Source organism: Myxocyprinus asiaticus, chromosome 18 (assembly GCF_019703515.2).
Source record: "Myxocyprinus asiaticus isolate MX2 ecotype Aquarium Trade chromosome 18, UBuf_Myxa_2, whole genome shotgun sequence".
NCBI classification, from domain to species: Eukaryota; Metazoa; Chordata; class Actinopteri; order Cypriniformes; family Catostomidae; genus Myxocyprinus; species Myxocyprinus asiaticus.
In genome coordinates, this window is record NC_059361.1 from 13,493,089 (window position 1) to 13,565,177 (window position 72,089).

The 72,089-nt window shown below is 37.7% G+C and overlaps 3 protein-coding genes and 1 long non-coding RNA gene across 6 annotated transcripts in view; 3 read left to right on the forward strand and 1 right to left on the reverse strand.

The window, feature by feature from the left end:
• Nucleotides 1-6,337: 6,337 nt before the first annotated feature.
• LOC127456299 (uncharacterized protein C14orf132-like) lies at nucleotides 6,338-19,529 on the forward strand. The gene is made up of 2 exons (XM_051724717.1): nucleotides 6,338-6,354; nucleotides 19,281-19,529. The coding sequence occupies exons 1-2, from the start codon at nucleotides 6,343-6,345 to the stop codon at nucleotides 19,497-19,499; spliced, it is 231 nt and encodes a 76-aa protein (XP_051580677.1). The 5' UTR covers nucleotides 6,338-6,342; the 3' UTR covers nucleotides 19,500-19,529.
• A 12,169-nt stretch (nucleotides 19,530-31,698) lies between these two features.
• LOC127456424 (HHIP-like protein 1) lies at nucleotides 31,699-59,628 on the forward strand. The gene is made up of 9 exons (XM_051724905.1): nucleotides 31,699-32,266; nucleotides 47,598-48,244; nucleotides 48,526-48,669; nucleotides 51,418-51,746; nucleotides 53,265-53,391; nucleotides 53,617-53,762; nucleotides 53,937-54,018; nucleotides 57,489-57,571; nucleotides 57,691-59,628. Exons 1-9 carry the CDS (start codon nucleotides 31,994-31,996, stop codon nucleotides 58,374-58,376), a joined length of 2,517 nt encoding a protein of 838 aa, XP_051580865.1. The 5' UTR covers nucleotides 31,699-31,993; the 3' UTR covers nucleotides 58,377-59,628.
• A 1,453-nt stretch (nucleotides 59,629-61,081) lies between these two features.
• On the forward strand, nucleotides 61,082-69,361 carry LOC127456237 (protein YIF1B). 3 transcript variants are annotated; one of them, XM_051724627.1, is made up of 8 exons: nucleotides 61,082-61,284; nucleotides 61,845-62,065; nucleotides 62,613-62,717; nucleotides 63,355-63,433; nucleotides 63,860-63,917; nucleotides 64,281-64,436; nucleotides 66,341-66,434; nucleotides 68,543-69,361. In XM_051724627.1, the coding sequence occupies exons 1-8, from the start codon at nucleotides 61,242-61,244 to the stop codon at nucleotides 68,696-68,698; spliced, it is 912 nt and encodes a 303-aa protein (XP_051580587.1). In that variant the 5' UTR covers nucleotides 61,082-61,241; the 3' UTR covers nucleotides 68,699-69,361. The 3 variants fall into 3 exon arrangements, with proteins under 3 accessions (XP_051580587.1, XP_051580588.1, XP_051580589.1); XM_051724628.1 differs by having other exon boundaries at nucleotides 61,083-61,275; XM_051724629.1 differs by lacking the exon at nucleotides 61,082-61,284 and adding an exon at nucleotides 61,325-61,682.
• The window catches only part of LOC127456238 (uncharacterized), a 14,279-nt gene continuing 4,265 nt past the window's right edge, over nucleotides 62,076-72,089 (reverse strand). The window contains exons 2-3 of the long non-coding RNA XR_007899808.1: nucleotides 63,161-63,247; nucleotides 62,076-62,211 (exon numbers count right to left, since the gene is read on the reverse strand). This is a non-coding gene — a long non-coding RNA (uncharacterized LOC127456238). The remainder of the gene's footprint in view (nucleotides 62,212-63,160; nucleotides 63,248-72,089) is intronic.

The following is a 72,089-nucleotide window of genomic DNA, read 5'->3' on the forward strand; positions in this document are numbered from 1 at the left end:
CTCAACTCGGATGTGGGATATTCCTGCTTGATATCTCCGATCTCCAACCATAAAGGCATTCTATTGCCAGATGCTCGGAAGATGACATTTAAGGAAACAAAACTGCAATGCTACCATTAGCTTAGCAGGTGTTTGACTGTCACCTGAGATGTTTCCTAGCATTCCAACTGATAAACAATGCTGCAGCGCTAGCATTTGTGCTACAGGTGTACGATTATGTAAAGATTGTATAATTTACCATGTTTTATACACCTGTTTCTGCAGGCGTTTGTTAAACTTTAGTATCATGTAATGTAGGAACTTTGACTCATTTATCAACATTAGTTAATACAAGTGATTGTTTATCACTTACTTTGTATATCTCCCTGAGAGCCGATATGTTTGTATGACGTTATGCACCTGAGCGTAATTGCCGTTTCCATGGGAATGCTGATTGCTCCTGGTGAGGCGTCGATTACGGTAATAGGTTTCTTACGCACTCCACCTGTCTTCATCTGATTGCATGCCCTATTTTATCCTGTATGTTTCCCCTGTTTGTTTGCTGGTTTATTGTTTGCTGTACCACTCACGTTTGTCTCATGTTTAGTGTGGAGTTGGTTGCCCTGTTCTTCAGGTGGTGTTTACCCTACAGATCTCCATTGCTCTGTTGGTCGCTCCCGAGGAGGATTCCTTGGATTATCTACCCACGTGTCAGGCAACTTGAGTCTTGGGCATTGCTTCGCATCTCACCTATCTTCAGCGGATCTTTCTTGACTTCCACTACAACACCTACTGACGAACACACTCTCCTCGTCCTCCTGGCTTTATTATTTTGAGCTCGACCGATCTGGCACTGAGCGCTCTTTGTGTTTAATAAAAGACTGACATTTACTCCTCTGCTCTTGGGTGCTGTTTTCCCCAGTGCCATGACAAAGTTGGAAAATCCGACTTCCCGAGTTGAATGGAACGCAGCATTAGGTCTTACTAGAGACAAAAAATTTATGATCTAACGTGAATTTTCTTGATGAAAAAATATGATCGTGTCTGATAACAGATGAATGTAAAATGGCTAGAAATTGCAATTTTTGCTTTGCATAAAGCTAAATATTCACATGCCAATTTACACAAGGTTTATTTCTATATCTGCTGCTCCAAAATTATTTCAGACTTCTCTGGCTGTTTGTATGAATTTAACACATCTTAAAGTTTTGTGGCTATACTTTTCAAACAGTATTTTAATGTTTACAGATTGGCCCCATTCACTTCCATTGTAAGTGCCTCACTGTAACCCAGATGTTTGTGGTTTTGTTTATTTAAGAAAAGCAGGGAAAAGTTTAAATTAATCTTTGTGGTAATCAACATTATGCCACAAATACTGTCAATTGAGAGTAACTTTTATTGAACCCAGAATATTTCTTTAACATTTCCTTTTGTGTTCCACGGAAGAAAGTAAGGGTTATGGGTTTGTAACAACATGAGGGTAAAGATACAAGAGCACAAATTCTGTTCCTCTCAGAGAAAGAGAGAGAGAGAGTGTATAGGGGTGATCTCTATGCTGTGTAATGAGGAGTCCCATCTGTTCCTGAGCACTCAATGTCTCCCTGAACAGACAACAGCAGCAAGTCTCTCAGTGTCATGAGCAATTACCATGTTGTTGACCCCACATTTAATTCGTTTACTTGATTACTTTCTGCATTCAAATCAGATTACCTTATCAAAGTATGTAAAAAAAGTTCAGAAAACATAAAAATACGCAACCAGCTTCAGGGCTTTTTTATGTTTTCAACTTAATGTCAAATTAATTTAAGTCCTACAAACTCAGAAATAACAGTGATCTCTATACATACCCAAGTTTAGCAAGCTTGCATTTTTAAGTTTATCTGAGCATAAATAAAGTGTTTTCCTTCCTCAGAAAATTGAGTGTTTGGTACAAGATATTCTATGTTAAAGATATAGTTCACCCAAAAATGTAAGTTCTCTAAATTTCTTATAAAGGTAGCAGAAAAGTAATCCATATGAAATCCATATCTTCAAAAGCAATATAAGTGTGGGAGTGAAACTAATTAATATTAATTCATTTTTTTCTATAAATCTCCACTTTCACATTCTTCTTTTGTTTCACATTCACATTTTTTGTGCATATCGCCACCTACTGGGCAGGGAAGATGATTTATAATTAAAAAAAAAAAGGACTTAAATATTGATCTGTTTCACACACACACACCTATCATATCGCTTCTAAAGATATGGATTTAACCACGGCAGTCATATGGATTACTTTTAGGCTGCCTTTATGTGCTTTTTTTGACCTTCAAAGTTCTGGCCACCATTCACTTGCATTGTATGGACCTACAGAGCTGAGATATTCTTCTAAAAATCTTAGTTTGTGTTCAGCAGAACAATGAAAGCCATACCAAGTACCATGACCTCACTGTGGCAATATTAATCTTTATCTTTATTTGTATTTATCAAAAAAAAAAAAAAAAAATGTCATAAGGGCAACTATACTCCTATAATATACATGTTTTCAATTTTTAAATAAAACTTTATGTTGATATTTTTTTTGTAGGGTGTAAAATGAAAATATGAATAGTTGCTGGAACTGTCCTGAATTCATAATTAAGAAAATGGTCTCATTACAAGAAAATGATGATATTATATACTTATGATATTCAGGATTTAAAAAATAATTACATTTGTAAATAAATAAATACTTTACACCTTGTAAAATGTTTGAAAACTATTTTATTATTATTATTATTATGTCCAAGATGTGTTTACGGAAAATATTTAATTACATTTTACAAGATTCACTGTATACCTGACATTTTTAGAGTCTTTGAATCAAAGTTATATTGAAAATGGTATAAAGTTTTTTTTTTAAACTTATGAAACCAATATGAATACAAAGATTGCATTATATTTATTTATTTATTTTACAAATATTTTACACAAACAGAAGACTTGGATAAATCTGCTTCTATTTTCCAGTGTGTTTGATTGCATCCCTGTTTTACCAGCTCATCTCATTTCATGACAGGGCTCATGTGATTATATCCCACAAAATACTGACAGGTGGCACAGTAGGGCATGGAGCATGAACGAACCCTTTCCTGCAACATGATGACCTCAGCAGTCCCACACAGCACAGTACCATGGGTGCCATGTCACAGTTAGGTCACATGATGAACATTTATCTGGGTCATATAGAGACTAGTGGGCTTACCCATGATGCTCCTGCCCTTTGCCAAACTGGTTGCATCATTTGCAATTCACTGGGATTTATCAAGAAATTGCAAGTCTTCCATTTTTAAAGTAATTTTCTGAGTGCAGTCCAGTACACCCTCTCTGTCTAATGCATGCACACAGTTTTTGCCTCATTAGTCAAGGGTTTTCTCTAACCCCAAAAGATGGTACAGTAATTAGTAGAATAGTAACTTATGTAGGGCCCTGTCAATATATGTACACTCTTTGTGCAAGCAATATTTCCTGCTCATATCCTAAACCTTTGGTATGGGTTTACAAATTATTATTAAATTCTTTATAGAATGTTAATATTTTGTTGATGGAGACGTCTGGCAAGCGGGATGGCGGCAGGAGTGGTTTCGGAGGGTTGGCATGAGAAAACTTGAACATCTGTCAAACCAGTGAGGCTATAAGCAGCTCAGTCATGTCTCTTTTTAACTGACACAGCTGCTGTCCTCACACTCACATACATAGACGTGAATACACACATCCGCATGCACTCATGCACTCATTTACTGTCATACGCTAAAAAAACTACTTTTTCTTTCTCCTTTTCTTTCTCTGTGTCACACACACACACACACACACACACACACACACACACACCTTTGAGTGTCATTATGCATGATCAGAACACACCAGTGCCTGTGGCTGTTTCTGTCCTGTTCACTTATCAGTCCTGTTATAAGCTCAAAACTATTGTTTCTTGCCTAATCTAGACATTCTGCCTAGAATGCAGCAGAATAAAAAGCTTAGCCTGCACATTTGCTCTCAGTATTAAAATTCAGCACATTTAAACTTTTTATAAAAATAAATAAATAAATAAAATAAAAAAATAAAAAAAATGATTTCTTCCTGTTTAAAATTTTACCAAATAGCAACAACTAATATATGCAAACATTTTAATTAGGCTATGTGTTAAATATGTGTTGTAAATGTGATGGTAATTTAACTTGACATTTAAACTGACAGAAATGTGATCTTTTAATGTGTCCTATTAGTGATATGTTCATGCAAGTAATTGTGTACTTAAATCATATTCAACTCTGTGCTGACATTGTGGGATTTGAGGACAACTTTGAACCACTCATGTTTTACTATATAACTGGTTGCTTGAATATTACTTATCCAGAATGCATTACTTCAGAAGAGCTATATGCAGTTATTGGCCTCAAGTGCTTAAGCCATTAAGCTAACTAATAAAGGGTGGCAAAAGACTAATGTTTCACATGTTAAAATGACTTACACTTCTTTTTATAATGCTGGGGGGCAGGAAATGTTCCTTATTTCTCTCTTTAATACATTTCAACACTCATTCAGACTTTATGGTGCAGTATGTAGCCCACATAAGGCATCTGTTTCCATCAGCCTGAAGCAGCTCCTCATCTTTTGTAATCACTTAACAAAGAAAATGTTTAATAATAGCTTCAGCCAGAAGGTTAATAATTTTTAACAGTGTGAAGTGATTCAGGCTTTGAGTGCAAGGCGTCTGTGAATGACATACTGGCCTGGAAGACTAATAATTCCCTCTAGCCAACAAAAAGCTTTACTTTATAAAATAAAAGCATCACTGCATTTCTTATTATAATAATTCATAAATTGGAGTCACACATAAAGTCAAGGTTTTTGCCTCTCAACAAAAGTCCTTCTGCTCAACAGTACCATTACAGGTCATAATTAGTGTTTGCCTGAATTGACAAACAAATTGCCTTAATCCACTTTAGTAACATAAAAGGAAAAACTACTAATGTGACTGATGCTCAAAACAGTTTGTTTGGCAGAAATATTAGACTTTTTCAAAGTTGTTTTAAAAATGTGGAAACTATATACTTAATTATCTGAAAGATGTTGTGATAAGAACTGGTAGCGCTTATATAAGAAAAGAGGACATCCACAAAGTGAATAATTCAATAGAAATTTCATTCGCAGCAGATGAACCATAGTTAAGGTGAAACAAGGGCTTTGAATAATGTGAAACATGGACTTTTTGAATAACCAACACAGTTTGTTATTCTTAAACATTGCTAAGTTGGTAACACTTACAATAAGGTTCTTTTTGTCACCATTAGTTAACAACATTAGGTAACATGAACTAACAATGAACTATACTTTCACAGCATTTATTAATCTTGGTTAATGTTAATTACAACATATAGTAATACGTTTTTTAAATCAAAAGTTGTATATGTTAACATTAGTTAATGCACTGTGAACTAACATGAACTAACAAATAACAATTGTATTTTTATTAACTAACATTAACAGAGATTAATAAATGCTGTAAAAATAGTTTGTTCATTGTTTGTTCATGAAAGCTAATGCATTAACTAGTGTTAATGAATGGAACCTTATTGTAAAGTGTAAGCATAATCTTTAGTTCTTAACTAATGAGTCTCTGATAAATATCAGAAAAATTTAAAGTTAAATACATAAATGGCCAAAAGACGCACTAAATGTTGTCACATTAAATGCCATTAAATTACCAATTAAAGACTTTTCAGCTAAATTATGAAACTGTGGCTACAAAGCTATTAAAAAGAGAAACAAAAAAGATGATATTATTGCATGATATTAGCATTTTTGTTTACATAATACTAATAATAATAATAATAATAATAAAAAATCCTAATTTTAAGAATAGGCTATTTTTAACTAGGTGTCTAAAACCAACACACAAAACCACTGCTAGAGAAAATAAGCTTTTGTGTTATTGGACCATTTACTCAAATCCGATATAGCTCATGTGACAACTTCCCTATGTGACAACTCGGCTTACAGGCTATTGCTGATGTGTTAAAGAAACAAACAATAATTTGGCAATGCAGATGATAACATGAATATTGTTTACAACCCAGTAGTTCTGGAAGAGGCAAAGGATGTTGGCAGCAAAAGTGGCAAAGTGTTTGACTGTCAAAAAAGTTGCATACATAATTCTGCAAGTATGGCGTGCATGTACATGCCTGCAGCTGAATTCAGCACACAAGCGCGCGCCAAGCAGGCAGCCACGCGCATAATCAACAGTCTCTCGTGCTGCGCTGATATACAGCCACGCGCTCAGAGAGTTCCTCTCAACACATTCCACACAAGGAGGAGAAGAGAAGGATGGAGTTGTCACTCATGGCAGCGCAGGTATGACTTTCACCATTATTATTTTTCTACCATAAAAGAGCTAATTGAGTATTTACTGAGTATGCTGTAACTGAGCAGAATTTGTGACATAAGGGTAGAGGAGGGGCAATTGTTACTACTTAAATTTCATCAATAACAAACAAGCTAGAGTGATTACTGAACATATGCATAGTAATGTTCTCTCTACAAAGTGATATGACCTAAAAACATATCACTTTGTAAGTAATAATAATTTTTACAAAAATGACTATGAACTAATAATTGACTAATGGACTAATTTTGAGAGACCCTATTAAAATGAATTTGGATGTCCAGTAATTGTTCTTATGTTGATGTTTGTCAAAAGTTATGATGTCTATTTCAGTCATGACAACTCTCTGAAAGATTTAGCATGTTAATGTGGGTATGACATATTGATAGGATATTGGTCTTGGCGGACTAGATATGCTACGCTGCTGCTTCTGATGTAGCAGAGCAAATACGTTGACTTGCTACTGCTAGAACATAAACAGATATACTGAATAAAACATATGGACATGCTGCTGCTGCTGTACAATTAGAAAAACACAAGACATGCTGCATCAAGCATGTATAACATGCTGCTGCACAATTAGACATAAATACAAATCACCATGTAGCAGATCTAGACCAGTGGAGCTTGGGAGGGGGAGGGTTTCAGAGAAAACTTTTGCAGCTTGCTGCAATGAAACTGGCTTACTTGCAAACTAAGCAAATGTAAATTTTAGGCAAAGAGAGAGTGCACAAGTTGATTGGCTGCTAGATTACATGTCGAAGGACCTATCAGCTCACACCATGTGAATCGATTGGCTTGACATATCACATGTGAGCGAGCTGATTGGCTAACAGGCAACAAGAACCAGTCAGCTTACACCATTCAGTTTAATGCCTGAACTTAGCAATTTACCCATTTTTGTAATGGGGGCGACTGTAACACTCTTATGACTTCTATAAAATTCAATATTATGATTAAGTCCCTCTCAATGTTAATATTTTACTGGTAATTTTTCTATTGGTAAATATGTTTCTTTTACCAAAAGACAGTTATGAATATGTAAAAATCAATCCACCCAGTTTCATACAGGTGGTAGGCCAGATGCTTATTCGTGCGAGGATGCATAACCTACTGAAACATAGTTCTGCACAAGTTTATTAAATTTTTACATGCAAGCAGAAGACATGTGGTGCAAAACTCTAAGGTTTATAAAGTATTCATGTTTGGTTGGTGCAATTATATCTGTGTGTTTTTGTTTTAATTCAAAGTACAAATTACAAAGTTTTTTTAATTTTATTTATTTATTTTAGATCCACTGGTTTTTGAGCCGTTCAAATATTTCTGCTGGTGTACAATTTGCCATGTAAATGCATAATAGCCTTTATGCAGTATGTGTGCAAAATGTAGTTTATCACTGCATGTTTTTAAAAACCCACCTATCTGACATGCATCATTTATATGTGTGCACTGTCCATCAACCAAAATACCAACCTTTTGAAACATTTAGAAAGCAGGGGGAAAGTCAGATCTATGGTGTGAGTAAAAAAAAAAAAAAAAAAAAAAAAAAGAAGAAAAATGTTGTGTATCTCATATTATCTCACTTGAATAGTAGATTTGATGTGCCATTATCAGTTTTAGAAAAAGTAAAAGTTCTCATTCAAGAGTTTAGGTTGATGGGTCACTGGCACATGCAAGCACTGCATCATTGTGCTACAAGCACTGTAAGCTTAACTGCCTGTCCAGAAAGCCGCCAGGCTTGGATGTACAGCACAACGCTATCTAGGGTTTGGTAAATCCTGTCTGTCATTTTTCTAATTACTCTGTTAAAGCTGGTCTGGAAATACAAAGGTATAATAAGTGAGTGTTTATGGAATTTTTATTTAAAAAGTGCGTTATTGTCAATTAAATTTAATTCATAGTTGAAATACTCCTATGTAATAGCCTGCTGCATACCTGAAAATATCTGTGTCATAGAGTAAAGTATCTGGTGATCGCTATTTAATCAGCCTGCTTTGTCTTTTTTTTTCTTCACTTTATTATCAAGTGACACATTGCTAATTAGAATTTAAAAGTAGGCCACCAGTTTGCATCTGTTCCCTAACTTATACAATCATAACTAGAAATGTGAAAACGAGACCATGGACAACCATGTGTGCTTTCAACAAGATCTGCTTCATTCTCTGGAAATTAAGTTCCTTAATCATTTACTTTAGGTTTGAAACATCGGTTAACTCTTTGATTAACTGCATTAATGAACATTATAACATTTTTATTGCATGACTTTATGGAATAAAATATTTGATTCTGATGTTGTCAGTCGTGGCATTCTATGTTTAAGTATTTTGTTAATGACCACTACATTGCATAATGTTGCCTCAGGCAACTGATTTCGTGCAATGCTTAACAGATCATCAGATTAACGTACATTATTTAATGAAAGTTAAGTTATAAAAATTAACCAAAGTATATTTTGAATGCACGTTTACAGTTTACAGTCAACATTGTCTTTTCTTATATATTTTTGAATTAAAAGTGAAGTTATAGAGCAGTGTTTTATATAAATTGTTTATTTCATGTACGGTTCAAAGGCCTTTCACATCACTTTGGAAATTTCTTTCCTTTAAGTTTACATGAAAGGCATCTCAGAGTTTTTTAAGCAACTCCATGGACTGCTCTGTCAAGAAATGACAGTAAGAAGCAATGTCATTCTGCTCAAGTCCCAGCAGGCCACACAGATTCACAATAACATCACTCAGTGACAAATGAGGCAGAGCAGCAGGGAAGGGAGTGAAGGCAGGGGTTGAGGTCTTTTCTTAGCCTGACATGTGATTCATGCTGCACAGGTGAGGTAGAGCTTCTCCAAATAGGATACGTTGTGCTATTACATGGCACTGAGGAAGATTCTATTTAGTGAAAGTTTCATTACCCAATATTTTAATGCTGCATTATTAGTGTTTCACTATAAAAACTCACCAAATAATCATACATAGTTAAAATAGCAATGTGAATATGCATATGCACATTTAAAAGAGAGGAGAAAACGCCTCCCATATTGTTTTTTTTTTTTTTTTTTTTTACATTAAAGCCAGATGAGATCCACTCTTTTACTTTAATATCTTTAGCTGGTTACAAAAGTTTTGTTAGAAGGGTGTTCTAGCTTGCCAAATTTCAGAAATTTAACAATATTTTCAAAGGCTTTGACTATTTGTCTGAAACTAGTCTAATAACAGCACTGTTATTGAAGGTAAGAATATCCCACTCAAGACAAATTGTTAGAAAATAAATGATGAGGATTGTAAAAATGTTAAGAAAAGTATCAAAAGTTTGTAGTGAAGTCTTTAAAACATACAATCTGTTAATTAGATTTGACTAAAAGAACAATACTGTTTTGCCCCGTGTTTACCCTCTCCTAAAATCGCCTAAGCGACTTTCTCAGTCACATGAGTATTCGAATCAAAGGTAGCCAAGGATACGGCTTGTAAAACCAATAAAATCACACGTGTTATTTGAAGTACATGACTGGATTAAACTAACCAATCACAATTCCCAATCAATAGACATCCAGTTAGTGAACTGACTGAAGAGTCAATTTGAAAGAGCACACAGATGAAACTGTGGTTGGAAAATGTCAAGGAAGCATGCATGCATAATAAAGATCTTCAAAAATAGTTTAAATGTGAGGTGTGGGATTTGGTGTGGGATTTGTGGAGCTCGCTTTTCCATCGTCCATGGAGGCTGCACCGACATCGCGCAGCATGTTCATACAAAAAAGCTTGTGGATGCTGCTAAAAGTAAGTGTGCCAAACCAAGTGTTAGGGTTTTTTTTTTTTTTTTGTGAAGCAAAGTTCCAAATCTGGCAAGGTGCACGCAAGCAATGGACTTTTAACTTATCATTTTGTTGTGCACTGCCATAGTTTTCGGTCGGCTGCACTGCGAAATTGATCAAGAAAGTTTATGATCTGAAATTTTCTTCTGCCTGCACCAAATCTGAAGCTGTCATATGCAATGTACTCGCTTTTGTGCAGCTGGACTATCAGAAATTATCGCAGCATGGCAACACACATTTCTTCTCTCTTGGTCCAGCTCTTGAAAGAATACTACACATTTTCAATGGTCTGCATGCATACTTTCTTTCTCAAGGAAAATGCCCAAAGTTTGACATTTTCAGTGATCCCAGCACTAAACTTTGGATTGGCTTTGCACTCAAGCAAACAGCCATATTTAACCGTGCACTGGCGAGAGTAGAGCAAGACCACATATTAGCCCAGAATTGGCTTTGCACATTCATGACCTGAGAAAAGTATTGCAGGTCAGGCTGGAGGAATCATTCATACCCTCTGACATTAAAAAAGCAGTTGGATGCCCTGGTTGCAGCTGGTGACATGCGAGCGAATGATTTGTTTTGTGCAGTGAGAAACTTTTATTCAGCATCAGTGGATTACCTCCAAAATTGGAGCCGCTCATTGGAGAACACTTGAGTGGGCCCTACTGAGAGACATCCCAGGGTGGAAAGACATTCAGAGCAGCCTCGAACACTTCTACTCCAAAATCCCCGCTCTCAGTTTGATTGATGAAACCATGCTCTTTGATGAGTGGGTTTGCACAAAAAACAGTGTCACTTGTCGCATCACTGAGTGGAACATGAACAAGATGGCCATGTCTGAGAGATGGACAGATGTTTTTCGTGAGCTGGAGAGCAAGACCATCAACTTCAGAGTCTTAGCCAAGGTCGTGGAGTTTGTTTTATGCCTGCCTGGGACATCTGCATCTGTGGAGCGTGTGTTCTCATTTATGAACGCAGCATGGATAAATCTCGACTCAGTGTAACAGTCATGAAGGCAATGCTTTTCGTACGTCTTATTTTTGGACTGAACTGCTCTGCATTTTATGATAAACTCTTGAAAGACAAGCGCACACTGAGAAAAATTGCTGCCAGCTAAAAGTACAAGGTGACAACAGTTACAGATGTTGATGCACCCTCTACTTCACATTGCCTAGGTAAGGATACATCAATTAAATTTTTGCTGGGAGGGGGCAGTCCCGTTTTTCCACAAGCAGGAATCTGGTCACCCTAATTATAGCAGTTAATAATAATTGGGGAAAGAAATGAAACTAAACTAAATAAATTTTCATGACTCCAAAAGTAACAAAAATAAAATAAAAAATTTACCTCAAATTAATTTTAGTTGTAGTATTTCATACACAGTGTGTTATAACATTTGAACCTGTACAACCTGCTTTAATTAAATATAAAAATGCCATTTGATAGCGATAACACTGGACGGCCTTGTGAAATTTAAGTGACATCAGTAAACTCATTAACTTTGGCACCACTAAAATACTAAACTAAATAAAAAACTAAATATAACTAAAACATTGAAAGAAAAAAATACAAATAAAATAAAACTAAAAGTCAATAAAGTGAAAACTAAATTGAAAGAATTAATTTAAAATAAATTAGAAATACAATCTAAATGAAAAACTCAAAATGATAATAATGCTGCTCTGTGACTTTTTGTGTGCATCATATTAAAAAATGCAGATAATGCAGACTATTGTGAATCAGTTAAATATTCTCTGTACTACTGAGTTGCATGCTTTACTTGAGGCTAATATGTTTATAATATGAATGTCAAAACAGCTGAAGATGGATTGAGTTTTCATGTTTAGGTTATTCCCTATTGCAATCTGAGTGCATTGTGGCTTTGATGGAAACTGCTCTAGTTATGCCACGGAATTTAAGTGGATTACAAAGATGGATGACATTTGATGAGCCTCTCAGATCTAATCAGCATTAGAGTATATCTGAGCCAGTTTATAAACTACAGCCCAGTTCACACAGGGTGTCCATGGATCCTTAAATCCAACTCTTCTAAACCTGCAGATACCCTGTCACACTGTATATTTTTTTCCCCTTTACAATTGCAGCATGTCAGACTGTACAATATGACCCCAGTAAAGATACCAAGACAGACTGTGCAATATCTGCAATAAATTGTTTCTATTTCAGATTGCATGATATACATCTTTTAGGACTTTACTCACTATTGACAGCATTGACTGGGAAATAGTCATCAGTCCGCAACACGTTGTCTCATCTGCATAGACACACAAAATTAAAATGGTTCCATACAAGCAAAAACAAGCTATAGCGCTAATTTTTGCTATATTTTGCCTTAAAAAAATAAATAAATAATAAAAAGGCTGGGTAAAAAACAACACCATGCAATGCCTATTCTACAATGCAAACTCGAGGTAATTTTGATAGTATGATCATAGCGTGAAGATAATGCTAGCCAACACAATATTTTTGTTGGCATATCACATAAACAAGCTAGTATCAACATATTGATTGTGTTGATTGTGTCATCAGATGCTCCGTTTCTATTTGTTCTTTATTAGTCGGGCATCACAGGAGTAGTCACACTGCAGGTCTTCGACCCAAAATTTCAGAACTTCGTCTGAGACTAAAGATCATCTTAAAGGCAAGTAATCGGCCATCAGCATATCAAAGATTTCTGCAGAATAAGAATGCCCATCATTCACAAAGTTCTACACTTCCACTGCCCATTGCTTGTTTGTTTATTTTGGCTAATATGATTGAATCTAGTACTCTCAAGTCTGTTTAACACACTTTTACCATGCTTAATTCCAAACATTTCTCCAAATATCAGCATAGAAAATGTGAAAAAAGTCATCAGATTCTAGATCAGACTCAGACTGTAGCGATACTTGATTTAAGCCATTGCCAGGAACATTAAAGGTGCCTTTTAAGTATGTCGAAGTGGCTTACATTGGCTTACACTGACCCCTAGTGGCCTGGATGCTACATCATTCAAACACAGTAGTTTTCATTTACCAATTCCATTGTAGAAATTCACTATGCACAGTAAGCCAGGATTCATTAAATCCATGAATGAAAGTGTCCAGTAACAGGGCGAGTAGTATTTGGCTGGTCATGTGATGCTAATGTGACCGGTCCTGCTTGACCCGCTCTGAGCGGGATTCGAACCGGCGTTAGCCGGCATGTGAGGCGGGCGCACTAACGAGGAGGCTAAAGGCTACAGCCCCTTGTGTCAGTCGCTAGTGTGCCTCATAAGGCCAGGGGAGTGAAGTTTACACATATCGTACAGCTATAACATACCAGCTGGTTCCCGTTACACTCACCCCCCTAAACCTCACTCCCATCCGGGTCATGGCACCACTGTGACTGGTCCTGCTCGACCCACTACGAGTTGGATTCGAACTGGCGTCACCTGGTATGGGAGGCAGGTGCACTAACAATGAGGCTAAAGGCTATAGCCCCTGACGTCAGTCACTAGAGCGCCTCTTGAGACCAAGGGAGTGAGGTTTACACATACCAGCTGGCTCCCATAAAACTAACATGGCTGCCCCCATGAGGAGCCCGTACTCCATGTAGAATAAAAGAGCTTTTATAACGTCACTGATATGACTGAACTTTTCATCTCAAACAAGTGGTCATGATTTTATACATATGTTTCAAAATTACTGTTCATTTCTATAGAAGTAAAACTTTTTATATGAGGGGGGAAAAAATAAAAAATACCAAGTGAACCTTTAAAATAAATACACTTTTCAAATATATTTATAAGTTCAAAAATATATTTACCTTGCTGCTTCCTTAATATGCAGAGACAATTATAAATAAGCCATTTGTAGGCTGATTACTTCGAAAAGTGGAAACACTGTGGCTCTGTGGCATTGCTCTGAGTGTTTGAGTATTTCGACCAGCCCATCATAACATCTCATTGTCCAATCACTGGCAGATGGGGAAGTGTTGGAAAACTTGTTTGCAAACATCATTATCTTTGCAATTCAATTTAGTGACAATAGTGCCACAGAAAAAAGGACTCTCTTTCAGATGTTCCGCAAAATATTACATAATAATTTAAAGCTGTCATTGCTAGACAAGATAAGGAGGTCATTGCTGACAGCTTGCTGACCACCTCCAAATGGTCTCTGTCATTATCCATGATCCACATCTGGAAACAAAGAGATGAGTTTGCATTCTGGAATAAGCCAATCCTGTAAGTGAACTCAAAAGCATGGTATAGATTATAACAAACACGTGCATGAACTAGCAAAACATTGTATGCTCTCCCAATTTCTGAACTGCTCCCGAGTGGCCGAAGCTGGAACTATAGTTGTGCACATGCACAATAGAACTGAGACCAAAACTCTGTTCTTTTATCTACTCCTCTGAATGGATGTGACATAAAAGGCACAGCACATCTGTCTTTTGAAACATCTGAGTAGTTATCACAGTAATATACTCCTGAGTCCTAACCCAAACCATAAACCTAACCCTAACAGTACTGAGATCAAAACAGCTTGGTCTAGCCAGATATCAAAAGTAATGTGTCTATGGCACAAAGCGAGCAATTTCAGGACATGGAAATTTGCAGTATGGTAGCGCTTGTAGCACTTCCGCTTGTCTGGAATTTGGGTCCGAACTTGGTGGAAAAAAATTCAGAACTAAGATGCAGATTTCAACACAGATCATGTTGACATGTCACATGAGTAAGCAGGTCGGTCTGGACTGGATGGACAAAAATGAGAATTGTCTGTTTCGAATAGAATTGCCGGTAGCTGAATAATGCAGGATTTGCCTGATTTGCCTGATTTGCCGTGAGATAGTAAAAGCCAGCAGATCAGTAGTGACTCTAATCTGTTTGGAGTAATCCCCCTGAGGCAAGATTACTCTCTCTCACACACACACTGATCCTGGTACAATCAGTAATGTGTACGAGTGACATGCCATTTATGAAGTAGACAATTTACCCTTCAGTCAACTCTGGAGCTGAAACCTGACTAGAGGTACTCCTTTAACTTTCTTTTTTCTTTCCCTCTCCTTTCTGCCCCGCTTCCCCTTCAACATCAATTTACCACGCTGATGTCTGCCCTGTCTCTTCATCTTTCCATCCCTCTTACCTGTTGTTCATTGTTAACTCTGAAACAACCCTCAATAGCTTGGTGCCTTCGATTGCTCTGATAGAAATACGTTTCTTAATTTTTATAATTATGTAGATTTTTGCTATAGATTTTTTTCATGCACATCAGCAGGTTAAGTTTGAGTCAGGTTTCTTCAGCTGCCTGCTCCTATAGGAACATTTTATTGCTCAAAGGTTGCTCTGTCTGTCACAGCTCAGGAAATGGAGTTCTCGGGTATGCCTAATTGACTTAACAACTTTTTTTAGATGTTTCGAGACCATTTTAATAATTCAGTAAGAAAATAGAGATATAAAATTAATACGGATTGCAGAGCACATAATATTTGGATTCAGATCAAATTGAAATGTCTGACTTTTGATTGCAGACTTTGGTATCTTAGCAAATCTGAGATCTTTTTGAGATCTCCTCTGAAACTCTAAAGGAGATGCATGTGTTATAATCTTGCTTGAAGGATAATATCTCATGCTTTTTACCAAAACTATGAAACCGTTTTGATTTAATTTATTTATGTTGTATTAGAACATATTGGTACAGTATATATATATATATATATATATATATATATATATATATATATATATATATATATATATATATATATATATATATATATATATATTTTTTTTTTTCTTTTTTTTTTTTTTTTGGAAATATACATATTACAAGGCTCATTATGATTCTTAAACAAGCTGTGCTATGTCATCAATTATTCTCATCAGTTACATTTATGGTCTTCTTACTACTGGCTGAGAAAAAGAACAAGAGCAGCTTCCACTATATTTTAATAGTTAATAGTCTTTGCAGTTCTGTGACTGTGAGCATATATACTGTGGGGTTCAAATGTTTGAGACCACATAAAAAATCTGGGATTTACCTGGGAATAAACAAAATTTTTAGGATTAAAAAATAATCATAATAAATAAATAAATAACAAAGAAATGTTATAACCAAAAAAACTAAGATGAAGGGGGTATGACAAATTAAGAAATTCTGAAATGGTAATGTTAATTGTTAATTTTTCAATCATTGTTTTCAACTTTTCACTAGAATTGTTATCATGAATACATAATTTATAAGGGTTGTGTAAAATAAAAAACAATGAGAAAAAGAAATGGAAAAACAGCCATTTTCACTAGTGTTCTTGGACTTTTTGATGCCACTGTATTTGCGATATTTGCACTGTGTTGACAGCAAAACAACACTTTAAAACAAAGGGACAGTATTATGTGAATGGAGCATTTGTTTTTTGTTTTTTTTTATGGTATAACAGAAGATTTATTTTAAAGATTATTCATGTCTGACCAGTTAATGTATGGGAGAGTTTTCCTTACAATTATATTTACTTAAAGGTTTAGTTCACCCAAAAATGAAAATTCTGTGTATGACTTTCTTTCTTCTACAGAACACAAACAAAGATTTTTAGAAGAATATCTCAGCTCTGTAGGTCCATACAATGCAAGTGAATGGTGATTACATGTCCTACAGTGCCATCTAACGCTCCACATGCGTCAAGTTCTAGGAAGTGTAATCAAGCTTGAAATCATGATCGTGCCAAGAGACTGCAATGACAAGATGTAAAGTGAAAAAGGAGTTGCATTTTGGTCTGCTATCACCCAAAACCAACTAGATCACTTCAATAGGCATTGATTAAACCACTAGATGGATTGATTTTATGCTGAATTTATCTTCTTTTTGGAGCTTCAAAGGCCTGATCACCATTCACTTTCATAGTATGGACCTACAGAGTTGAGATATTCTTCAAAAAATGTTTGTTTGTGTTCTGCTGAAGAAAGAAAGACATACATGTGGGATGTAAATGAGGGTAAATAAATGATGAGATAATTTTTCGGTGAACTATACCTTTAATCTATGAACTTGAGAATGTATGTATTATTTTACTGTTATATTGCACTTAGTATTCAAGTTTGATTTGGTTGCAGTGGATTGAGAGTTATCTTTAAGACTCCAGCTGGGACTGTATATTCAAGCCCCTCAAGGAGAACAGGACTATATGGTTAAAAATATACATTTTCTCTATGTCAGTACTGTACAGACCTGTAAAGAAATAACATGTATAGTCCCTCTGGTTAACTGTGAGATCAGCAGATATATACCTGAGGCATATGATGATTCGAGTTTGGATGACAGGGGCTTACAGTGTGGCTGTTCTAACTTTCTAAAAGAGCATGCAGATATCTGTCAGCTACACTATCTGGCGAAAAAATGCATGTTTACACAGAGATGACACCTCATTAGAGAGCATTACCATTTACCACTAACAGCTTTTAGTTGTGACAAAATGCAGTTTAGTCGCTGTCTCGCAGTGGGCAAATATTCTTGCTGTGTGTGTACGCCTTCTATTGACCAGATTCTAACTTTGATAAACTTTCCATATATATTTTGTTTCAAGTTCTTAATCAAATTAAGACCAATATCTTTGAAACTTAAGTTGCTGTACGCAGTTAATGGGCCGTATTCTGTAATCTTAAAGATAATGAAAGAAAACTAAACATCACTTGAAATTAGTTTCAAAGTGACACATCATTAATTTGAATTAAGGTTAAAAGAGATTTTGCCTGCTAACTCACGTTTTCCTCCACATGGAACATGTATTTCAGTTTAGTTGCTCTTTTTTTTATTTTAAGGGATAGTTCACACAAAAAGAAAAAAAATCTGTCATTTATTCATCCTTGTGTTGTTCCAAACCTCCTTTTTTTTCTTCTTCCATGTAACACAAAAGGAGATGCTAGACAGTCCCCATTCACTTTTAGTGTATGCAAAAATGTTCTTGTGTTCCACGGAAGAAATAAAGTCATGAGTTTGGAACAACATGAGTGTAATGAGAGTAAATGATGTGAGTAAACTGAGAGTAAATGATGACAAAATGTTCATTTTTTGGGTAAATTAATGCTTTTAGTCACATCTCAAAGTATTGTATAAAATGGCCTTTGTTAATCTTCACAATGCCCACTATGCTTGAACAAACTTAAACAGTTTGAAGACATAATGAATAGTAGGCTACACCATTAAGGTAATTTAGACATTTTACTTCTTGAAAACATTTGAAACTAAATGAAGGACACGTCTGTCAGTTGTTCTCCAACATTCAAAGAGCTGTTTTCAGATTAGAACAAGAGTGATGAGGGTGTCAGGATTTGATGAATAGAACTTGTCGTTGTGGAGATAGGGGGACAATGAGATAGCGAGGAGGTAACGTATTTCTGAGTAAAACAGGATATTAAGTGAGAAAATAATAATAATAATAATAATAATAATAATAATAATAATAATAATAAATAATAAAATTAAAATTAAAATAAAATATTGGGTGAAACTTGATTTATCTATTGGGAATTGACTGGACTGTGAAAAGTAGCAGTTACATACCAGAACTGAGCCAGGTGTTTGGAGGGGAGGGTCTGAAAAACTAAATAATAAGTAAAGTAAAACAGTGTTGCCATGTCCGATTTATTATATTTTATTATAAGCGACTTTGGATGTACTTTTTCATAAAGTCGCTTATAAATATGGGCATTTCCAGAATACAGTCATGTTTTTTGGACTTATTGGTGCTTGGCTCCCAGAGCACAGTAAAGTATGATCCACCAATAATCAAGCAGTCAAATATCCTAACCCATATATATATATATATATATATATATATATATATATATTAGCATTTATGTAGCCTATAACGTATACTTCTTTATGTTTGTTATGCTTTCAGTGCTGATTAATGAAATTATAAGCCCATAATTGTTTTCTAAGATTAATATGCACTGATGAATCATGCACAATAATACCGGGAACAAGCATTTAGAAAGTTGTTTTATTAAAATAATTAATTTTAAGCATTAAGAAAGTCATTTTGATTTAATTTTGACTTTAAGATGTTCAAATTGAAAGCTTAACCTTAGAAAGAGTTGTTATCTTTTTACAGCATTTTCAAGCAGTCAGCGGGGCCTTCATGGATTCCCCATACAATGGCAGCACATCCCTTCAGACTTCCACCTCTAACCTCAATGCTAACTTCTCACGACCAGCTGAGCAAGAAGAGGAGGGCAAGTTCTCCAGCGATGCCATCTGGCTGTGGGTAGCTGTCATTGCAACCATTGGCAACATAGTGGTGGTAGCAGTGGTTTGTGCCTGTGCCTTTTAGACCCCGTAGTCTGCAAGAACACAGCCTGAACTCCTGATTCTTTACCCTTAGCACACTTTAATATGCAGTATTTAGTCTCCTTGACAGTCAATCTGAGAGAATTTATAAGTTAAATTATAGTGTGGTATGCATGTTGTTTATTTTAAATGAATTACTTAGTACTTATTCTTTAAATCTCATGATGAAAAATGTTGTTTTGTGACCAAACAAAATAGTGGGTACATTTATTCTTAAGAAGTGGTCACCAGAGGGTTTGCTTGGTTATATAAGCCAGTTCTATGTAAACCTCCGTTAGATGTCCAGTTGTACAGGAATTACAGATGTGATCTTGCCCATCCTTCCGTTGATAAACCAAACCCTGACTATCATTCGGTTTGTCATATGGGAAATGTGGAACTTGTGTCTCTGGATGGGGACACAAGTTCCACTAAGTGTGTGTGCTTGTGAGTGTCAGCTGAATTAGTGACAGATGGTGGTTGTCCAGTGGGTCCACACATTAACCACGAGTAAACTGGCATCAGCTCATACAGCTGCATGTTATATTTAACCCACTCCTCTCCACTTCTACTTCTACTGGTGGGGTCAAAACAAGTATTTGTGATTCTACACCACTTCTGGGGCATCTAGGACCTTATCAACCAATGACGTATATAGTAGCTAAACACAATAGCTAACTGTCATCCTTGAAAATAAACTGTATTCAGTCAAAGTGACATAAGATAAACTTTTTGTGCTATTAGAGCTGACTGCATTTATGATACTTAGGAACATGAAGTCCAAGTGTCTAACTATCTTGATAAGAATCCTGCTTAAAAGTAGGGTTTTCTACTTGTCATTCCATACTTTAGGATGAAAATAAATTGCTGGTTGGGCCATTAAATCGTTCAAGGTCAAGTTATTTCTGCACATTAAATTGGGAGAGGAGAAGGTATTTTAAAATTACACACAATGGGCCTCATTCATGAAACACACACAGAACGGATTTCTGTGTAAAACAATCGTAAAACCATTCTTATGTAAATTTTTGCATTTAACTCAGTGCAACCGTTTACTTAAGAATGAATTTATGAATGTATGTATTAACACAAACATTTGTTCTGCTCGTGTTTCATGAATGAAGCAGATCACCTATAAAGGGATAGTTCACCCAAAAATGAAAATTCTCTCATAATTTACTCACCCTCATGCCATCCCAGATGTGTATGACTTTCTTTTTTTTGCTTTTTGAATACAAACAAAGATTTTTAGAAAAATATCTGAGCTCTAGGTCCATACAATGCAAGTGAATGGTCACAAGAACTTTGAAGGTCCAAAAAGCATATAAAGGCAGCATAAAAGTAATCCATACAACTCCAGTGGTTAAATCCATATCTTCAGAAGTGATTTGATAGGTGTGGGTGAGGGACAATTTAATATTTTAGTCATTTTTTACTATAATTCTCCATTTTCACTTTCATATTCTTCTTTTGTTTTTACCGATTCACATTCATTGTGCATATCGCCACCTACTGGGCAGGGAGGATAATTTATAGTTAACAACGACTTAAATATTGTATGGTTTCTCACCCACACCTATCATATCACATATGAAGATATGGATTTACCACTGGAGTCATATGGATTACTTTTGTACTACTTTGATATGCTTTTTGGACCTTCAGAGTTCTGGTCACCATTCACTTGCATTGTATGGACCTACAGAGCTGAGACATTCTTCTAAAAAATATTGTTTGTGTTCAGCAGAACAAAGAAAGACAGTCATACACATCTGGGATGTCATGAGGGTGAGTAAATGATTAGAGAATTTAAATTTTTGGGTGAACTATCCCTTTAAAGGTCCTCCATGTAAACTGCAGTAAGCCAATTACGAATGCAGAGCCTTAAAACCTACATCCCTCTCATTTAATTTGGTGTAATTAACTTAGCCAGTCTCTCTTGCTCTTTTTTTTTTTTACATTCATTAGCCCTGTCAGCTTCATTTTGAGTTCATAATTTAATGTGTGCATGCGCAAGATATTAGATGTTAGTGCTTGAATGATCCTAAATCTCATCTTCAATGGATTACAGATATGGCACATCATTAATTCAATATCAGCTCTCTTTTCAACGTCCAAAATTATTCTTTTTCTGGACTATGTTGATGACCCAAGCAGTAACTAATGCTCTACTGGATCTCTGAACAAAACATTACGCTACAATTAATCAAAGTGTGGTAAGGGATGGGAAGAGGTTACAACGTCCAAACAGATAAGAAGCATTTAGCATGTGATCATTCTATGTTATTAAGTGTGATTTAGAGCAGTTGGTGAACTCTTTTTTTTTTTTTTTTAGGTCAAGGATGATATAGAGTGTACACTGAGGGAGGAATTCACTAAGAATGAATTACAAAAAACAGCCTTCCATGTTGTTTTAGCGTCTGATTCACTAAAGGAATTATGCAAATAGCGGAGGGAAAAACACCCAATCCCAACAGTGCTGAATGCAATTTACATAGCGCAATTCTGAATCTTGCAGGCCAGTTCTGAGTGCACAGTTGAGGAGGATGCAGCAGACTACCACGATCTGGAATACTTGACTGGGAATGTATTACTCCACCATTGCAAATTTAAATGGCGAAAGAATGCTCAGCTATAAGACTCTTTTCGATCATTTAATCATCATTTGATGAATTACTGCTGCCATGATAAATAGAAAATGTACATGAACATCTCTTTTAAACAAAATTGTTGTTTACTGCTTTATAGCACAATGTTATTTATGCAAAATGTGATTATTTACTTTATTTTTAATGAAAAAAAGCTGAACTTCAAAATATTTTGGTATAAGGAGGTGAAAGCAACTCTTTACAATGTGTTTTCAGGCTAAGATCCTTAGTGCAGATTTTTTTCCAAAGTTTCCATCACTCAGCTGTACTCTGTAGTGAAGCTGACTGAAGGATTGGTACGTGCATCCCTCTCCCTGTCATTTTCTTCAGGAGTTTGGCAACAGGGCTGTGGTATTTTTCTGGGCATACATGATCTCAGAAATCTGGCACAGCCCAGTGCCAGGATTAACACAGGTTGTGTGCTTGGCTCCGGGGTCAATGGAGACATAGGGGTCCAACACCCACTCACCTACTATACAATGTGCCTTTAAGAAAATATAATGCTGCCAGTCCGAATGCTCTGGTGGGGACACAGTGGAAATGACATTCATCTCATTTCAGAGGTAAATTTTTTAAGTATTGTAGCTATGATTTCTTTTTTTTATTGGCTTTTTTGCACAATGTCCATTATCCCCAATACATACCATAAAGATATGCTGCAATCAGTCCTTGATTCCTGCAATTTCTGTAGAAAGATAAGATATCCAAGGTACATAAACATGATTTTAAATGGCAAGGCCATGATACGTTTTTATCCCCACAAATCTGGAGTTTGTCATCTGCACGTGTTTGTAATGATCGGTGCAAGACTTGAGGGATTTAGACCACCAGAGACTCTCATTTTTTCCTGTGGTGTCTAATTTTGCCCATGATTTTTGAGCAACTTGACATTATTAGGCATTGCATTATAGTTGAGGCTCTGTTTGCTGTTTGTACTGTGATATGAGATTGTTACTGACTCCGGCAAGGGGGTTTATTTGGCGTGTCCTGACCCTTTAACACTTCTCTTCTTGTCTTTCAGATTGAAAGGAACATGTTGCAGCCTAAAGGATTTTTGTATTAAATCATATTCTTTAAGGAATAAACAGCTATGAGACACAGAGTCCTTTGGTTGCTGCCAGAATGCAAGGGGAACCTGATTTAAAGGAAGATGCTCAGAAGTGGAGGGTTTTGGCTATGATGTCCAAAACATATTGTTTGATTATTCGTCTTTGTGGGGAAATGGAAGAGAGCGATACTGTAAAAAAATATTTAACATGATCTGCTTTTTAGCTGAAATGATTGCATTTCTTTCTCTTTTTTTTTTTTTTTTTTTTTTTTTTTTGCATTTTTATGGCAGACAATACAGGTTAGTTAAAGATAGGATGAAAAGTAATAAAATAGCATTAATAAAATAGGATATTTTCCATAGAAATGGTTGAATTAAACTTTAATCCACTATTATGAAATGGAGCACAACCTTTATACATTCTACAACACATAGTTAAAAAAAAAAAAAAGAAAAAAAAAACACTCAGTGTACATTGGCATTAGCATTACCAGTCTTTAGCGTGGCCATTTTCTGTACATTATTGTAAATTAATTGCACATTGAAGCCATTTAGATTTATTTTGAGAATGAACCAAAAATGATCAATAACTGTGTGCTATATATATATATATATTATGACTGAAGTGGACATTGACAAATGTTTAATGCAATAATAGTATATCTTTTTTTTTTTAATCACTGTGGCAATAATTTAAGGCAGAAGTTCTGGCTGAACAAGTGAAATTAGGCCCAGAATAACAATGTTTGTTCAAATAAATAAGCAATTTATTTAGTTCCTGATGGAAGATTAGTGTACATGTGTTTAAAGAGCCCATAGGTTCATAATTTTTTTAGGGGTCTACTAGAATAGGTTTACATGCTTTAATGTTCAAAAAACACATTATTTTTCTCATACTGTACATTGCTGCAGCACCTCTTTTCACCCTCAGAAATGCTCTGTTGTGGCTCCTGTCTCTTTAAAGCCCCCCTTTCCGAAAAGCCCAGTCTGTTGTGATTGGTCAGCCACTTAGAGCGTGTCAGAAATGTAACACCCCTTACCATAACCGAGTTTCAGCTTAAAGTAGCCCTTAGGCGGGCATTATGCAAATGTGTTACATAGTGAGATAGCTAAATCACGGAAGTAATGGCTGGACTGCAAACCAGGCGTTTCAGGCAATTCAGGAGCAGCATTTTCTGTGGGAGAGAGTAACTCCCTTTGGCATGGACTTTGTGCTTTGTAACTTTGCAGACCTTTCACATGCACAAACAGCTATATTACACACTAAAGGAAAGGTAAAATCCCAAAAAGCATAATACGGCCTCTTTAAGTAAAACTGGTCAGAAGAGGGAGAGTGACACCAGGATATACAATCTGAAATTTCTGAATGAGTTACACTGGACCCTCAGGGACCCGCTTTGTTTATAAAAATGTAGCCACCAAAAAGCATTTGATGGTTTTGTAGCTGAAACATCTAGTGAGTTTTAGTTATTACTGATTCTACTGTTAAAGGTGTTAGATATACATACCCCTTAACTATTACAAAAATTATCTGACACCTTTATAATTAGTTTTGCCTTTAGTGGTTGGCACATAACCTTGCACATGATGCATGATTTAATTGTACCCACTTAGCTAATGTCATTTTGTTGTTGTTTTGTATGATGATAAAATTGCACATAATTAAGAAAGAGACAAAAGTGATTTCCTTTAAGCCTCTCAGAGAGTTCACACTTTTAGACTTTAATCATGATAGGGTTTGCATGATGGCAGATATATTTGTTATTTTTATCGTAGTATTACTGTCTATACTGTACATACAAAATGTGTAAAAATTAATTATTCTGTGTATTTTCTTAAAATGTTTATAAAGCTTCATGCTCATTATTCATTATACAGTACTTTGTAAATTTATTTGCTCTTTGATTTTCTGTTAATTACGCACACCATCAGAAATATTTAGTAATATTCAAATGTTTATTATTATTATTATTATTATTATTATTATTATTATTATTATTATTATGTGTATATGATCCACTTGTATTGATTTATCAAAAATCTAAGGCTTCTTATTTTTTTCTGCCTCTTTGATAATTTATCAATAACAGGACTGTAAACATTCCTTTATGTAGTCTGATTTAAGATGGTACAAGTTAAAGGCATAGTGATGGTCAGAGAACATTACAATGTGCACTCATTCAGTACCAGGTCAACATCAATGAGTTTCTAAATGTAATACTGACCAAATCATTGTCAATGTCATGAATCCCGCCTCAGTAGTTTCTCCCGCTCACCACCAGAGGGCTCCATCACCTGAATATTGACTCTAACTCTCCGGACTCCATTTCCCATAATCCCTGTACCTGGCACTGATTACCTCCTCACCTGTTGCCTATCTACTCAGCTATTTAAGACTCACTCTCACTCTCTGTTTTGGTGAAGTCTTGTTTTGCCCTGGCTGACATCTTGAAGAGCTTTCTGTATTTGCTGCCTAACCTGTGTATTATCCTGGACTGTTTACCCTGTGTTGATCCTTTGCTGCCTGCCTACTGTTACTGCTTTGTTTACCTGGATATTACCTGTGATTGCCTGCCGCCTGCCCTGACCTCTTGCCTGTTTTGTGACTCTCTCTGATTTACCTTGGATACTACTATTGCTGGTGACTGACCCTTGCCTGTCTATATTACTATATTTACTGTTAATAAAGCTGCACATGGATCCCAACTCTGCTGACTCATTACAGTCAACCAGTATGAACAGTAATATGTAAAGGTATATGAGCATTTCATACCATTTTATTTTTTCTCTTAAATGAATGACTTGCTAATAGGTATAGGCTCTTTTATTGTTTTTAACTTTTTTTGTCACAGAATATTGTCCAGAATAATCTATACAATTATAAACTAAGAATTGCGTCTAGAATAATTGTTCCTGTTCTTATGAGTTTTGTGAGTGAAATGGCTCAGATTGGCATACTGTAAGTTCTACAAGAAAACAAATGTATGAATTATTGTCAGTTAACATTGAAAAGTGTATTCCGTGTGGGAGCACAATAATATAAACTACATGGTTGGACAGCAAAATACATGGAACATTTAAATGTGGACATTGTGAGAATGTTACTCAGACAAATTATTTTGTGGATGTCTTTACCAACAAATATTTTTTACAATTGATGAAGGATCTAACAGAAGAGTACATATGTTATCTACAGGCTTGAATGCCCTGTCATTGTTTTTATGTGGGCCGAACTAAGCTGCAAGATAGAATGTGGTATCATAAAAATGCAATCCATATAGGAAGCAAAGATTACCCTATGGCAGTGCATTTTGCATCTGTACACAATTCTAACCCCTCATTAAAAATGACTGGTTTGGAAACAGTAAGGTAGATCAGATTAAAGAGACTTACAACGAGAGGTCTTTTGGATTTTTCATTTAAAAGCCACTACTTTCCCGGGTTTGAATGAAGAACTAGAATTGACTCCTTCCCTGTAAGAATATTCCTCTCTCCTAATTGAATTTCCAAATTGTTACAGAGCGTTTTGAGTGTGGTATAGCGACGTATTAGGTCTACGATATATTGTTGGTCCTCTATACACAGTTTGTATGTGTTGGCCTGCATGAATATGGGGTTTTACACATGAATACAGTTGTTGATAGGTGTTGTTTTTTTTTGTTTTTGTTTTATATATATATATATGCATGCAACAGTACAAATGTAATTCACTGTCTTATATATCCAGTATTTTATTGATAAGGCTGTGGTATTTAATGAGGTGATTCCCCTTTAAGAGTTTGGATTTCCTCAGCCCCATTGACTGGTTTGATTGTTTACACATGTGACCCATTTGTGCCTGACACAGGCTGCATCTCGTTTGGAAGGCTGCCTGCTAGGTGGGATGCGTCCTTTTGAAGGCTGCAGTAGACCGAGTGTCCTTTAAACAAATCTCGTTTAAACGAGAGGACCTTCATAGGAGAAACAGAACGCAACATGGTTGCTATGACAGCACGCCACTCTTTAACAAGCGCAAGTGCTTTGAGTGAGAAGGGAACAACGTCCCTCTGGAAGGGAATGTATGAGGTAAATTTTAGGGGAGTTATAATGATGTAAAGAGAAAAGAAAATAGATTTTACAGGTTTACTTTTAGTCTAATACTTTATTTTAATTATATATTAATATAATTATACATATTATATACTCTGCACCCATCTACTGAGGTACTTCAACTTGGGAATTAACATTCCTTGCATCTGAACATATTTACGGGCAAATTGGCATCATGTTTTTTAGACATTTCCGTTGAAGCAAAGTATTGTAGGTGGTGAGTGTCCATGAAGGATACACCTCATGCATCCTCCGAATTCCCGTGAAAGAAGGTCACATTCGAAGCCTGCATTCGAAGTGTCCTACTCGCTTTTCTGAAACGAGACGATAAATGACATATGCGGCCGACTAATGCGACCTCCGGAGGACGCAGCCTTCCAAACGAGACACAGCCACACTCTGAGGAAAGCTGTTTTCCGAAATGCTTCAGTGTGCAGTCACTTTTTTTTTTTTTTTTTTTAACAGTGTTTAATGTCCTGAACAAGCCAACTGACAAAGGCTTTTTACATTTTATACTAAACGAATTGCCTTAGACTATTTCCCTGAATTCCCAACACAATAATATTTAATGTTGTCTTTACTCTCAAACCTTTGACCTGAGATGACCTGTGTCCTCTGTCTGGATGTTCTGGGAGCCTTGACCATCTGTAGGAAATGAATTGTGAAATTGCTGGCTCTGCAGTTAATGGCAACTTAACAGAATTAATTGCACACCACAAATAGCAGACATTACAGATAAAGGACCATTAAATGTAACTCCTAAGTTCTCTCTCTCTCTCTCTCTCTCTCTCTCTCTCTCGTGTGTGTGTGTGTGTGTGTGTGTGTGTGTGTGTGTGTGTCTGTCTTTGACTCCCTCACATAAATATTCACTGCCCTGCATTAGAAGACACATTATCCACCCAATTTTGTCCTCTAATTTACCAAAGACAGTTTCATTAAAATGCTGGACTGAGTTTCAAAGTGGCAAAACATCTGGTAATGGAATGGTAGGATGCAGTCTGCTCTGATTCTATGCAGTTCAATTAAACTACTGTAATATATTCTCCTGAACTGTAATCACAGAATTGATTCAAGAGGAAATTTTACCTCATTAATTGTTCCACACTGCTGTAAAGTGTGTGGGCAGTGGTGTGGATCAAAGGCAGCCAATTCCAATAAGATCAACATTAGAACATTATCATTAACAAAACATTATCAAACCAGGTGAAAGGAATAGTTCACCCAAAAATGTAAATTCTCTCATTTTTGCTTACCCTCATGTTGTTGCAAACCTGTATGGCTTTCTTTCTTCTGCTAATCAAAGGATATATTTGGGAAAATTTCAACTATTTTTATGACAATCTTGGGTTCTTTTTAAGCTTGAAAGTCACTATCAACTGCTATTGGATGGAATTCAGTGATTGTGACATTCTTTAAAATACAGAATTTTTCCATATAATAAAAATAAATGGTGACTGAGGCTGTCACTTCCTATACATTCTGCCTAACATCTCCTTTTTGAGTTTGATGGAAGAAATAAAGTCATATGGGTTTGAAACAACATGATCATTTTTAAACTGCAGAATTCCTTTTCCATCCAGCATTGTACACTCATTGCCATAGTGTCATCACAACCTCTCAAAACAGTTCTTTTATCTACAGCCTTTTTACTTAAAATTGTGTTTATTCACCATCCTCAAGGACCTTCTGAAGTTTTTGCCGAAACATGGGCAGTGACCTCATACAATTTTAAAAACATTTGCCTAAAAAGGTCTTTGTCAATGCTTCTTAATCTCTACGATAACGAGTCCAAGTTCATGCCGTTCTCCAGACTGAAACAAACATACCGGAGCCTTTCTAAGATTGTTTTAATGGGAGTATTATTTTTTCATGATTAATTCATGTGTATATGTTTAAAAATTTGTTATTTGTGAGTGTTTCTGAAGTAGTTTCTGTAGTAGTAGTAGACTTCAGCCAATATTTCAAGTGAATGCTGGCATAAAATGATAAGAGTGAGTTCAGAAAAAGGTTACAAAAACCCAAAAGATTAAAACTGATTGAAATGGATACAAAAGAGCTTTTCATGACAGTTATAAGGGCATTAAGGAGAATCTGAACAGTTCCAAAAACATATTATTATTCAGGATGTTCTTCTTAGAAATGCTTCTCTTTGATTGGTGGCCAAAACATACCACTGAAACATTCATCTTCTCTATCTGCTGTGTTAAGGAGTCTTGGTCACGTTGACAGAAGTCGTTAAGTTACCCCATAAGACGTAGTTTCCCAGAAGGTCTCCACATGGTATGGTGCTGAATCAGCAGGTTCAGTTTACTGGACTTCCTTCCACAAATCACACACTATATACAAAAAAAGGCCTCTATTGCCTCTCTCAGACACAGTGGGATGTGTATCAAACTCTGTTATGCTCTTTAAGCAAGAGTTCAAGTTCATGAAGTCTTTGGGAGAGAATCATTGGCGTAGAAGTTCAAAGCAACTGAAGTTTTTGTCAGGATTCTAAATATAGTTGTTTTATTTTATTAGTTGCTTAAGCATGCAAGGGTCAAACTTTAATTTCTGTCTGTCTGTCTGTCTAACTATTCATCTCAAAAACGTAAAACACTAAAAAACGTAAGACTGTCCGATGTGGACGCATAACTGCAGGCATCATATACTCTGAATTAAAAACAGGTGTGAATAGGGATCATAAACAATATAAAGTGACTCAATCTAGGGAGGCAAAAATTATTTTTCCATATAGGTTGCAGTCCTTTCAAGGTGTTTCACACTGATTTACAGTAATCAGATCAAATATCATAAAAACCTTTCAAAACAAACTACCATTCTCAATTAAGCTTAGTCCACCATTACATAACCTATGCCAAAATGGAGGCCTCAAAAATTTTAGGGAACCAAGAGTCTATTTCTTCAGTTGTCTATATCATTTACTGATTTATGTAACCAATATTGATGCAGCGAAGGGCTTTAGCAGTGCTTACGTGGAGGAACAGATGCTACTTTTGGCTGTCTGATATGTGAATCAAAACCAGATGAGAGACACATTAAGGTTTTATCTGTCTAATCTCAGGCAAAGAGAAAACCCAAGTGCAGAGATTGTTCCAAAACCTAGTGGGGTTCACTCCAAATGAAGATTCTGTTATAATTTATTCACTCTCATATTGTTCCAAACCCATATGACTTTCTTCTTCCAAAGAACATAAAAGGAGATTTTATTTATATTTCATTTCAATACTGTAAAGATAAAAGTAGTTCAGTCTACTGTAATTAAAACTGGCCCATTGTACATAATGTGTGTGTGAGACAAGTCTCCAATTTTATAAGTTGCTGCATATGTAAAGCATTCCAAATCACTCACTTATGAGGTTTCCATACAGTTAGAATGCTTTCTTAGAAGGGAGCTGCCAATGTAGGCAGTAGAAATCAAGGCAGCTCACTAGTGTTTGGCAAAGAGCCATCAAGTAATTGAACTGGAGACGAAAATACTTTAAACAAAATTCACCATTGTGTTCACCACAGATGTGGTCTACTGATATGGGTTTTTTTCCATGGTTGATTATTCAATTATTACCCCCCCCCCCCCAAGTCCTGAATATGTGGTTACATCCTTGCCTGGATTCACACTACCAGTCAAAATTTTGGAAACGGATACTCATTCTTTAAATGTGCACTTAGTAACTTTTGTCTTTGTGTCGTCTTAAACTTACACTGACACTTAGAGGCTTGGATGCAGCATCATTTAAAATCAATAGTTTTCAGTTTCAGATGCCATTGTAGAAATGTATTATTCACAGTCATCCATGATTACTTTAATCAATGAGTGAACATGTCAAATAAAAGGTCGTTACTGAGATTAAGTGAGTAGTATTCGGCTGGTCATGTCACTCTAACATGGCAACCCCCATGTACAGACCCTCTCCATGTAGAATAAAACAGATTTTATAAGGTTACTGAAATGACTGGAGTCTTCATTTTAATGTGAGTGGTCATGATCCCCCCCCCCCCCCCCCCCAACCACACACACGCACACACATATCGTGTGTGTGTGTGTATCTGTGATCTGTGATCTGTGATGTATCTCAAAATCTGTGGTTAGTCGCAATTAACTACGAAAAATTATGTGATTAATCGTGATTAAAAATTTTAATTTTGTTAATGTTAAAACAAAAACATTGATGAAAAGAAAAGAATGACTATGCAGGAAGACTATTATGCGGTTAAACTGCTCAGTGAGAGAAAGCAAAGACAGAAGCATGGGTTAATAAGGGGGAGGGAGGCTACAAGTGTGTGATGTAGGCCAGCCACAAGAAGGAATGCTTCTGCCAAAGAACGAGAGAAAGCGAGGGAAAAAGAGGGAAAGGCAGAGGAGGAGACAGGGTGGAAAGGGGGAGGGAATAGAAGCTTGTGTGTAATGATGTGTATGTGTGTGTACAAGTGAGTGTCTGTGGCATGGCTGTGGTTCAGACTGTTGAATGAGTGGGCCTTGTGTAGCAGTGCTTCGGCTGCTTTCTCTCCCCTAGATCCACATGTCAGAGTAGTGTGTGTGTGTGTGTGTGTGTGTGCGTGTGTGTGTATCTCCACATGTGTTTGCAGGAGACAGCTGACCTCTAGCCACTACTACTCGCAACTAACTTGCGGAGAAACTACACACACCATTGGTATTTTTCAATTTTAGCACAAGCCAACTTTGTCAGCAGGCACAGAGTTTTCTTCTGTGCGATGAGTGGAATGACATTGTGGAGAGCTTATTGCTTGCTTCTGCTGGTATCCCTGATAACTCTGGAGGGAAATGCCCACCCACAGTGCCTGGACTACAAGCCTCCCTTCCAGCCCCCGGAGCCCCTGGTCTTCTGCAAAGAGTATGCCAAATTCGGATGCTGTGACTTAGACAGGGATAACCAAATATCCCAGCACTTCTATCAGATCATGGACTACTTTGATCACTCTGGATACATGGCCTGTGGGAATTATATCCGCAGCATTCTTTGCCAGGTGAGTTGCAGGTCATGTTTTTTTTTTTTTTTTTTTTTTTTCTTCTGTCAATAAATATCAGTAAATTACCATTTTTACTGACTTTACAGTTAGAGTAACCAACAATGTCCAGAAATGATACTGAATTTATTTGAATTATAATTAGTATTAAATAAGTGGTTTGGAGATTTAATTGAATTATTGAATCAATTAAATGGTTATATTATGTAATACAGACTGCTTGTAAACTCTAAATGAATCAGTGTTTACAGTAAAGAGGAGGTAACTTCATTGCATTAGTTGCATCATTTTTGGTTTTGGTTTGGTTTTAGAAGTCTACATGGCTTATTTATTAGCAGAAAGTTATTTCTGGGCATGGTGACCTCAGAACAAAGTTTATATGTATTAATGTGACATACTCTATCACTGTTTATGGTAATTTTATGTGGATTTAACTCATAATAATAATTCAATAAACCTACACAAGGTCAATGAAGTAACCTCAAATACTGTACACAATGGATATCCTTGTGAAAACATGTACAGCCTTTAGGCTATATATACAGTAATGTTCCTTCACAGTAATGAGAATCACCATTGTAAATAATGGGATTTTTGCTTAATTTTCATGAAAATAATGTCATAAGGCTTTTCTTTAAGCATAGAAATAGTTTCTTATTTCTTTATTTTGATAATGTTGATGACTTGGATATATTCTTTACCGGTTTCTTTTTTTTTTTTTTTTTTCTCCCAATTTGGAATGCCCAATTCCCAATGTGCTTTTAAGTCCTCATGGTCACATAGTGATTCGCCTCAGTCTGGGTGGCAGAGGACAAATCTCAGTTGCCTCCGTGTCTGAGACCGCCAACCTGTGCATCTTATCACGTGGCTTGTTGAGTGCGTTGCCACGGAGACATAGCACGTGTGGAGGCTTCATGCCATCCACTGTGGCAACCACACTCAACTCACCACGCGCCCCACTGAGAACGAACCACATTATAGCGACCATGAGGAGGTTACCCCATGTGACTCTACCCTCCCTAGCAACCGGGCCATTCAAACTAGCGAACTAGCGAACTCCAGGGTTGGTAGCTAGCCAGCGTATTTACCACTGAGCTACCCCCTCTTTACTGGTTTCTTGAGAGTCACCCATATATAGGCAATTCACAATTACTATGTCTTCCTTATGGTCTTTGTGCTGTATTCATTTCTTTAGTAAAAAAATAACACAAAACTGGAAGCAGACTGTCTGTAGAGAGAATTTTGGTACACAGAAAGGAATTATGTCAGACCACGAGTTGTTAGTTAACTTTGAGTAATGTCAGAGTTTTGCCTACTGTTCCATTTTTTAACCAACCAAAACTAATGCCTAAATTATGTACAGTAATTTCCTCAGAATACAAACAAAACCCCTCACATCACTATATCTTCAGGGCTGTTGGGATTAAATGATGATATATTACTATACTTTGTTGAGATTTCACTGGGCGTGTGGTTGGCGAAGGTTATCACCTGATTCATATGGCTATTCAGTAAGGAAGTTGTGCTCAATGATTGCATTTGTTGGGACTTTTATCCCAGACACAGGGAGCTGATTGTGTTCTATCTCCAACCCGCAGAGAAGCAAAATATACACTTCCCCTCTAACTAGTGAGAGGATATATCATATCCCTGTGTAAAGGTGGGGGGCAGAAAAGCAACTGAATATGCAACATGATCACCAAGCAAATCAACACGCTTCCTGAAATCAACCCCATTCAGCTGAATTACTGTCAAGCGACATCCCCTATCAGACTTTTTGAATCAATTCAAGTCTGATTACTTTTCACTACAGAGTGACTGATAGCATGATGTGCGAGCAACCTCCTAAACATGGGTTCTGGTCCCATGGAAACCAGTAAGTAATTATGTTCAGATAAACAATTGGGAGTGAGATTTTGCGGTTGCATTTTTAGCACAAATTACATAATACTCCAATGACGGTTAGGTTTAGAGTTTGGGTTAGGTGGGTAAAGTTAATAAAATATGCATTCCTGTTGCCTGTATTATATCATTCACAGCTAAAAATACAACTCATTTTTGGTGCCACTCTGTGGACATTTCACCCGGAAAATGGAGCACACACATGCCCATACAATCAACAACACTTCCAGCTTCAGCCACTGATCATTCTGATTTGTGAATATTGGAATTTTGTACCAAAAAAAGATAATGCGGCAATGGTTGATCACAAATTCTATAATAAGTCCTTGTGGTCACACCTTTGGATACATTTTGGTGTCTGGGGAAGCCCTTCTTGATGTTTCTGTCACGGTCCCAGTGAGTTTGTCGTTTTGTTCTGTTTGTTTTGTTATTTCTCTCACTCATGTGTCTGTCGCTGCCGGCAAGCATGATCAGTGTTTCCATGGGAACAGAACGCTGATCATGCCACTAATTAGCGTGCCAGAAGCACCTGTTTCTCTACTGATTCACTGCCTACTTAAACCCTTTGTTGTGTCATAATCTTTGCTAGATTGTTGTTGTGTGTTCAAGTAACTCGCCTCACTTTCTCTGCCTTTGTTGGTCCTGTCTATATCTGTATTGGTTGCCCATCTCTGCCCATTTGTCTGGTGTGTGATTACCTTCCAGTTTGCTGTGCGCTTGTTCTGTCTGCACACATGACTCTTCAATGGAGGATTCCTCACGGATCTGCTCCTTACTACCATGACACCTACACACGCCTACAAACACACACTTCATGGAGGATTCCTCACAGATCTGCTCTCTATCCGACCATGATGCACACACACCGACGAACTCACTCATCACCTTCGTACTGTGGTGCCAGGTTCTCCACGCTTTGCCAGCCCTACTAAAGTGATCATTTATTGTCAATAAATTCTGTGAACTGTTTGTCTGCTCTTGGGTCTCTTTGTCACTCTCTGACAGAACAATCTAGCCAGGATGGACCCAGCGGAGGAATCCACTCTTCGCTCTGCCTTGTCTCAGCAGGGAGCCTTACTGGGACGTCAGCCGGATCAGATCTCCACTTTCAACCGGTCTCTGAAGATGACGGCATCACAGCTCACTGAGCTCACCTCTGTTGTCCGACAACCCCGCCAGCCTCCCGATACCACCTATGATGCGCCCTCACTGGCTCCAGTGGTTCCCCACATTTCTGGATGCTCCAAGATCTGCCCCAATCCTCCAGCCCCATTTTCAGATGTGGCGGGCTCTTGTCGTACCTTCCTTTTACAATGTTCCTTGTACTTCTTGTTGCAGCCCTCTGTTTTCCCGTTGGAGACATTGAAGGTGGCATGCGTCATCACGCTCCTCACTAGAAGGCCCAGTGAATGGGGAACCGCCATGTGGGACAACGGACATCCCTGTTGCGCTTCATTCCAAGCATTCAACACGGAGCTCCTCCAAGTGTTTGATTGCTCGGCTCAAGGTCGTGAGGTGGCGAGGGTTTTATCTGGACTGTCTCAGGGAAACTGGCTGGTCACGGACTGTGCCATCGAATTCCGCACCCTTACCACATCTTGTGAGTGGAACGATTACGTCATGTGGGACAAGTTTTTGTGTGGGCTATCCGATGACATCCAGGATGAAATCTATACTTTGGACCTGCCTCCCCGCTTTGACGACTTGGTGGACCTGGCCATCCGAGTGGATCAGCGCTTGTCCCTGCATCGCCACCACCATTCTCCACCTGCTCGGGCTGCTGACCGCCATACCCAGTCCACTGTTCCGGCCAGGTCATCAGAATCGTGGTCCGAGGCAGAGCCCATGCAGATTGGGAGGACTCGACTTTCTCCAGAGGAGAAGCAGTGACACCTCATTCAAGGACTCTGTTTACATTGTGCCCATCCTAGTCATTTCTCCGTTTCATGTCCAGTAAAAAGACACTGCATATCAGCAGGCAGGGGGTTACTGTTAAGCGCAACACCCCTGGACAAAAACCCTGGATTATGCACTCTTCTCCCGGCCTGGCTGCAGTATGGATCAACCAGTCACGCTGTCTCCGCATTGGTGGATTCCAGAGCTGAATGGAACTTTATGGACATTGACGTGGCTTCCTAGTGGCAAGTTCCGAGGTTCCAGTTGGACAAACCAATCACAGCCCATACCCTCAGCGGCACGCCCCTGACCGTCATCACCCATTCCACCAAGCCAGTCACCTTCGTCTCTGAAAATCATTCGGAGCAGTTGTCCTTTTACCTGATCCAATCTGTAATGGCGCTGATAGTGTTGCGGCATCCTTGGTTTCTAATGCACAACCCACAAATAGACTGGTCAACAAATACTGTTCTTGCTTAGAGTTCATACTCTTTGTCTTAACTCTGCTGTCTCTCCTGTCCATTCTTGTGTTTCATTGCAGGATGAACCGGTGGATTTATCTGGAGTACCGTTGGCATACCATGACTTGAGGGCAGTGTTCAGCCGGTCCCATGCTGTGACCCTTCCTCCTCATCGCCCATACGACTGTGCTATTTATTTGCTCTTTGGCACTTCTCCTCCTCGGGGACGGCTGTATTCGCTCTCGGCTCCTGTGAGCGAGACCGGCTGCCAGAGAATCATTGATATACCTGTTCATGGCCTCCCTGAACAGATATTTCAATGATTCTCTGGCAGCCGGTCTCATCCGCACTTCCTCTTCTCCGGCAGGGGCGGGGTTCTTCTTTGTGGAGAAGGATGGATCGCTTAGGTCTCGCATAGATTATCGAGGGCTGAATGACATCACAGTGAAATATCATTATCCTTTGCCGTTGATGTCCTCAGCTTTCAAACTCTTGAGGGAGCATCTTTACAAAGTTGGACTTACGCAATACTTATCACTTTGTCTGGATCAGGTAGGGGGATGAGTAGAAGATGGATTTTAACACCCATAGGGGGCACTTTGAATATTTGTTTATGCCTTTCAGATTGGTCAATGCCCTAGACGTCTTCCAGAGACATGGTTGACCGTTTTGTGTTTGTCTATCTAGGTGATATTCTGATCTTCTCCCAGAATATCCAGGACCATGTTCAGCACATCAGGCAGGTGCTTCAGCGACTGCTAGAGAATCGGCTGTTCGTCAAGGCACAGAAGTGCATTTTTCATGCACAGTCAGTTCTGTTCCTGGGGTTCAGCGGTCCTGTCGCAGCGCTCTTCCTCGGATGGAAAGATGCATCCGTGTGCTTTTTTTATCGCACTGCTTAACTCGCAATGCTGGTGGTCCGGCTGACTTTGGACGAGTGGCGTTATTGGTTAGAGGGTTCGGGGGTACCTTTCTTGGTCTGGACTGATCATAAGAACCTAGAGTACATTCGTAGCACTAAATACCTTAACTCTAGACAGGTTCGCTGGGCACTATTTTTCACCTGGTTTGACTTCGTCCTTTCATATCGTCCAGGCTCTAAGAACATCAAGCCCGATTCATTGTCTCGATATTTCAAAATCGAGACCTCTACCATCTCACCAGATACCATTCTACCCGCCACTCGGGTGGTGGGCATGGTATCCTGGTATGTGAAGGCCAAGGTCCGTGCTGCACTACAAAACACTGCATCTCCCGCTACGTGTCCAGCGAGTCGGTTGTTTGTTCCGCGATCAGTTCGGACGCATGTCCTACAGTGGGGCCAGTAATCCAACGTTGCTTGTCATTAGGGCTGCAACGAATGATTATTTTGATAATCGATTGATCTAACAATTATTAGAACGATTATCCGTTTATTTGGTGATAATTGCAACGATTAATCATTAGCTCTTAACCGATTATTCAGCTTGTGCCCCGACTTAAAATGTTGTATTAAATGTGCTTACTAACAATAAAAAGGACAACATTATATTTTAAAAATACCTCTTAATGACATTCACTGAACTAAAGGGAAAAATACTTTTTATTAAGTTTAATTCAGTAAAAAAATTCACTGCAAAAATCATATTGTAATCAAGTGTTTTTGTCTTGTTTTCCATTTTAAATTGTTTAAAAATCCTTAAAACAAGATCTGACTTGAGAAGCAACATATAAGATATTTAGACTTGCTTTAAGAGAAAGTATCTTAAATAGAAGTGTATTTTGTATACAAGTTTATTTTTTCACTTGGTTATACTTCTGCGAGTGCAGTAAAGACAAAAAATACTTATATTCAAGATCTAAAAGTAAGTCTAAATATCTTATATGCTGCTTCTCATGTGAATGCATTTTCTTTTTTAAAGGGTTTTTAGATATTTTAAAATATTTGTATTTTTAATATTATATTCAAAATTCTCAGATAACAATGTTTTCTTCTGCAGTATAGCTGCTAAAGAAAATGTATGTTGTTTTAAAGGAGTTTCAGATATTTATATTGTAAAACAAGCCAAAACAAAAACAAACTGAAAACGTATTTTGTTGCAGTTTATAATGGGGCAAAGACTACCTCTCTCACCTTTCTGTTCACTTCAATCCATGTTTAACTAAAAAATAAATAAATAAACCTCTCTTATTAATAAAGCTGCTTAATGCCAATTTTCTTCACGATAAGAAATGCACAGTGACATATATTGTGGTTCAATAAGTCATGAGCCATCACGTTATAATCTAGCTGCAGCAAGCGCACATGAGGGGGACAAGTGTCCTCGTGACAGCGTGTGCATCAGCCGGGTGCAGTTTCAATCTCTGCCCCTTAGATCGGGACATTCGTACAACTCATAGAAGAGGCGCTGACCGCACAGAGAAATGCCAGTTTCGGAGTTTGTAGTTATTTACAAGATCTGCTTCCATATTATTTGAACTTTAATAAAGCTATAACACAATAAATATCACTGCATTTAAGATGTAATGCCGGGGTGTTTCCTTTAAAGACGCTCGACACGCAAGTTTTGCTTCAGCAGAGCGGCGATAGTGCTTCTGTATATACTTATTATGTATTTATTGCATTATAATTCAAAATACTTTGTGATCTACATCACCTGGAGCTATTTGGAAAGTTTAGAGTGCATCTGGACTGTGAGCTGTGTAATTATTCCTCTCCTCAGTCAGGCGCGAACTGCAGTGCTGCTCTCATGCGTCATTATTAGACTTTAATGTGATCTCATGTTACGTTAAATGAGATCAAACGACTATTCGATAATGGAAATTTGTTGACAATTTTTCATTGTCGACGTTGTCATTAACGTTGACTAATCTTTTCAGCCCTACTTGTCATCCAGGTTTGACTCGCACCCAGATGCTCATTAGACAGCGATTCTTGTGGCCATCTCTAGCGCAGGACGTATGCCGGTTCGTAGCCACTTGCCCCATTTGTGCGGCAAATAAGACCTCCTGTAAACACCCTGCCGGGCTCCTCCAACCGCTGTCAGTCAGTCTGTCAGTCCCAGACCCTGGTCTCACATAGCCATGGATTTTGTAACTGGTCTCCACCCTTCCCATGGCAACACAGTCATTTTGACTGGTGTGGACCGGTTCTCGAAGGCGGCTCATTTAATTCCCCTACCCAAATTACCTACAGCGAGGGAGACAGTGGAGGCAGTCATTAACCACATCTTCCACATTCATGGCCTCCCGGTCGATGTGGTTTCTGACAGAGGCCCCCAGTTTGTGTAACGTTTTTGGGCAGAATTCTGTCGAGAGCTGGGGGCTACTGTGAGTTTGTCCTCTGGGTTCCACCCCCAGACAAATAGGCAAGCAGAGTGGGCTAATCAGGAATTTGAGAAAACCCTGCGCTGTGTTGCCTCCCGTAATCCGTCTTCATGGAGCGATTATTTTGTCTGTGTCGAGTATGCCCACAACTCCTTACGGTCATCGTCTGTGGGTTTATCACCCTTCCAGTGTAGCCTCAGTTACCAGCCCCCTGTGTTCCCCACCCAAGAACCGATGTTCAGGTCCCGTCCACTCACGCTTTTATTCAGAGGTGCCAGCGCATCTGGAAAGCCATCAGAAAAGCCCTCATATGTACTGGCACTCGTGTTAAGAGGTTAGTGGTCCGGCACCAGTCTAAGCCCCCAGCTTACATGTGTGGTCAGAAGGTCTGGTTGTCCTCCAAGGACATTCTGCTCTGACTCCCCTCACGTAAACTGGGTCCCAAGTTTATCGGGCCGTTTCCCATCGCTAAGGTCATTAGTCTGATGGCGGTCCTTCTCAAATTACCTCCTTACATCAAACACATTCACCCCGTTTTCCATGTTTCCAAGATCAAATCGGTTTTACGTTCTAATTTGCATACCACCACACCTGTCCCACCTCCTCCACGTCTAATTGAGGGCTCTCCGGCGTATACGGTCAAGAGAAGGGGCAGAGGGTTCATCCTGGACCGCACTCTCACTGATCAGTTCCACCTCCAGCAAGGCAATCCTGCTGGGGACGCCTCACGGTCCCGGTGAGTTTGTCGGTTTGTTCTATTCGTTTTGTTATTTCTCTCGATCATGTGTTTCAGGCGCTGCTGGCATGCGTGATCAGTGTTTCCATGGAAACGGTGATCATGCCACTAATTAGCATGCTAGCAGCACCTGTTTCTCTGCTGATTCACTGCCTACTTAAACCCTTCGTTGTGTCATGATCTTTGCTAGATTGTTGTTGTGTTCAAGTAACTCACCTCACTCTCTCTGGCTTAGTTAGTCCTGTCTCGTGTATCTATATTGGTTGCCCATCTCTGCCTGTTTGTCTGGAGTGTGGTTACCTTCAGTTTGCCGCTTGTTCTCTCTGCACACATGACTTTTCAACGGAGGATTCCTCATGGATCTGCTCCTTACTACCACGATGCATACGTACACCTACGAACACACTCTTCATGGATGATTCCTCACAGATCTGCTTTCTACACGACCACAACGCACACACACCGACAAATACACTCATCGCCTTCGTACTGCAGTCGATGCCGGGTTCTCCATGCTTTGCCAGCCCTGCTGAAGTAATAATTTATTGTCAATAAATTCTGTGAACTGTTCCTGTGCTTTTGGGTCTCTTTGTCTCCCTCTGACAGTTTTTTTTTAGATTTCAATGTTATCAGGGAACAAACAAAAACCAGATACAGTTTAAATGTTTGTGTTTCACACAGCCTTTCCTGTTAAAGAGAGTTGAAATAATGTCTCTTCTCAGCTCCTGTTTCTCAGTTTGTAATTTCAGCATAGAATATCTTTAAGGCAAAGCTGTAACCTCATAATTGCTTAATTAGTGACACTCACAAACGTACAAGCTAATGGAATTTGAGGCCCGTTAAGTGGAACAACTGGTGTTGATGAGAGAACAAACCCTGGAACCATCTGTTTCAGAATGAATTCCATGTGGAGTTTGATAAATCAGAGATTCTGATTTCCAGCAGAGGATCATCATTACAGAACCATATAAACAAAATAATGCAAAAGAGGGAGAAAAAAAGAATAATGCAATGATTGGACAATAGAAAGAAAGTATTGAAGGACAATAGGACCAGAGGGTATATGCATGATAAAAATAAACAGTGCATCTGAAGAAAAGAGAGTGCAGGAATTGGTGCTTTTCCCTGCATTGTTTACAAAAGGAGACATTTAGAGATGCACTCTGAAGTGTTTACGATAAACCTGCAACATGGTCACATCACATAGGAAATCGCCATGTTAGTTCAGAATGTTTGTCTGCCTAAAGTCGGACACAATGTGCTGAATTCCGGACAAATGCCACCATGCGGCGGCTGTTCATGCCCTGAAAATTGCCCGTGCTGTGCCTTTGACGTCACATCCCAAATACATTTCCAAAGAAGTAAGTGAAAGAAGGAGTATATTAATGTAATCATTACTCAGAAGTTTCCAAAAATCAGACATGCTGTGCCTTTGACATCACATCCATTCAAAAAAGTCATAAAAGAAGGCAGTTCTGTTCTCAGTAATGTAGAACTGCAGTTCTAACTTTGGACAATGGTGGGAGTAGTTCAGAAATTTGGAAAGTATAGAATGAATTTTGCTGCCTGTTGCCAATTTTCCTGTGAGATCAGTCTAAATCTTGTCAGTGAAACAATAGTTTAAATATGTTTGGATTGTCAATGTGACACCTCAACTAATTATATGCGAAATGCAGTATATCAGTCAAAATAAGACGAAAGAAAAGTATGTCTCATTGACAGCTTCTACTAGTCATCTGAGCCTGGACAGCACTCCTTGATCTGAAAATACAGGACTGACTCTCTATGGTCTCCCTGATTAACTCAATGACCTATTCATTTTTACTGAGCCTGAAAACTACAATTAACTTTTGCTGAGTCAATTGTTTCCTTGACATCGTCACTCAGTCCAACTTATTTCAACCCCAGGTCTTGAAAAAACCCTATGTTTTTTCCCTCCAAGCACACCAAGACTCAGAACAGGATGTATAACCCCCCCCCCCCCCAAATCAAATGTCATTAGAAAAACTTGGAATATTATTCATTCACGTCTCGGCTACATTACAATCGGTGGCGGTTCAGGCTTACTTGGTACCCTAGGTGAGATCCGATGTAGAGCCTCCCTTAATATCAACAACAACAACATGAGAAACAGATCAATATTTAAGTCCTTTTTATAGCCTATTCTAAATCTCCACTTTCACATCTGAAAGTCACATTTGATGCCTGTTTAGTTTCACTGAAAGTGTAAGTGGAGATTTAGAGTAAAAAGGGACTTAAATATTGATCTGTTTCTCATCCACCTCTATCATGTCCCTTCTGAAGACATAGATTTAACCACTGGAGTCTTATGGATTAATTTGATGCTGCCTTTATGTGCTTTTTGGAGCTTCAAAGTTCCGACCAACATTCACTTGCATATTATGGACCTACAGAGCTGAAATATTCTTCTAAAAAATATTCATTTGTATTCTGAAAAATAAAGAAAGCCATGTTTCTGGAATGGCATGAGGATGAGTAAAAGATGAGAGAATTAGACAATGATATATATATATATATATATATATATATATATATATATATATATATATATATATATATATATATATATACTGTTGATCATGATTATCTTATGTTTGTTCCAAATGTAAGAATACATTATGAACATTCATAATCTTAACCATATAGAGTCTTTAAGGCTGAGTAACCTGTCAGGAACTACTCGGGGCACCTTACCCGCATCACGATTTTACGAGTTCTCTGCGGGGGCGGGGTGGCTCGATTTGGGGCACCTTTCTCACATCGCAATCTTTCAGGGGCGGGGCGGCACAGTTCAGGGCACATTTTCCCATTGCGATCTTGCAAGATCTGTTGGGGGACCCTGTGGTGCCTCCCCAGAGAGCGTTGCCTACATCGCCTATGCCAGGATCTGCTACTGATTACAGTGTCTGTAATGTTTTACGAGTGAGTTATCCCATAGATCCAAATCACTTTAGGTCCATTATTTGATAAATGTCATTATAGTAATCTCAGATGATTTCCAGTCCAGAGCTGGCAGTTTTGTTGCCTAGGCTGGCCCAGTCCTCCAATGGGTGTGGCGTTGTGGCTAAGACTTAATGAGGGTTTGGTTGGTCCAAAATGTCCAGAGCTACTGTATTTATAGCTAAAACGATCATCACCAGCTGCTGGATTGAACCGTGGGATCTCGACTGCAGAGAGGACGTGCAGAGTGCCACGTTTGCCAGACTATGGGAAGGAGGAGACGGACAAAAAGGCTTACACAGCCAAATGAAATGTGCTTAAGCTGAATTGACTATCTGAGCGATTATAAGATTAACTTGAAAATCAGTGAAGGAGTATTGATCATAGTAGCAACTCAGTGCTCATATTAAAATGTAACTGAATATTACTTCACAAAGCTTAATTTTTAGTGTCCTGTAGTAATCTTGATCTGTCTCTAGGAAACTTTCCCACTGTCTTACATTTCAATTTATGTATTTGTAAACACTTTTATCATAAGCAACTTACTCTGCATTCAAGGTATCCATTGTATCACTATGTGTTTCCTGGGAATCAAACCCATGACCTTGGAGTTGCATGTTCTACCAATTAAGCTATAGGAAATCTACAGTTGAGCTACATCATTTAATCACCCTCATGTTGTTCCAGACACATTTGACTTTATTTCTTCAGTAGAACACAAAAGGATATTTTCAAGAACATTGTGATCGCTGATTTCCATACAATGGCAGTGAATAATGTCTCACTTTAAAACTTAAAAAAGCACAAAAAACGGACATAAAAGTAGTCCATGCAACTTCTGTGTAATAGAAGTCTAAAGTCTAAAGGCATACGATCACTTTGTATGTTGAACAGTCTGAAATTTAAGTCCTTATTCACTCGGAATCAGATCTACTCATGAAAAGCATGAATGGTTCTGCTTTGGTTCTGACGTGAACTATTAGCGTCTGCGTACAGTTGAATGCGAGCCTTTCAAAGTATACTTAATTTGGCTGTCCACGCATACACAGGAGGTTGGCGCATACACACTAGAACTGATTTGAGAAACTGGACTATTTCTCCTCAGGAGTTTAGACACATACAGATGCCTTTATAGTCCTCCAGACTCGAGTTATACAAATGCAGGTATCTCCTGACCTCCTCACACATGCGCTCTTGATGCGCACATTTACTGTTGTTATCTCCATATTTGTCTCGTGTTTAGCAGCGATTACATCTTCTAGCACTTCTTAGTGACAGCAGGCTCAAATGTTAGTGTTGCCACCTTGTGGACCCACTAATTAGTGCAAATAATTTCAGGCACATTCTGCACATTCAAAGATGCACAGTTAGAAAAATCGGACTGTGCGCGTTCAGTCCTTGAGCACTCTGCTAATGACAAAATTTGCGTAACGCATCCTGAGCGTCCACGTCTGATCGAAGTATACTTTGGGCTTAAGCCAAAATCAAATATGGCAACATGTCAGTAACATCGAACCTCATTGGTTTTTGGACATTTCATGATCAAAAGTCATGATGTCAAGAATCAGTTATAACCAGTGAGACACAAGAATCAATAATTTATCAGATATTCTCTTATAAATTAAGAGAAAACAACCTCAGCGGTTTTACCATTGGAGAAAGCAAAACTTTCAACTGAATTTTAAGATATTAAATCACAGTTTGTGAATACCATACAAATGAATGGGCAGAGCAGTAAGATAATTCCTTCCTGTCGCAAAGCTATCTGTGACTTATCTTATAAAGCAAAATGTTTTCATTGTAAACTCCACACTTAGGTTACTCCAAAATTATTATTTAATGAAAAACATGTTGTAGATTAGCGGACAGGCAGTCAGTGAAAAGCTGTTTCCTCACAAAAATGCATACTGAAGCACTCAAAAAGAACGGCCTCTTCTCTCCTTGCTGGTGTGTCCTGCCGCATTACGCTTTTTTTGGCTAACCTTGAAGGCTCACCCAGGGGGAGAGGCTCTAATGTTTATGACACTTTTGAGAGCTTTTTTAAGCTTTAAAGTGAGGCACTATCCACCCACCAGGGCTTGACATTAACACCCTCCCACCCACCAAAGTGGCGGGTAACTCCATCACCCTTACTAGCCACATGGCGGGTAGCCGCAGCCGAAGCAAAGTTAATTGTATTCATCTCATGTCCAGCGTTTTATAAGCAGTAAATATGCTTCTCATAACTGACACGCCTATCTCAGCGGGGAGAATGAAGCGTGGTTTCACGCGAACCACCGCAGCGCACATCAGTGTGCTCCAGAGATAGAACCATAGCTCCTGGACAGTGCAGAGCAAAAATTGCGTGATTCAGTCGGGCTTCGCTATCGCGGCGGGCGGTGGAGAACACAAAACTTATGTGACTCATTTGAATTCTACAAAGAACATTCTAGTAAAAAGCTCTATCCACAGTTTCCCTGAGCAACCACTGGGCTGCGCCATGATGATTGTAATTGCCTGTTTTCTGTTTCTGGTCTCGAGATGCTATGTAAATCTATCCGAAACCAGAGATTTACACAGAGAACAACAACCATTTAAGTTGTTTTGGAGCAAAAATTAACTTGTGCAGTTGTTGGCTGTCATAACAACTCAAAGTAGTTAATGATATCAACATAATTAACCTCGGACCATAGCTTCATGACATCTACACACTAAGGTGAGGCACTGTCAATAAAAAAACGGTCATCTCGACTCTGTGAAGTATCAGCACTATACAGCCACATGTTTTTTTGACCATTTCTACAAATGTAATAGCTTACACATTACATTACCACTAAGAATATAGGCCGATGTGAGTGAAAACACTGGAGACTGGAAACTGAAAATAGTCGAATCATGGAACACTTCCGCATTCAGGAAAAAGGTGGATATGGATGAAGTAGAACCACTCAAACTGCTGACATTATAAACAGCACTGACAAGGTAAAGAGATAAAAGTGTGCACTGCATCAACATTGGTTACAAGTTTTTTAAAATACACCTCATCCAAACTAAAATGTTTTTACTGCAGTAACACTAACTGGTAACGGGTATAGCTGCATATTAAATCGATTAGGGTGAATCTATAAGACTTCATTTTTATAATTAATAATTATTCTGTCATCATTCAATCACCTTTATCTTGATCCAAACCCTTAGGACTTTCTTCCATGAATGGAAACAAAAATATTCATGTATTTTCTATTTCCTTTCATGGAAAAAGATGCAATGAAAGTAAATAGTGACTGATTTTAATCTACCTAACATCTCCATTTTATTATCAATTTTGTACTCCATAGCAGGGTTGGATTTAGGCATGGGTGACATGGGCAGCCGCCCGGGTGGCATCTTGCTGGGGGCGGCACGATGTGCCCACACAAAAAAGTGGGTGCCCTGAAGTCCACCAGTCATCTCATCTCCAATCACCCACAACCCCCAGCCACAGGTTGTCTCGGGTTCAGTACCGCAGTCCGCTCCCCAGTCATCTGTCCTCTGTGAACCGTGCTCTATTTCGGACTAAATTTCCAGTGTGAAAGCCCCTTCAGAATGGTTAAAGGGGGTAAAATCTGGACTTACATAGACCAATGGACAAATTATTGACAAAGTTAACTGGTCATGTTTGCATGTTTAGAAATTATAAAAGATGACTTAAATCATTAGGCTTGTGTCCTGTGAATTCATATCATTCTTGTTCAAATAAAATGTCCAAAACAAATGCATGCAGTTACAGTCTCCAGTTAGTTTCATCACTTTTTGTGGGATGGGGAAATTTGGCCAGTGAAAATACTGAGTGGCTAGTGACTTTGAAATACCACTAGCCACAGTGGTCGGTTAGCCAAAAAGTTCATGTTCAGCCCTACTATCCACTGCTATTTTACTGTAAGTCAATCAGCGATTGCTGAATTCTTTTGTGTTCAGCAGAAGAAAAAAAGTCATATTGGTTTGGATGACATGAGGGTGGATAAATAATCACAGACTTCTCATGTTTGTGCTAACTATTTCTTTATATCACATTATTGAATAAATCTCCATTTAGTTCTCCATATTTCAGGAATGCTCGCCATATTCAGCTCACCTGTATGATGCCGAAGATGCCAACACTCCAATGCGGGAGCTTCCGGGTCTCTGTGGGAACTACTGTAGTGATTACTGGCTCCATTGCCGTTATACTCTCAGTCTTCTGACCAATAACAATGAAACTTATGCTATTGAGGAAGACCAAACTAAGTTCTGCAAACATCTGGAACTGAAGGATCCGGAGTACTGTTATCCAAACGTCCTCTCCAACGATGAGCTCAATGCAAACCTGGGTGATGTTCAGGCAGATCCGCAAGGCTGTATTCAGTTATGCCTGGAAGAAGTTGCAAATGGTCTTTGCAATCCTGTCGCAATGGTTCACGCAAATGATGGCACTCACCGTTTCTTTGTCGCAGAGCAGCTGGGTTACGTGTGGACCTACCTGCCGAATGGCTCTAGAATTGACAGGCCCTTCCTGAATCTGACCAAGGCTGTTCTAACATCACCTTGGGCAGGGGATGAGCGAGGGTTCCTTTGCATTGCCCTGCACCCTAGTTTCACAAAGGTGAAAAAGGCCTATGTCTACTACTCTGTGTCTGTGAAGAAGCAGGAGAAGATTCGCATCAGTGAGTTCACCTTGTCTGATGCAGATATGAACATGCTGGATCACTCCTCAGAAAGGTGAGGAGAGGGGACTGCTAGTCAATAAAAAGGGGTCAGCCCAAGGCTAATACGACACAGTTAGCCATCTCAGTTAATGTGTTATGAACTAACATTAGCTAACAATGAAAAACACTATTTTGAACACTTCATAATATACTATTAATGCTAACAAATATAACTTTATTGTAAAGTGTTACCAAATTAATTAGCAACAAATTAATTAGAAGATTCATGATTTTCAATGATTTTGTCAATAACTGAAATACAGAGATACTATTTATGCCAATTTTGGTTCACAGGACACTTTTAGAAGTTATCGAGCCTGCATCAAACCACAATGGAGGTCAGCTGCTGTTTGGGTTAGATGGCTATCTGTACATATTCATAGGAGATGGTGGCAAAGCAGGAGACCCTTTTGGAAAGTTTGGAAATTCCCAAAACAAGTAAATAATCCTTTATCTTTCTTTATATTACACACTTGTACTTGTGTTGTTGCTGAGAATGTTTTCAGAATGAACTCAGAATACAATGGCTTTTTTCATTAAGTGCAATTTCAGACTTGTTCCATGAGTACATGGGTCAGCGCAAGGGTCACTTCCTGAGATGGGATGACAAAATAATCATTAGACTGACCAAAACAAAATTTTTGTTCAAGACCACAGTATGGTCTGTGGATGAAAATAATGTTAATGTTGAAAGAACTGAGGATAACACATTTAGCCTCATTAGCTTATTAGTCAAATACATTAGACCAATGCTGTGAAAAGGGCAATGATTTATGTTTACTTTAAAGAGCAAGCAGATCTAGGGCATACATACCTGTTTTAATAACTCTGAATTCAAGGTTTCTGCTCAGTGATTAGTATACAGCTTATCATGGCAATAGCTTTTTACTGTTTGCATTAGAGGTTTAGCCTTGTAGTTGAAGATCTACTAAAATCTAGTTAAAGCTGGTGCCAATTGGTCTATAATACCAAGAGAGAGCTATCCATTAGCATTCCCATTTGTCTCAATGATGGCTGCTTGGCTGGCGCATACCAAAAGTGTAAAATATATTTTTATAATCAAAAGCAAAATAGCTTAATGTGACTTTGGCTTTTAGACTCTGACAGTTTGGCAAACATTTGCCCCAGTGGAGTAATGTATATTCAGCCAGACAGACACACAGCTTCAAAATATTAGCCTTGGCTCTGCCACTCTCCATTCGCCATTAGGAATGTTTGATACCACTTATTTTCTTTTTGATACAATACCAATTATTTCAAGTCCAATATCGTCTATACCGATACCAATACTGGTAAAAAAAAATTATTTTATTTTTTATTATTATTGTTTATTTTTTTTTTTCCTTGGGATAAAATGGGTCATTTAAAATATAATTTTTAGTCATTATTTAAGTCATTATTATTATTATTATTTTACATTTGCGAGCCTAAACAGAAAATTAGAAGTCTGTTTTGTTTACCCTTACAAAAATTAACCATGGTTTCACTACAGTAACTATAGTTTAACCATGGGATTTATTTAAACCATAGTTACCACACAATTAACAATGGTTACTACTACAATATTACTGTAGTAAAACCATGTTTTCAGGCCAAAAAAATAAATAAAAAATAAAATAAAAAAAACCTGGTTACAACAATATTACTTTATTAAAACCATGGTTAACTATTTTTTTAAATTACTTATTAACAACAATTACAAATAATTATAAGAAATAAGAAATGTCACCTTTAGATATGTTGTTATTTTAGCATGAATTTACTCCTAAGCAGTGGTAAAGTAGTGTCTAAAGAGTTGGGCATACTGTGAATTTATGAAAGAGTCTGTCTTGCCAGTGCCATCAGTTGCACTCCCACAGCTCCATGCACATTTAGAGAGAATCTCTGTACACTTAAAAAAAAATATATATATATATATATATATATATATATATATATATATATATATATATATATATATATATATATATTCATAGTAAACAAATAATAATATACCTAGTTTAAATTTTATTTCTGATACAACACTTTAGGATCAATCCGCCCAACCCTATTCCCCATGTGGCATGAGCAGATTTTGCAGTGCCTATATATATATATATATATATATATATATATATAATAATTATTATATTTATCGGTAATATATTTAATTATAAATTAATGATAATAAAACATATAATATATATAAGTTTTATTTTTATTTTTGTCAATATCAATGTTATTTTTACCCTGAGACCCTGTTCATTTCTGACCCTTGTCCCACCCCAAAGTCACGCCATTGGTTGAGCAATGTCTTAAGCAATTGTCTGGCCCAGTTGGACCACTCAAACAAACATATTGCAATCCTATTGCGTATGATTGACTTACTTATATATATAATATTTACTTATATTTATTTACTTATTTACTAATTGGTGGTACATGCTCATGTAGAGATTGTATTCAAGTTTTCTCAATTTGAAAGTTCTAATTCTGTTTATTCTGTAGGCTGTTTTGTAGCATAGACAAATATAATAATATTTTTTTTTATTATAATAGACAATAATTTATTGGAGATATATATATATATTATTTTTATTTTTTTATTGAAGTAGGTATGTTTAAATATACAGTATGTTTGATATTGCAAAGCTTATTGTTGAAATATTTGTTTGCATATATTACAGTAGGTTTACAGCATGTCAGAAGTTTTTATAATTAAACAAATATTGCTTTTAGGTGTTGGTTTGTTTCTAGAGGTCCTTTTCACTTCAGATGAAAAAGAATAAGCAAACAGATAAGCTGAGTTAAGGACCATCCTAAGTCAGGAGTATAGCATCATTTCTATTTGCGATAGGGAAAGTAAGCAAGAGGCCTCTTCAAGACAGGTCAGGCCCATACCAATGTTAATATTGACACAGGGCTTTGTGGGCTATGAAGGCTAGCGAGAGGTTAGAAAGGATGCAGAGAGAGAGAAAGAAAGAGAGCACAGATGACACTACTGTTTAAAAACTACCGGGATCTGAAGGCACAATATTCAAATTTTTCTGATGTCAATATAAAACCCTATTCTTATGTTTTATAAATGGCTCTTTGTGCAACAGAGTAATAATGTATAGTATAATTATTGCTTGTTAAGAAAACCTCTCATTTACAACTCTTAATAAAAAGCTATTATGCAAAAACAAACACTGAAATGATTTACAGGTCCACTCTCCTTGGCAAGGTCTTGCGAATTGACGTTGACAACAATGACTATGGCGCCCCCTACAGTATACCACCAGACAATCCGTTTGTGGGAGAGAAGGACACAAAGCCAGAAATCTATGCCTATGGTGTGAGGAACATGTGGAGATGTTCCATCGACAGAGGTGACCCAATCAGTGGCCAGGGGCAGGGCAGAATGTTCTGTGGGGATGTTGGGCAGAATAAATATGAGGAAGTGGACCTCATCGAAAAAGGAGGGAACTATGGATGGAGGGCAAAAGAGGGCTTCTCCTGTTACGACTACAAACTATGCTCCAACTCTTCACTCAGTAAGGATGCTTGTCAAATTAGACCTTTTTGGAGACAAATCCTATTTCATTTAGTTTTCTCTCATTTAGTTGTTGGTCTGGTTCTAGTTGTCTTTTGGAGAGGTATTTGAGGGTAAATACAGTGGCCCCAATTGGTATTTGGACATTTAGGTCATTTCACTGTATTAGATCAGGAAGTTTCAACTTCCGACCCCAAAAATGACATTGAAGTGAAGCCATACACCTCATGCAGTTCATAAAGTTGGCTGAGTGCCTTCCCTCGCGATAGCCATCGTACCTCGATATGAAACAGCAATGCTTTATGCTCCGAGCCTATCGCATTGCAAAGGGTGGCTTGCAATCTGCTGTTTGTTGGACAAGATTTTATGTGATTAACTATTTTGATTGCACTTTTGAGAACACTGTTAAGCTCAGGATCAAGTGATCTGCTAGATAGAGACTCACTATGTACAGTATAATACAGTGCATAAACTTAACATGAGGAGCCACTTTTAAAATCTTTGCCTTGAGTCCCTTGATTTTACATACCATTACACCCATGCCATCCGTACATACACCAACGCAGTTATACCATGAAAGTCCCATCTCTCTTAATTGATGTCTAGTTTGGTGAAAATGTCACTGCCTTTACAGGTCCCCTCCAACACTGAGCAGAAGAGCATATCCTCATGTAGTTTCCCTTCAACTGTGTAACTGATGAATGGCAGTAACTGCAACAAATTAGACTGATCGGTAGTTTTGTCAACCTGTAACGCATATATTTTTAGTGTTTTTAATAATGTGTTTTAAACGCTGTAACTCCCTTTCCTTTCGGCAGAAAAAGTCAATAGGTTTACTAACACAAGTAGGATTCCTTGTCCGGCACCCCACTCCCCCATCAATTCGAACACTGTGTCTTATGTTTTGTGGAAGTAGGCGGTTCAGTCGATTTCCTCAACATTTTTAGACTTCAGAATTATCCATTTGTGTGGCTGCGGTTTCCATGTGCAGCTATGTGCTGTTTGCAATGACGCACCAACCTGTCATAGCTGCAAGGGCATCATTGTGTGGCAACAGTTTAAGAACCACTGTGTTAGATAACTAAATATTATACCAAGTGGCATCAGCAAATAAATGATGACCTTTCCACAAATCTAACTTAACTTTTCTTATCTATTTTTGCAAATACTTTTAACCAAATTGACCAAAAGGTCATTTTCAGTTCCGCTCAATTTCACACAAATGTCCTAACAGAGTTATCACAGGTGTAGTTCATCACATTCAGACATGTTATACTAATGTTTTATGAAAAAGTGTTCAAATACTTTTTGTGTTCATTTTGAACAGTATATATCTATTGTTTTATATTTTAAAACATAACATATTTTAAAAAAACATTTTTTATGTTTGGCTAGAAAAGTGTGCTTGTGCTATCTTTCTTTCAAATAAATGTCACTTAATATACTTTTTGAGTAACTGTATCTTCAACCACTTAACCTAACTTTTCCCTGAACAGACTTGTTTTCCTTTTTTATTTAGATGATATCCTTCCGATTTTTGCTTATCCACATAAAGTCGGCAAGTCTGTAACTGGCGGCTACATCTACAGAGGCTGCCAGATGCCTAATCTTAATGGTCTGTACATCTTTGGGGATTTTATGAGTGGGTATGTATGTTTTCTATTCTTCCTGACTTAATACAAAATTAAATCATTTTACTTCATATATTATAATGTAATAATATAAATTAATAAACACAAATAACAACACAGGACTAATACATGATTTCTTTCCATAAACGATTAATCACTTTTCCATAATGAATTATTTATTTCAATAGCTTCACTATGAACAGATTCAATCAAATAACCTTCCTGTCCTATGCATCCTAGGCGACTGATGTCACTAAAGGAGAACCCTGATACTGGAAAATGGAATTATAAGGAGATCTGTATGGGCAGTGACAAAACTTGCAGTTTCCCTAAACTTATAAACAGCTACTACAAATATATAATATCTTTTGGTGAAGATGAGGCAGGTAACTTTGAGAAACAGATCAGTGTATTTGAGTGTGATTTTTTTTTACTTCTTTGCATCTATATTCATATTAGACTATTTATTTTTAGATCCATCTACATTTTAATACAAAATATTCACTACTTTTTCAGTGTGACACATTCTTACATAGATCACAGTTTCCTGTGTTTTTTAGGAGAGCTTTACGTCCTTGCAACAGGAGCGGCCAGTGCAAAAGCCAGAGCAGGAGTGGTATATAAAATAGTGGATCCATCAAGGTACACATAACGCATCACACGCTATAATACCACAGGATTTAGTCTAGAGAGATCATTCAGTTCTGTGGTGCCTGACATGCAAGTTAATATCCAGTTTATAAAACACTGTAATTATAGTTAAATTCATTATGATTTATTTACAATGTTAATTCAACAGGAGAAATCTGAAAAACTACAGGATCACAGTCTGCTAAATGAAGAGTTCACCCAAAAATGAAAATTATGTTATTTACTCACCCTCATGTCATTTCAAACTATGTTGTTATTATGGACCCTTTTCACATTTGTGGGTTTGAAATGTGAAAGTAAACTATTGCAAGGTAAACTACTATAGCGGTGGATGGGAGACCACAGCAAATATTATTTTAGCGATCCCATTTGCTCCAACAGCAAAAGAAAAACTCCACTATTACGTTTCCACAACTTTCTAAAAGAGGGAGAAATAGAGAGTGGTGGATTATGTGAGTTAGAAGAGAGAAAGGTGCCAAATTTACTTTGAATTCCTTAGAAGCTGTAGTAGAAACCCCACCGCAGCAGTGGTAACTAGGTTTATTTTAATGCTAGTGTAATATAACAAAGTATAATGTTATAAATTTACATTAAATAATTTATTAAAAGAAATTAAAATATAAAAAAAGTTTTCTTGATTTATGCTGCTAAATAAGGTGGAAACGTGTCATCTCAGTCTGTGAAAAGACTCCATTCCTGTAAAAAATACAAAAGGAGATGCTCCTGAAGAATCTTCATACTGCTCTTTACCTTACAATAAGTGTTTACCGTGACCACATCTGTCAAACTCCAAAAAGGACTAAAAATGGCACAAAAGCACCATACAAGTGGCAAAACAACTTTATATTCCAGAGGAACTGAATTAAATTTAATCAAATGTAATTTGCAGCTGCCTTTAGGTAACAAAATAATAATATAGCATGGAATATAAAGCATGAGTCGTATGGTCTACTTTAATGGCACTTTTCTGTGGCTTTTTTGGAGCTTGACAAATGTGATCACTATGAACTGACCTTTTTAAAATAACCTGTTAAAAAATTATCCTTTGCGTTTCATGGAGAAAATAACAACATACAGGTTTGGAGCAACCTGAGGGTGCGTGAATAACTACAGAATTTTCTTAAAGGGAAAGTTCACCCAAAAGTGAAAATTCTCTCATCATTTACTCACCTTCTTGCTATCCCAGATGTTTATGACTTTCTTTCTTCTGCAGAATACAAACAAAGATTTTTGGAAGAATATCTCAGCTCTGTAGTCCGTACAATGCAAGTGAATGGTGGCCAGAACTTTAAAGGTCTTATGTTTTTATGGTTACTGTCCATGTAATCATGGTTTTACATTTGCATTTGGCAGATGCTTATCCAAAGCAACTTACATTGCACTTATTACAGGGACAGTCCCCCTGGTGCAACCTGGAGTTAAGTGCCTTGCTTAAGGACACAATGGTGGTGGCTGTGGGGATTGAACCAGCAACCTTCTGCTTACCAGTTCTGTGCTTTAGCCCACTACGCCACCACCACTCCACTTTTAACTTTGGTTACTATGATCTTAATGCAACAACCCTGTTTACCCTTCCTCCTCCACTGGTTCCATCCAGCATCATAGACTCACTAGTTCTGTCCAGCATGATGGCCCCTTCTCCTCCGTTGTCTCCACCCAGGACATTAGCTTCTCCTCCTCCTTCTGAACAGCCGGTACCCCTCAAATCACCGGCTCGACCATCGGCCACGGTGACTTACCAGACAAGGGGATCTGTTGACCCTCCAACTCCGCCTTGGCCCTCCGAGCCCTCCGACCCCCTCTGCTCTGCCCTCACCCCCTGAGACTCCTCCTCCGACAGCTCTGCCTGCCCCATCTCTGGACCTATCTCCAGCTCCACCATCGGGATCTCAAGTCCCCACACCTGCTGCTCTGCCTCTGGATCCGCCCTCTAAGTCTCCACCTCCTGCGGCCAGGCAGCCTGACCCTGTCCCTGCTCTGTGGCTGCCTCCCAGGCCTCCCGATCCTGTCCCCGCTCTGTGGCTGTCCCCCAGGCCTCCCGATCCTGTCCCTGCTCTGTGGCCACCTCCCAGGCCTCCCGATCCTACCCCTGCCCTGTGGCCACTTCCCAGGCCTCCTGATCATCCCCAGACTCCTCCCTGCCCACCTGATTGTCTGCCAGTTCCTCCTGAACCTCCTGATCATCCCCTGGATCCTTCATCATCTGCATCTTCCTACCCTCCTCTTTCATCTGTGGGCACCAGGAGGCACCCTTTAAGGGGGGGTTATGTCACAGTGTGTCACCGTTATGTTTCCAAGGACTCTTATTTTGATATAGTTTTTGTCTTCTGCCCTCTGTTTTCCATGAACTACATTTCCTACAGTGCACTGCCCTCATCAGTGCACTGTGGGAAATGTAGTTCATGGAAAACAGAGGGCAGAAGACAAAAACTATATCTGTTCCCCATCATCCTCACCTGTTCTCCATTCACTCATTTACTCCTGCTTGTATAAATACCCTCTAGTTTTGTTCCATCTTTGTCAGTTCTTGTTTGTTGCTACGAGTTCAGTTCTTGTTTGTTTCCTGAGTTCACGTTTATTTGTATTAATATCATCATCTTCATTAAAAGCTTGCACTTAGATCCAGCGTCTCCCGTCTCATCTCAGCAAATACTCGTTACAACTGCATGGAATTGCATATAGATTTTTGTATTTGGGGCACATTGTAACACAGTGTTACAATGTGCCCTGTCGGTGCAACTAGGATTTAAACCTGGCTGGTCACTTCTGTTGGATATCTGAGAATTAAAAGACTATGAAAGATGCTAGCTAAAAGTTTGGAGATTAAAATGATACCAAGTTTGCCTCATTTTAAATAAACAGAAAAAACAGAGTTGAAAATGAACTTTCATGTGAATTTTTACTTTTGCTACTTTAAAATGAACTTTTGGCGATATCTTGCGATAAAGTTTTTTGAATTTGTCTGCAATTTTTTTATCTACACAGTGTTGATATGGAAACAAGTAAACAAATTAAGTTTCGTCGTACCAGCATTTGTGGAAACATTTAAACCATGTGTGTTACAACTAGCCCTGCATTAGTTTGTGCCCCGCACTCCCCTACCTACTTTTAAACCTACTCTAAAAGTAAAAAAAAATTCCCACAAAGTTACTCAAGTAAATGTTACAGAGTAAATGTAGCACGTTACTACCCACGTCTGCACCTCTGCGTGATTTTTGGGTGAACTATCCCTTTAAGGGAGTGAAGTGTTACTTTAAGTCTAGATGGTTTCATATGTTGAGTGCCACAAAAAGTTTGAAAACTACATAGAAAATATTCTGTTCTGATATTCTGAGTTTCAAATGCTAAAAATGGTTTGAGAATGTGCCTGACATTTGTGCTGTAGGGTGTAAGTTGTGTTTTTTTACTCTTGAATTCAACAGCTGTGAAATAAACAGCTGATCATTTTATTTTCTATATAGGAGGGCCCCTCCAGGCAAGTGCAGCTACAAGCCCACTCCAGTCAACACAAAGGGAAAACTGATTCATTTCAGCCCTAAGGAAGGTAAAGACACAGTAAATTCCCCTTATTCCCCTTGGAGGCATGAGTCCACATTACTCTGTCAATGTCTTTTCTGCTTCAGTTTCAGTACATTAATTTATCTGTTTGACATGCTTTCACAGAGTTTGTGATTAACAAAAAAGCTGCACTAACAACAACTGCCATTCCCAAGCCAAAACCAACCAAACTCAGTACAACCACAACTCCCCGACCACGAGTACCGCAAACAACTCGCAGGGTGGCTCCAGCGACCACAGTCCGATCATCTACACAACAGCCACACACGTTTCACAGTACCCCGCGGCCCAAGCCTCCCTCTTTGTCAACTCCAAGGCCTGCATATTGGACGCCTACACCCAAGCCCACTGCAAAGACCCAAAGGAGCAGACCTGGCAAACGAGGCCGAGGCAAGTCCAGGAGGAAAGGGAACCGGGGAGGCAAGTCTCGCACTGGAACGGTGAGGCTGGTCAGTGCTGATGGCCAAAAAGACCGTGGCCGATTGGAGATCTTTGTACGTGGCGAATGGGGCACAGTGTGTGATGACTTGTTTAATATTAAGGCTGCATCTGTAGTCTGCAAGCAGCTGGGATTTCCAGTGGCCATCCGTGTGGCTAAGAGAGCAGAGCTGGGGGCAGGAGGCATTGGGCTTAGCATCCTACTGGACGATGTGGAGTGTGAAGGGACAGAACGGTCTCTACTAAACTGCAAACATGCCAAAATTGATAAAAATAACTGTTCTCATGAAGAGGATGTAGGGGTGATTTGCGGCCATTATGAAAACGCAATTAAGTTGGAGAGAATGATTTGATGTTATTATTGGCTGTGTTGTTCTTATACAGCCCATTCCATCTTTCAACTGTCATTTTAAATAAAAAACTGCCTATTGTAATTGACAGAAAATAATGTTTTCTCATTTAAAGGGTTAGTTCACGCAAAAATGAAAATTCTGTTATCATTTACTCACCCTTGTGTTGTTCCAACCCCATATGACTTTCTTTCTTTGGTCGAAGACAGAAGGAGATGTTAGGCAGAATGTTCGGGACTGACTGTTTCAGTCACCATTCACTTTAATTGTATAGAATAAAGATGCATTGAGAGTGAATGGTGACTGAGACTAACAGTTTGCTCAACATCTCCTTTTGGGTTTCATAGAGGAAAGAAACTCAGATGGGTTTGGAACAACACGAGGGTGGGTAAATGTTGACAGAATAAAAATGTTTGGGTGCACTATCCCTTCTAAAAGACTAAGACTATGTCCCCATCCATTAGTCTCTTTTCTCTATGTAAAATGTCTGGAAAATTTTTTATTTCAATCTAAACTCTATAGATGTACTGTACAGAGTTAGCTACTGCACAGAAAAAAAATATTATACTAAAAAAGTGTCAAATAAACACAGGACTCACAGGTAATATTAAATCAATTAAATATTCTAATAATCAATAATAAACTTCAACACTGAATCATGCATTATTTACACTGCACTGTGAGTTGTTGACCATCTCACACAAGAAAAAGACAGTTGGATGGTGAACATTGTTTTGCCAGTTGAAAAGACAAATGTATTAATCATTATTTCATAAAATTGTTTCTTATAAAACAGCAGTGAATTTAAATTAATTAAATTCGAAAATGTGCTTCAAATATATATCCATCTAATATACCTGAGATGAAGGATTTCTCAGATCGTCCATCCATCCATCAGTCCATCCATTTCCTTATCCTACCTAGGGTCACAGTGGTGCTGGAGTCTTTCCCAGCTACCTCGGGCTGAAGGCAGGGAAACCCTGAATAGATGGCCAGTCCATCACAGGGCAAACACATATAGACAGACAAACACACTGACAATTTAATATTTTTCTCTCAGATTGTCTTTTTCAAAAACAATTCAGGTTATTTTTATGTAAATAATGCTATTTTTTCATGCTGAATGATATTGTTGCATAGATTTGTTTTTTGTTTTTTTCTCCAAATGATGATTTTATCAAAATGCAATGCTGGACATTCTTTGTGTACACTGTGTAAGAATTAAAAAATGTAAATAAAATGGTTTGCTTAATCATTCCTGGATTTACTGTCATGATCAAAAATGATATTCAGATAAGACACACACACACACACACACACTATACGTATATATATATTTCATATTTATTCTAAGCCATGAAGTAATCATGTATTAATATTAATGTAATCATCTTGATTACTTAATCAATAAACAGTATACACACACACAAACACACACACACACACACACACACACACACACATATATATATATATATATATATATATATATATATATATATATATATATATATATATATATATATATAATTTTTTTCACATTTTAATAAACAGTATACATCAATAAATCAATAAACAGTATACACACACACACGTATATATATATATATATATATATATATATATATATATATATATATATATATATATATATATAAACATTTAATTATATAAACGTGTAACTGTATAAACAAATATAAAATATATAAATGTAAAACCCTCATGACTGATACTAACTAATTGTATCATTGGCTTGGCTTGAACTATTATCATAATGTATTATCATATATATGTGTGTATAAGTAGAGGTATAAAGTTTGTAAATAGTGTGTGTAAAGGTTATGCATTATCTATTCTTTTTGTATAACCAATGTGCTAACCAACCCAAAAACCATGTGCCAATCAACCACAAAAATCAATGTGCCAAACAACCCCATACTCTTTTTGTAAATTATGTTATCCAAATAGCAGTTTTTCACAGGCTTAAAAAGCTTATATCAGAATACCTATTGTGAGACCCATCGCTAGTAACTACAATTCATGTATTTTAAAATTCTTAACAATGTAACTAAATATCCATTCCGCCTTTGCATAAGATAGGTAGGCCTATGTAAGTATATTTTAAATTCAATGGCTAAAGAAGTTTTTCAGTGTCAGTATTCAGCTGTAAATTATTGTCCAGACCCCTGCTGAAGATTCATATAAATGGTGTTGTCACATGGCACATTTTAAATTTCTCAGCACAGGTCACACTAGACCAATCACCATAGTTCCAGATTACTGGATAATTATCAGAATCAGAATCAGATGGATTATCAGATGGATCAGATGGATAAGGATTTGTGTTTTAAAATTTTACTTAAAGCTTGTCATTGAATCATTGCTATTTTGTTATTGTTATTTATAAATATATTTTTAAATATTGCTAAAGAAAAACGCGTTGAATTAAAAATGTTTTATAACCCTTTCTCTGACCAAGAAAAAAAATCTCTTCTTTTAGAAAAAAAAAAACAAAAACAAACAAAAAAAACATATCAAATATGTCATTTTTTCTAGTATTTAAATTTATACTAGATGAAGAATTGCATTTTATTCGCCTGTATTTAATATTTTATTTATTTATTTATTTATTTATTTTTAACAAAAGAAAAAATCTTAGCGACATATAGCTGCGCATTCCTGAGCCTTTTAAATGACCCGGAAGGGTTTTTTGAATCACGCCCCCTTTTCCTATCCAGGCTTTCCTGCATTTTTTCCTGTAGTGCCAATTTTAGTTTCTCTACCGGCAGCTTCTTGTTTCGAAGTCTAAATGTGTTAATATATAGTTTTGTAACATTATTTAAATAAAGACATAATTCTCTTGAAGAGATGGATTATACAAACCAGAGTGGGTTCAGGCAGCGTAAGTTCCGTACGTGATTGTTAGCATCGCAATTTAAAGGCTTTCAGTTTCTGTTAAACCTTATAAACGATCGTAGAAATTATCTGATTTAACCGACTTATTAATATTATTTTTTTTTCCTGTTGACAGTGCATTTATGTAATATATAACGTACACATTTCTTATAAAGTGAAGATTATCCGCTCTGTTGTCGTTTGGATGCTTGATTGCGTGTATTTACATTACTAAGTATAAACACATTCAGGGAAGTTAATTCTCCATTATTTTCTTGATCTGGTTTCTCAGTGTTGCCCTGTCTTTATGTGCTGACTAACATGTATTAATTAGATCATAGCGACATCGGATCACCTACATGTCAAATGATTTGAAATAAGTTTTAAGATCAGTAAATTAACAAAAATAAACAGGTTTGTATTATACATTGTTAAACGTCATTTTCTTATAAACAATGCTTCATACTGTATGACTCTTTTGAATCAGCTGAACTCAGCACGGGACTATTAGATAACATTGTCAGTGATTTGTTTGCATAATGATTGTTCACTTTAATATGATTTCTTGTCTTCTAGAGCCAAAAGTCAGAATGCGAGGCACCTCGATGGACCCCAGCGACCCCAGTCCATTGTTTGACGACACCAGTGCTGGGGTGCACAAACACGATCACAGTGGCATGGGAAAAGGCCCAGATGCATATGCAGGACAGGCCTTCCTCTCAGACCCCATGTCCAACCTGGCCATGGCTTACGGCAGCAGTCTTGCCTCCCACGGCAAAGAGATGATGGACAAGAATGTATGTGATCTGCAGTTTGAGTAGAAATGATGAAGGGGTGGAAGTACATAGAACTCTGTGTGTTGTTTGTGGTGAAAAAAAGCATGTGATAGCTCTCCCCGTGTTGACAAAAGGCCCTTCTTCTTTCTCCCCACAGAGGCAAGTGGCTATATTTGTGGGATAAGAATCAGAATGGGAGAAGAGTATTAAAGGGATAGATTACCCAAAATGAAAATTGTCACCATTCACACACCCTCATGTTGTTACAAACCCATATGACTTTCTTTTTTGTGGAACACAAAAAGCAGAATGTCAGGGACTGACATAAAACATGCAATGAAATGGGGACTGAGGCTGGAATTCTCCCTTTTGTGTCCCACGAAATAAAGAAAGTCATAGGTTTGGGAGAGTAAATTACAGAATTTTCAATTTTGGGTGAACTATCCCTTTAATGTTGCTTTTATTCAGAGTTTTTTCCATGTGTATTGATGGCATTAGCAAAGTTTACATTATTCTCTATTGGAGCCTGATTATCAAATAAAGCACTCTATATCTTTCTGTTCCATAGCTGGATCGATTCATCCCCATCTCTAAGTTGAAATACTATTTTGCAGTAGACACAGTATACGTTGGCAAGAAGCTTGGACTGCTGGTATTTCCCTACATGCATCAAGTAAGACCACCACACTTGGTTCACATGTGACCTGGATGTATTTATATCCACACAGACACACACATATGATTTAGTCATTTGAAGGAATAGTTCACCCAAATATGAAAATGTTATCATTTACTCACCCTCATGCCGTTCCAAAGCCCTGACTTAGTCTCTACTGTTCAACTCAAAATTAGAATTTTTAAAAAAAAATGTTACAGTGACCATAGAGCATGCAATATTCACAGACTGTCCAGCTATAATAAGGTCATATAAGCACCATAAAGTAGTCATATGACTCATGTGCTTTATTTCAAATCTTCTGAAGCCCTATGATAGCTTTAGTTTGAAGAAAAGACAGAAATGTAAGTTGTTATTCACTGATAATCTTCCCCTACACTGTAGCTCTCATATCTTGTATCCCATGCAAGAGTTGTATGGACTACTTTTATGACACTTACATTATACTTTTGTCCTTTTTGGAGCTCGATAGCACCTGGTAACTTCCTTTCATTGTGTGTTCTTCCAAATGTCTCGATTTGTGTTTCCTGGAAGAATGAAAATGATACAGGTTTGGAACGACATGAGTAAGTTAATTATAATGATAGAATCATTTTATTGTTTAATGTTTCTGTAAATCTCCTGCTCTTTATAGAACTGGGAGGTGAGCTACCAGCAGGATACACCAGTCGCCCCACGGTTTGATATCAATGCCCCTGATCTGTACATTCCCGGTATGTAATGGAAGCATACATTTTTATTGATTTTTATTCAGTTCATGAGTAAAAATGATTCCTTGCACTGTATTTATTTTGTGATATGCAGTTTTAAAAAAAAAAATGAGGTTGTTGCACATTCATCCTACGTAAGATGTATGTTTTGTATCACATGCATCTATTAACACCAAACTCTTTGCCTTTTAACTATGGACTTTAAAAATACGAATCTTTGTCTTCATTTAGCAGTGTGCAATTTGAAAATACGAATGAAGTTGCTGCGCATTTGTTGGAAATCATGGAAATATAGTATACATTTTTGATGACATACATCTATTAACACTGAACACATGCCGTTTTAATTGACAATAAAACCGCTAGACGTGACAGCCCCTGCTTCTGTTTGTTTTGTATTGAGATATTTGTTTTGTTCTCACTCCACAGTAATGGGTTTTATTACGTATATCCTGGTTGCAGGGCTGGCCTTGGGAACACAGAACCGGTAAGGGGGGGTGGGCATTCTACCTATCAACAGTGTGTGAATTTGTCAGTGTGTTACTTATATAGCCGGAGAATTTTGTTGGCAAGTGTAAGTGGATGAATTCATCACACTGAGAATTTTATTTGCCATTAAAAAGCATTTCAACAAAGGACTTCAGTGGGATTTTAGGTTCAGTTAAGTTTTTATTTTGACCACCTGTACTTAAAATAGCTTTGAATGAATAATTCACCTCAAAATGAAAATCCTGCCATCATTTACTCACCTTTAAGTTGTTACAAGCTCATATGCCTTTCTTCTGTGCAACACAAAAGGTTAATGAATTTCACCTTCTTTGACACACTTATCTTTCTGCTCTCTTTCCAGGTTTTCTCCAGAGATTTTGGGAATTCAGGCCAGCTCAGCCCTGGTGTGGCTTATTATTGAGGTTTTGGCTGTCCTCCTCAGTCTTTACCTCGTAACAGTTAACACTGACCTCACCACCATCGATCTGGTGGCCTTTTCTGGTTACAAATATGTTGGGTAAGGCCACTGGTTATTCTTTTTTTTTACATGAAAACATATTTGTGAACGTATGGTTTTTAAAATGTTAAATGTAAACAGTTTAGCTGTTCCTAATAAGAAAAGCTAAGAAACTTTGCATGCTGATCTATACCCTGAACTTTGGAGCACCTTAGAGGACAGGGTGGGATTTTTTTTCTGAAATAGTTTTGCGTGCCCTCACAATAAATTTTGCATTCCCTCCCAATAGTTTGCTTTCTCTCGCAATAAGTTTACCGTGGTTTTACAATGGTAACCATATTTTAAAGGTGCACTCTGTAATTTTTTCCTCATTAAAACAGTTTAACTCCTAAAGACATGAGTTGTAATTTTGCAATATATGTAGGAAATCATGACCACTCACATTAAAATGAAGACTCCAGTCATATCAGTAACCTTATAAAACATGGTTACATATAAGACATGGCCTGCCGAATACTACTCGCTTAATCTCAGTAACTGTCCTGCTATTTGACACTTTCACTTATTGATTTAAGTATTCATGGCTGACTGTGAATACAACATTTCTACAATGGCATCTGAAACTGAAAACTGTTGATTTTAAATTATGCTGCATCCAAGCCACTAGGTGTCAGTGTAACACCGTGTCCAAACCAGCTGTGACACACTAGGAGCGACAGGGCATTCTATTTTTGGAATGGTTTCTAGTTCTGTGACATCGTGCCAGGCAGCATATATTACTACAGTAATTATTACAGTATATTAATGCCGGCATCTAAATAGCCGGTTCACAACAAATTGATTTTGGCGGAGGGTGTTACACACTTACGTTTACATTTATGCATTTGGCAGATGCTTTTATCCAAAGCGACTTACAGTGCCCTTATTACAGGGACAATCCCTCTGGAGCAACCTTGCTCAAGGACACAATGGTGGTGGCTGTGGGGATCGAACCAACAACCTTCTGCTTACCAGTTCAGTGCTTTAGTCCACTACGCCACCACCACTCCACTTTTTCTCTTCAGTGAGGGCTCTGTCACACACAGACACCGGTTCAGAATGGCAGTGGGGAGACATACCAGCTCATTCTGTCACGTGGAGATCAATAACAACAGGAGTACCGCATGAACATAAACAATCTTAACAGACTGAATAAGGATGCGATTCATAACGTAACTTTGCCCTGTGTATGTGTGTGATTTTGTATTTAACCCTCTAGGTTTGCCGTAGAAAGTGTTACAGAGCTTATGTGAGAAAATGAGTTGCGTTCAATAAACTGACTTTTCCGTATGTAGTTGCTCTGTTTTATAAATTTTAGTGTCAATTATCCTAATTTTAGTGTTTTAATATCACAGTGGCACATCATACCTGTGTGGACAGACAGATAACTTGTCTTTGGAATCTTATTGCATCGCATCTGGTTAGGACGAGGTGTAAGTCCAAGATGACAGAAAGACAAAAGTTACTGAGTGCACCTTTAACCTTTCTATTCATAGTGAAACCATAGTAATTATACAGGAAAATTAAAACTATGGTAATAAAAATCATAATTTTGTGGTTATTATTGTTTTTTTACTACAAATAACTTGGTATTTGTAGTAAAACCATAATAACCACCAAAATGTCAATGGTTAATCTATAGTAAAACCATGGTTGCTACAGTATATGGATACAGTATACTGTATTAAAACCATGGTTTCTGACAACAATAAAAAACACTTCGGTGTCACTATGGTTTCACTACAAATATCATGGTTAAAATAGTGTTGTTGTAAATTGAGGGAATGCAAAACTATTTCAGAGAAAAAAAATTCCCACCCTGTCCTCGAAGGGGCTCCGTACTGAACATCTACACTGCACTCAATTTTAATTCTCTTTATAGCATTTAATAGATTCATAATGAATTGCTCTTTTTACTTCCACAGTATGATAGTGGGAGTGGTAGCAGGCCTTCTGTTTGGGCGGACTGGATATTACCTCACATTGCTGTGGTGCTGTGCCTCTATGTTTGTCTTTATGGTGCGTATTGAGAGATACAGTCCTTTCCTATATGTTGATTTAGATGAGTAAAGACAGAGTGAATTCACATCAGTGCATGCATTAAAATTGGTTTAGTTCAATTTAGAGCAGTTGAGAAAGTACACAACTTCGTTTAAGTGTTTAACCATCAGAAAAAGCACTTCTTGTGTTACATTTCTCTTAAAAGGCCTCTCAACTTCTATGTATAGGAACTTTTTGGTTCACAATTTTTTATTTACACTTGCAATCTTGGTTTTTAATTATGTTTTAAAGGGATAGTATAAGACATAATGTCGTTCCAAAGCCGTATGACTATCTTTAAGTGTCATATTCCATGTCTTCTGAAAGCATATGACAGGTTTTGGTCTGAAACAACTCAGAATTTCAGTAATTTTCATTTAATATCTTGAAGTCTGTTGCACATCCATGTGTGCTATGAGAGAAGCTCATTCTCAGTAGCTTGTGTGTTCATGCAAGAACTTGCCTTGTTTGACTTTAAGAACTGACTTTAAAGGGGTCATGTCATGAGAAATCAAATTTTCCTTGATATTTTGACATATAAGGGGTCTTTCTACTATAACATACTGTAAATTTCAGAACTCAAATCTTAATCCCCAATGCAATACAAGCATTCATTGAAACCAAGCTGCAAAAACGCATTGTTCTCTACTTCCGTGACTACCCTATGTCACTAGGGGTACATTAATTCATGACCGCCTCTACAGCAAAAAAGCATCAACGCCTACATTACATCATCTTACCCTTGCCCTCCGCCCACTGGTGCTTCAGTTCGTTAACTGAGAGAGAGCAGGACGGACAAGCCTCACTATTCCTGAACACCGAAGGGGAACCATCTGGGCTATTTTTAATTATGTTTGTATTTTTGCACAACACAGACGTCTTTGACCACTTGATACATATCTTGGGCCTCATTTAAAAGATGCGGTGTTACAACTCTGAAGAGGAGAAGCCATTCTGTGTCATTCAGCTGCTGCCTCTTGCTGTTTTTAGCACAAACACGGCATGGACCCATTATCGCGCCCATCTGCGCTATTTTTAATTGTTGGTGTATGTAAACATGGTCTAGATGGATGTCTTTGACCATTTTGATGTGTTCTCGGCTTCAGTGTACGATCATACTGGATGTGTGCATCTAGTACAACGTGCTAGACTACGAATGTGCGTTTTTTTTCTGGCTCATATCAGCGTGGATTGCTTGTGAACCAGTCATAAAACAATTCAAGTTTTGCAAAGAAACTGTTATTGAAGGATTGGGCAGTTAAAAACACTTGGACCCGATCGCAAAAGTGATAAACCGTTCCATTAATGAATATTTCACGTGTCATGACTGTTTGATAGTTAAGTCTGTTAATATAGAGTGTTAACAAATGTGCTTGAGATGAACAGTTTAATATATTCGGATGTAATGTGTTGGATGTGTGTTGTGTAAACCCTGAAATGTAGTTTTATAATATAGTAGGGTTGAGTTTCAGATATGTCTGTTTTCAAGAGGCTGCATGATGTTAGCCAATCAGAACAGTGGGCATTTATGTTGGAGTTTTAAGGAGGCACTTAGGCCAAAACTGGAAAATTATCATATATTACTAAATGATGTTTTAATGCAAAACAAAAAGCATTTTTGACCCCTTTAAGACTTTCACTGAAAATGACTTAAATTCAGGGATGTTTCTCATGACATGAATTACGTGGACTACTTTTATGATACATTTGTATCTTTATTTAGCTTTAAAGTGTGTCATTAGTAACCGCCATTGTACTTAAAAAATGGAAAGAGATATTCAATTAAAAAAAAAAAACTTGTTTTATTTTCCACTTAAGAAAGAAACATATATGGGTTTGGAATGACATGAGGGTAAGTAAATCATGACAATTTTATTTGGGGTTGAACTTTTCCCTTTAAGCATTACATATTTGTGCTATTTCAAAAGCATAACTAGATTAGTGGAAATTGCCTGTGCAAAGACGTGGCTAGAGTGTATTTCAAGTTCATTGTTTCAGTGGTCATGGTTCTCGAGCCTGTATTGTAAATAGAAAATCACATTTTGTTGTGAAATTTCACATTGACAGATCTTTCTTTTTTATGACAGATTCGGACACTACGGTTAAAGATCTTGTCTGAGGCAGCCGCAGAGGGACGATTAGTACGAGGAGCAAAGAATCAGCTGCGAATGTATCTAACTATGGCCATTGCCGCTGCACAGCCTGTATTTATGTACTGGCTAACTTTTCATCTGGTCAGATAGGAACTGGATTTGCCGCAGAGGAACAGCCATATTATTTCTACCACTGCAGTCACAAACGAAAGATATTCTTCCTTAGAGAAATAAGCCTATTTGCACACTTATAATAAAACTATGGACATGCATTGTGCAGCCTCACAGCACAATATTATGTATCTGAACTCTGATTGCCCAGCTGTCTTTTGTATGTTTTATGTAAATTTCTAGGGATTATCATTGGCTTTTGTTTTGTATAATGTAAGTGTGTGTTTATGTCTGAAAACATGGAATGTTGTCCATATGCTCTGCTATGACTGTCCCAGGCTGCCACGGTTGAACACCTGCTGTCAGCTCGGAAAAAAAGCAGACACAGTACCTGAAATATAAGTGACTGTTTGCTGACCGCTAACTTAATGAAACTGGCTCTGTGACGTGCATTGTGTACATGTATTGATTTCTTGTGATTTATTTTAAACTAGTAAACTACTCTGTTCTCATAGCATCATTAGAGTGGCAACAAGAACAGAGTTTTAAGGTTAGACAAATACATGCTTGACTTAAATTTAATAGAAATGTTCTGCACATGCAGGATTAACCTGCTTTAAAATGTCTTGTACGAACAGTCATACATTTCAGGTCAATTTTTTTCCATGATTTGGAAATGAAATAAAGATTTTCTGTTTTGAATGGAAGGCTAGTTTGTATTTTACTATATAAGTAATAATATATCTTTCCATTTCTCCTTACAAAAATAAGAGAAGGTTTGCACTCTGAAAACAAATGTTTCAGGCAAAAGCCTTCCTCATACATCACATCTTATTTGGTCTTATATAAACTCAGCAAAAAAAGAAACATCCCTTTTTCAGGACACTGTATTTTAAAGATAATTTTTTTAAAATCCAAATAACTTTACAGATCTTTAGTGTAAAGGGTTTAAATAATGTTTTCCATGCTTGATCAATGAACCATAAACAATTAATGAACATGCACCTGTGGAACGGTCATAAAGACACTAACAGCTTACAGACGGTAGGCCATTAAGGTCACAGCTATAAAAACTTAGGACACTAAAGAGACCTTTCTAATGACTCTGAAAAACACCAAAAGAAAGATGCCCAGGGTCCCTGCTCATCTGCGTGAACATGCCTTAGGCATGCTGCATGTGGCATGAGGACTGCAGATGTGGCCAGGGCAATAAATTGCAATGTCCGTACTGTGAGACGCCTAAGACAGTGCTACAGGGAGACAGGAAGGACAGCTGTTTGTCCTCTTAGTGGCTGACCACGTGTAACAACACCCGCACAGGATTGGTACATCCGAATATCACAACTGCGGGACAGGTACAGGATGGCAATAACAACTGCCCGAGTTACACAAGGAATGCACAATTCCTCAATCAGTGCTCGGACTGTCCGCACTAGGCTGAAAGGGGCTGGACTGAGGGCTTGTAGACCTGTTGTAAGGCAGGTCCTTACCAGACATTACCGGCAACAACGTCGCCAATGGACACAAACCCACCTTCGCTGGACCAGACAGGACTGGCAAAAAGTGCTCTTCACTGATGAGTCGCGGTTTTGTCTCACCAGGGGTAATGATCGGACTCGTGTATATATCGTCGAAGGAATGAGCATTACACCGAGGCCTGTACTCTGGAGCGGGATCGATTTGGAGGTGGAGGCTCCGTCATGGTCTGGGGCAGTGTGTCACAGCATCATCGGACTGAGCTTGTTGTCATTGCAGGCAGTCTTAACGCTGTGTGTTACAGGGAAGACATTCTCCTCCCTCATGTGGTACTCTTCCTTCAGGCTCATCCTGACATGACCCTCCAGCATGACAATGCCACCAGCCATACTGCTCGTTCTGTGTGTGATTTCCTGCAAGACAGGAATGTCAGTGTTCTGCCATGGCCAGCGAAGAGCCCGGATCTCAATCCCATTGAGCACGTCTGGGACCTGTTGGATCGGATGGTGAGGGCTAGGGCCATTACCCCCAGAAATGTCCGGGAACTTGCAAGTGCCTTGGTGGAAGAGTGGGGGTAACATCTCGCAGCAAGAACTGGCAAATCTGGTGCAGTCCATGAGGAGGAGATGCACTGCAGTACTTCATGCAGCTGGTGGCCACACCAGATACTGTTACTTTTGACCCCCCCTTTGTTCAGGGGGACACATTATTCCATTTCTGTTAGTCACATGTCTGTGACACTTGTTCAATTTATGTCTTGGTTGTTGAATCTTTATGTTCATACAAATATTTACACATGAAGTCTGCTGAAAATTCTTTTTTTTTTTTTTTTTTTTTGCTGAGTTTAGATAACGCTGAAGTTATCAGGTGTCCATCATTAACTGATCAGCCAGTAGGCAATGACACGCCTCAACAGATTTCCCTTTACAAGCACATAATCAGACATTATCATCTCTGAACTGTTTAATTAAAACAAACAACAAACTTATGTAAAAGTGCTACCAATGTTTTACATTGTTACTTTACAACCATAAGCTGCGCTAATGACAAAATTTAGAATAGTTTAAATCAGGTTTTCAAACAAAAGCTGTGTTCCAATGCTAAACTTCAACAAGAATTGGATGTCTGTAAAGTCAATAATATAATTTCAAGTCACAATTATTTGTAAAATTACATTTTTCAAAGAAGGCAGAAACTGATAGTAGTATGTGCTGCAAGTCAGAGAATCATGTTTGTAAAATTGATTTTTTTTTATCTGCACCACATACAAGAAAGTGCAGCATGACAATGTTTAGCAACTATCGCAAGCTTCTACTTAATTTGTTTGAAAGCATTCACCCAGAAATGAAAATTCAGTCATGTCCTCAACATCTTGCTGGTGAGGATTTAAATATTGGTCTGTTTCTCACCCAAAACCTGAGTCTTACTGCTTCAGAAAAACATGGATTGAAAACATGGACATGGAAACCACTAGAGTTTTATGGATTACTTTTATGCTGCCTTTATGTTCTTTTTGGAGCTTGAAAGTTTTGGACCCTATTGACTCGCATTGTATGGATAAAAACATTTCTATGAACATATCTTCATTTGTGTTTTGCAGAAGAAAAAAATGTCATATGAGATTGAGACGGCATGAGGGTGAGTAAATGATCAGAGAATTATAATTTTTGGGTGAACTATCCCATTTAAGTTATTTCTCCTCCACTAGCGCCAACAAACAGAATTGCATATATATATATATATATATATATATATGCAATTCTGCAATACAGCAAAATCTGTACATTATTCCAAACTTTTGGCCACCAGTGTGTGTGTGTGTGTGTGTGTGTGTATCTATATCTATATATATATATATATATATATATATATATATATGTACATATATATATGCATACATATACACACACTGGTGGCCAGAAGTTTGGAATAATGTACAGATTTTGCTGTTTTG

What these genes read in the sequence shown, in the direction of transcription:
- LOC127456424 (XM_051724905.1), top strand. Translation starts at nt 31,994, where the DNA reads ATGAGTGGAATGACATTGTGGAGAGCTTATTGCTTGCTTCTGCTGGTA. An exon ending in TTTGGGGATTTTATGAGTGG is followed by an intron (nt 53,392 to 53,616) that starts GTATGTATGTTT and finishes TATGCATCCTAG; the next exon opens with GCGACTGATGTCACTAAAGG. An exon ending in TCATTTCAGCCCTAAGGAAG is followed by an intron (nt 57,572 to 57,690) that starts GTAAAGACACAG and finishes ATGCTTTCACAG; the next exon opens with AGTTTGTGATTAACAAAAAA.
- LOC127456237 (XM_051724627.1), top strand. Translation starts at nt 61,242, where the DNA reads ATGGATTATACAAACCAGAGTGGGTTCAGGCAGCGTAAGTTCC. An exon ending in AAGAGATGATGGACAAGAAT is followed by an intron (nt 62,066 to 62,612) that starts GTATGTGATCTG and finishes TCTGTTCCATAG; the next exon opens with CTGGATCGATTCATCCCCAT. An exon ending in CCCTGATCTGTACATTCCCG is followed by an intron (nt 63,434 to 63,859) that starts GTATGTAATGGA and finishes CTCACTCCACAG; the next exon opens with TAATGGGTTTTATTACGTAT.